The following is a 72089-nucleotide window of genomic DNA, read 5'->3' on the forward strand; positions in this document are numbered from 1 at the left end:
GGGGCTGTGAGCACCCACACTGGTTAGGGAGAATTGGGAGTTGCCCAGTGATGGGCCCTGACCCCAACAGTCCCCAGTCTGGCTGGAGAATTGGCTGTGCTAAAGAATTGACTGTGCGAGAAGCCAGGCCGCTATACAGAGTGGCAGGCTTAAGTAGGAGGGATTTCTCAAAAATAAAAAGTGAAAAAAGTGAAAAGTGAAAATTGTCCAACACTGTTTGGACAATTCTCTCACAGCAATCACTCCAGCCTACTCCCCACCCAGCCAGGCAGTGATCCCAAGGTTGCTCAGAAGGTTGAGTGGAAGACCCTGCATGCCCCCAGGGCACTGGGAAGGGTGCGCGCCAGAACCCGTGAGACTGAAGCAACCTGGCTGAGCACACTCACGCTCACACCCCAGCCCACAGCAGTAACCCTGGGGAAAGTGCGCTCTCAGGAATGCCTGGATCCTACATGCAAGGTGCCAGGGAAGGGTGCCAGACTAGCTCTGGGTAGAGTGCTTACTAGTCTGACTGAGTGCAGAGTAGGAAGGGAGAAAAGCCATACTAATCACCACCTAGCCTGCTGCAGCCAACAAGACCAGAAAAACTGATTTTCCTAGTTTGAAACCAACAAGAGCCTTTTTAAAAGTAATTTTTAAATTTTTATTATTTTTTATCTTTCAATTTCTTATTCCACTCTTCCCTTCTTTCTTGTTTTGTTTCTTCTTCCTTGCTTTCCAATTTTATCTATTCTTGCTTCCTTCTTCTGCTTTTTTTTTAAATACCCATAACTGAGACAAAAAAAACCTGGAACTGTGAAAAGACCAGAGTTGGACCCAAAGAGGGGGCATCCCAAGAGCTGAGACAGTGTGACAAATTTCACTTTGCTATTACAGTGAACCTGCAAGTTATTGCATATTTGTATTATTATTTTTTTCATTATTCTTACATCTTTTATTTTAATAGTATTTTTGTATTCCTCTTCTTTCTGTATAGTTTTCTTTACTTGGCTGATTATATTGTATCATTTGACAGGTTTCCCCTGTTCTCTCTTTCATAATGTATTGCTAATTTACTGTCCTTCATTTCATTCTTGTTCCATTAGAACACTATTGAAGGTCTTATACTCCTTATTCTTGTTATCCAGATCACATAGATTCTGTCATATGATTGTTGCTCTAATATTGTAAATAATAGCTGTCCCATACAATTGTAAGTACTACACAATACACCTCCCAGCTCCTAGCTCACTTCATGGTTTCCTGAACTGTATTACTGTAGTGGTTAACTCCATTCTCTCACACACTACACCTGTTTACTATCTTCTACTCTCACCTTACCACAGAATCTGACCTCCCATGACCTCACTGCTTTCTAGATCGAACTCACAATCCTTCCCTCCCCAACAAGACTCTTATCTTCTTTTCAACCTTTCTAAAAAGTGGCTAGTTGGGTGAAAGATCACAGTTAACACTATACATAGCCAAAGGATTTCCTATTTCTTCTCTACCACCTGCTGCTGTAAATATCATAAAATACTTTACTGCTCTCTTAAACCATTTTGCTTTTCCCCTCCAGTTGATCACAAAAAAAAAAAGTAGGTGGAAGGAGTGAACACCAGGATACCCATTGGGAGAGGAAATCCAACAAGAAAGGAACCACCAACAGATAACAACAGGAAAGGTGAAGGAGGGAGTGGAAACCACACAAACCTCAATCCAGGACCTATCTGAAAATACAACTAAGCAGTGGAGAAACTAACCAGTACAAAAAACTGAACAAGAGAAAGAGAGAATCCTCAAAACCTTGAACACACAGAAGAACCAGCTTCAACACAACCTGCCCTCACCAGCACAACAAAAAAAATAAGAGGTGGTGGACACAGTAACCCTCAGTTAACCAGCTGGTGGGAAGGACCCACTAAAGAAAGACCCAACAACAATAAACCCAGAGACAAACACAGAACAACTGAAATGACAGCCCAAGACCAGTTACCTCAGGAGATGAAGGAGACTGCACCACTGAATCTCAAAGGTATTCTATCACAGACATTCACAGCATAGACCCAGCCAGAACAGATCAATATAAGAGGCTGAGGCTAACAAAAAAGTCTCAAAAACAATGGGAAGACAAAGAAACAATCCCCAAATGAAGGGAAAGGAGGAAGCCTCAGAAATAATGTAGAATGAAATAGAGGCAACTCAACTATCAGATATTGGGTTCAAAGCAATGGTTATCAAAAAGCTCAATGAGCCCACAACGAATTACCAGAAACTACAGAGAAACTACAATGAACTCACTGCAACTATATCAACATGAAAAAGGAAATATAAAATATTAACAGGGGCCAAGAGGAAATGAAGAATACAATTTCTGAACTGAAGAACACAGTAGAAGGAATCAAAGCAGGATCCATGAAGCAGAATATAAGATCAGTGATCTGGAGGACAAAGTAGAAAAGAATACCCAGAAAGAGCAAGAAAAGGAAAAGAGGGTCAGAAAGAATGAAGAGGGGTGAAGAGAAGTGCAATATAATATGAAACATAATAGTATCCATATAATAGGGATACCAGAACAAAAAGAAGAAGAGCAAAAGATAAAAAACCTATTTGAAAAAGTAATAATGGAAAACTTCCCCAATTTGATGAGAGAAAAAGTCACACAATACAGGAAACACAGAGAGTCCCAATCAAGAAGAACCCAAAGAGGCCCACCTCAAGACACATCATAATTCAAATGGCAAAATTCCAAGACAAAGAGAGAATCTTAAAGGCAGCAAGGAAGAAACAGTAAGTAACATACAAGGAAGCCCCAATAAGGTTAGCAGCTGACTTCTCAATGGAAATGCCCCAAGCCAGAAGGGAATGGCAAGAAATACTCCAAGTGATGAGAACCAGAGGCCTGCAACCAAGGCTACTTTACCCAGCAAGGTTCTCAATCATGATAGAAGGACAAATAAAAAGTTTCCCAAACAAAAGAAGTCTAAAAGAATACACCTCCACAAATCCAGCTCTGCAAGAGATGCTAAAGGGACTGCTTTAAGGAAAGGAAGGAAAAGAGAGAGAGAGAAAGGAACAAAGGTATGTAAATGGCAATGATTAAGTAGCTATCAATAATAACCTTAAATGAAAATGGATTAAATGCATCAGTCAAAAGACATAAAATAGCTGAGTGGATAAGAAAGCATGACCCACACATATGCTGCCTACAAGAGACCCACCACAGGATAAAAGACCTGCACAGGCTAAAAGTGAAGGGCTAGAAACAATTTTCCAAGCAAATGGACATGAAAAAAAAAAGCCAGGGTAGCAATACTCGTATCAGACAAAATAGACTTCAAAAAACGACTATGAAGAGAGACCTAGAAGGTCACTTCATAATACTCAAGGGAAGAATCCACCAACAAGATATAAATATTGTACATATATATGCACCCAACATAGGAGCACACAAATACATAAAGAAAGTCTTAGAGGACATCAAGAAAGATATTGACAGACACAATTACAGTAGGGGATTTTAACGCCCCACTGTAAAAAAATGGACAGATCTTCCAAACCAAATATCAACAAAGATATTGTGGCATTGAACAATGCCCTAGATGAAGTGGACTTAACTAATATATATGGAGCCCTTCATCCCAAAGAAGCTAAATGCACATTCTTTTCAAATGCACATGGAATATTTTCAAAGAGAGACCACATGATAGGACACAAACAAAGCCTCACCAAATTCAAGAACATTGAAATCATATCAAGCATTTTCTCTGACCACAAAGGACTGAAAGTAGGAACCAACCCCAAGGGAAAAACCCCAAAACACTCAAAATCATGGAGATTGAATAGCATGCTATTAAACAATGAATGGGCCAAGAATGAAATTAGGGAAGAAATCAAAAGGTTTCTGGAAACAAATGAAAATGAACTTACAACAACCCAAAATTTATGGGACACAGTGAAGGCAGTCCTGAGAGGGAAGTTCATAGTGATACAGGCATACCAAAAAAAGATAGAAACATTTCAAACAAACAACCTAACCTTATGCCTACAAGAACTCGAGGAACAACAACAAAGACAGCCCAGAGCAAGCAGAAGGAAGGAAATAACCAAGATCAGGAAAGAATTAAATGGCATGGAGATAAAAGCACAATTCTAAGGATCAATGAATCCAGGAGCTGGGTCTTTGAAAAGATAAACAAAGTGGACAAGCCTTTAAGAAGGCTCATCAAGAAAAAAAGAGAGAGGACCCAAGTAAACACAATCAGAAATGAAAGAGGAGAGTACAACTGACAGCACAGAAATACAAAGGATTGTAAGAAATTACTACAAAGAATTATATGCCAAGAAATTTGAAAACCTAGGTGAAATGGACAAATTTCTAGAAAAATATAATCTTCCAAAACTGAATGGAGAAGAAGCAGAAAGCCTGAACAAACCAATAACAGCAGATGAAATTGAAGCAGTAATCAAAAAATTCCCAACACACAAAAGCCCTGGACCAGATGGTTTCACAGGAGAATTCTACAAAGCATTTAAGGAAGAGCTATGCCCTGTCCTTCACAGAGTATTCCAAAAAATCCAAAATGATGGAAGACTCCCAAACTCTTTTTATGAAGCCAGCATCATCATAATCCTAAAACCAGATAAAGACACAAGAAAGAAAGAAAACTTCAGGCCAGTATCTCTGATGAACATAGACGCTAAAATCCTCAACAAAATATTGGCAAACCACATCCAACAATACATTAAAAAGATCATATACCATGACCAAATGGGATTCATTCCAGGGATGCAAGAATGGTAAAATATTTGCAAATCAGTAAATGTAATACATCACATAAATAAATCAAAAGACAAAAACCACATGATCTTATCAATACATGCGGAAAAAGCATTTGATAAGGTACAGCACCAATTTATGATAAAAATACTCAGCTAAGTGGGAATAGAGAGAGCACTCCTTAAAACAATAAAGGCCATATATGAGAGACATATAGCCAACATCATACTCAATGGGCAAAAATTAAAATCTTTTCCACTAAGATCAGGAACAAGACAAGGCTGTCCACTTTCACCACTTCTATTCAACCCATTACTGGAAGTTTTAGCCACAGTGATCAGACAAGAAAAGGAAATAAAAGTCATCCAAATTGGAAAGGAGGAAACAAAACTGTCACTGTTTGCAGATGACATGATAGTGTACATAGAAAATGTATAGACTCCACCAAAAAACTACTCCACCCAATAAGAGAGTTTGGCAAAATAGTGGGATACAAAGTCAGTGTCCAGAAATCAAAGACATATTTGTATACCAACAAGGAAACAGCAGAAGCAGAAATCAAGAAAAAAATCCCATTTGATATAGCAAAAAGGAAAATAAAATACCTAGGAATAAACCTAACCAAAGAGGTAAAAGACCTATATTCAGAAAACTACATAACACTGAAGAAAGAAATCAAGGAAGACACAAACAAATGGAAACATACCGTCTCCATGGACTGGAAGAATTAACATTATCAAAGTGTCCATACTACCCAAAGCAATTTACAGATTCAATGTAATACCTAGTAAAGTACCAATGGCATATTTCACAGACATTGAACAAACACTCTAAAAATTTATATGGAACCATAAATGACCCCAAATTAGCTGCTGCAATTTTGAGAAAAGGAGCAAAGTAGGACAGATCATAATACGTAATACCAAACTGTATCACAAGGCCACAGTAATCAAAACAGTCTGGTACTGGCATAAAAACAGGCACATGGAACAGTGGAACAGAACAGAGAGCCCAGATATAAACCCAAGTCTCTATGGTCAATTAATATTTGACAATGGGGGTAGCAACATAAAATGGAGTAAAAATAGCCTCCTCAACAAATGGTGTTGGGAGAACTGGACAGCCACGTGCAAAAAAATGAAACTCAAGTACCTACTTACACCATACACAAAAATAAATTCAAGGTGGATAAAAGATTTAAATAGAAGCTGTGACACCACTGAAGTCCTAGAGGAGAACATAGGCAAGAAAATCTCAAATATTTCACCCAGCAACATTTTCACTGATATCTGCCCGAGAGCAAGGGACATAAAAGAAAGAATAAACATATGGGATCTCATCAAAATAAAAAGCTCTGCACAGCTAAAGAAAACAGTATCAAAATAAAAAGAACATCAACTGTTTGGGGAAACATATTTGCCAATGATACCTCAGACAAGGGTTTAGTATTCAAAATGTACAAAGAACTCACAAGATTCCACTCTAAGAAGACAAGCAACCCAATTAAAAAATGGAGAAAGGACTTGAACAGACATTTCTCCAAGGAGGACATACAGAGGATCCAGAGACACATGAAAAGATGCTCAGTATCACTAGCTATCAGAGAGATGCAAATTTAAACCACAATGAGATTCCACTTCACACTGGTCAGAATGGCCATCATAAACAAAGCAACAAACAAGTGTTAGAGAGGTTGTGGAGAAAAGGGAACCGTAGTACGCTATTGGTGGTATTGCAGACTGGTACAACCACTATGGAAAGCAGTATGAAATTTTCTAAGAAACTAAAAACGAATCTGCCTTTTGACGCAGCAATTCTACTGCTAGGACTATATCCTAAGAACCCTGAAACACCAATCCAAAAGAACTTATGCACCCCAATGTACATAGCAGCACAGTTTACAATAGTGAACTGTTGAAAGCAACCTAGATGCCCATCAGTAAATGAATGGATCAGAAAACTATGGTACATTTACACAATGGAATTCTATGCAGCAGAAAGAAAGAAGGAGCTCCTACCTTTTGTGACAGCATGGATGGAACTGGAAAGCATTATGCTAAGTGAAATAAGCCAGGCAGTGAAAGACAAATACTATATGATCTCACCTTTAACAGGAACCTAAACAACAAGACAACCAAACAAGCAAAATATAACCAAAGACACTGCAATTGAGAACAGACTGACAGTGACCAGAGGGAATAGGGGGAGAATTTGAAGGGAAACAGGGAAGGGTTTACAGGAACAAGTATAAAGATCACAGGGACAGAAACTAGGGAGGGTGGAAATGGGAGGGAGGTGGGGAGGATTTGGGGGGGTGCACTGGGATGGGAGTAAAAGACCGAAAACTGTACTTGAACAACTATTGAAATAAAAATTTAAAAGTTAAAATTAAAGAAATACATGCATTAGCAACAACAGGATTACATTTGTTCAGGTGAAAAATAATATAATAATTAATAAATAATAAAACAAGAATAATCTCTGTTTCAAGTACTAACCCTGTGTACCTACTTTTGCCAACCCCTGTACATTTCCAGTTTTTCAGACTGGGAATCGTCTGAGGAAGCACATAGCATTTTCCCAAGAAATAACCCTCAAGGGTGGAGCCAGAACTACAATCTTGCCTTTGAATTCCATTCTTGTGATATATTTACTATTACTGGATGTCTTATTTAGTACATTCACACAGGTCAATCTGAAGTCCACCCATTAAAACACACACACACACACACACACACAGGTTTTTCTTTTAATGCTGTACAATTGCCCAGTATGAACAAGATTTATTAGCAGAGAATGGTCTACTATGGACTAGTAGTTAAGATCTCATAGTACTTTTAATTAGTTCTAAATCATTGTGGTGTGGTAAATTTTGAGAAGTGAGATCTCTGGGAAGTCTGTAATTATATAAAACCCAACAAAAAATGAATATAAAACAAAGACTTTGCATTTCTAAAGATCTCTCATCTTTGTTCTCTCCCCTCCTCTGTCTATTCTTCTTCCCTTTCCCTGTTTTCTGTATCTGTATGCATGGCTTTGCAGTATGCGCATCTTAGTGGTATGGTTCCTCTGTATCTTCATCTTTTATTTTTTCCATATCTTTCTTTCCATTTTTCTCCTCTGTTCTCCTCAATTTTCCAATTATTTTATATTTCTAGTTTTCTTTCTCTTAGGGAATTTATCCTAAAGATAAATTTTCACACAATAATTCAAATAATTCAAATAATTTTGAAATATATTCAAAATTAATTATTTACAGCACAGATTTTAATAAAAGTAAAAGCTACAAATGACACTCTCTCCATCTCTTAACCCTTTTCTTCCACTTTTCCACATTTTTCACTGCACCTCTGTCTGAACTGGACATAATTTTGAATAAAGTTATATTTGATAGTATATTTTTTGTTAAAATTTTTATCTTAATTTTAATGTGACTTGGATTTATTCCATATTTCTTTTTAATGTATAACAAAAACTGCATCAAATGTATTTTTGTATTAATAAATATTTTTCCTCAGCAATGTTTTTAAATTAAAAAACAGAAAGGTCTTCATTTTCCTATAGCAGAACACAGAAATGACACATTCCAAAAACAGGTGAATAATATGAATACCAAGATCACACCAGAATAACTTTTCTCTTTTTTTTAAGGTTTTATTTACTTATTTTTAGAGAGGGAAGGGAGGGAGATACAGAGAGAGAGAGAGAAACATGAATGTGCGGTTGCTGGGGGTTATGGCCTGCAACCCAAGCATGTACCCTGGCGGGGAATCGAACCTGCGACACTTTGGTTCACAGCCTGTGCTCAATCCACTCAGCTACACCAGCAACTTTTCTTTTATTTGATATAGCACAGCCCTAAAGGATCTATAAGAAACCATAAAGTTCTCTTACTCAAGAAGACTTGTTCCTGAAAAGTATTTCTTGAGCATGACATATTCTCTTTCTACCTAGTTCTTCTGCACCAAAAATATACAGATACTAACTTAATTACCATTAACTTGGCTTTTTAAAAAAAATTATTGATGTTTTTAGAGAAAGGGTGTGGAGAGAGAAAGAGAGAGAGAGAACCATCAGCTTGCTGTTTCACTTATTTATGCACTCATTGGTATGTGTTCTGACCAGGGATCAAACCTGCAGCCTTGGCATATGTGGAAACCAAGCTGCCCAGCAAGGGCTAATTGCCATGAACTTAATCTCACTACTTTAATTTATTAAATATCAACACCTAATTTTTATATGAATTGTTTAGTAAGATTACTGTAAATGATAAAATGTCAAAGTCAAGACTCTAACGTGACTCAAGGGGACCTTAGCTGACACATGTTTTAAATATTTAATCCTTAAAATGTTCTTGTCTTTTACTTTTTTCTAATTCTAGTTGGCATTCTAATAATAACCATTGAAAGGACTCTGCAGGCTTAAGTTTGCTGTGTAACTCCAAGGCATATTCCCTATTGCATCACAAATTAATAGAATAAATTCCAGTGTTTATGATTATCCACTGTGAGAATATGTATTTAAGGAAAAATTCTGGAATAATCAGTTAATCCCCTTTTCATCAGAAGAAAGAGGATAGCTCTTTGTTTGAGAATAGCGTTGGACTCCTGGCAAGGTGAAAATTTTGGTCATTCTTTGTATTTAAAAAAAACTAAAAGGGAGAAGACATAGAATAAAGTGCTTACCATTTGTTTGGAACATCTGCTGCCTTAAAAATGTATGAGGATAGAATAATGCTTCCAAAACCAAAAAAAGGGTAAGATATAAATTCAGACACATAGCACTTTCTAGTCTGCTCCTCAGATGCACCCTCTGTCACATCCTCCTGTTGCTTAATATTATTTTTAAAAGCCTGAAGTATTTAATTACACTATTATAAAAAGTGAAAATGCCAATAGCTTTGGAAGAGTCACCATTTGAATTTTAAATTTGAGTGTCACACAAATGACTGATTTTCCCCCATTATAAATCAGAGATAAGAAGGAAGAGGAAATCAGTAATCACAGATCAGAAGGGGTAGGCTGAGTCCCAGAGAAAAACCTCACTAACTTCACAAGTTTGCAAACCTCTTGGTTTGCATCCTCAGTTGGAGTGAGGCCCTATCACATCAACATAAGGCTCAGAGTTAGGGATCTTACAACAGAAAGACAGCTCACAAACCTTAACTGAATTAGGGAAGAAAATTTTACATAGACCCTTCCTTGAACCTCCACAAATTTTACCCTGAAATAACCCATTTAAGCAGTCATCAGCTCCTCTGGAATTAACTCAGGTCAGGGACAAAAGATCTAGTGATATAATACCTACTTATCATTTTTTTCTAGAATTGGCCTAATCACTGAATGTTTTCATAGTTCAGTTTAAGAGATATGAATTGACTACTAATCACTTCATTTGCTCTTATATCAACATCTGTGGAGTAAAAAGAATCAATATTTATTTCTCCTGTATAGATTTAAAAATCAGTTTTTAAAGGACCAAGTGACTTAAATTTATAGAGTTACCAAACTGCAGAAATGGTAACTTGAGTAAGATAGAATAATTCCCAAACCAATGCTCTTCCTATAACATTCATGATACTATCTAAAACCTTCAAACATGCAAGGACAATAGAGGTTTCTACCATCTAATTTAACTATCCTATTTATTTGTCAAGTAATTGTCTGGGTGAAGACGTGCAATGGAATTAAATTTTATATAATTCTCAGCTCTAGTATCAATTAAATATTTTTTATGTTCTTCAGGCTTATCTAATTTAAAAAAACTTGTAAAAGTATGTAACTATATTTTAACACCTTAAAATATAGAATCAATAGATTATCAGAAACCACACTGTCATTTTCAAACTTTTGTTAACTATCTTCATGCCATGAACATGCCATGTTGGCAGGGATGATATTAAGGAGATTTACTTTAAAGCACAAAGATAAGACACCCTGTTTTTTCAGAATGAGTTAGAAATAGACAAAGTATGTGAGAGAATGTGAATTAACTAAGGCGTGGCTGAGAATGAGCAAATTTCAGAGGGTAATATTCAGAAGGAAAGGCTTAACACTGAAGAGCAAGTTAATCATTTTCAATCTGCAGAAAAATCCATTGAAATGAAACACTTAGAGGGCACCTACAATGCTCACTCCACCATGGACTGAGAAAAACAACCTGTTGTCTCAGAATTAATGGAAAGACAGGCATTGAATATAATGAAGTAGAATGCATGTAGAGAATAAAGTGAAAAAAGATTTAAGACTAAAAGAATGTGGATAAATTAGAGAAAAATGTGAGACATAAGGAAAAGACCAATAAGGAAGAAAAAGCAAGGGGTATAACAAATGAGGAAAATTGCAAGAAAAAAATAAAAGCATAAAATAAAAAATAAAAGAAGCCAAAGAAAGTGTAAAAAGAATAATTGAAGAGACTGAGTGTCTGATGCTAGAATTAACAGGAAGAGAATAGGAAGAGATAAAAAAAAATAAGAAGCAAGAGGAAATGGATGGGGAAAGATGAAAGAATGAGATGCTAGCAAGGTAATCAGGTCTCCAAACACCTGGTTCCAGGAGCTGGTCTGATAGCAGTGGGAGTCCTGGCCTGCTCAGTGTTGCCTGCAAAGGCTATGTGTTTGTACTCTGATATATGGGAGCGGGGATATCAGCAGCCTCTCTACCTGTGTGTTTGTATCAGTTGAAATAACAAAGGTTAGAGCTGCAAGCATTCAAGTCTCCATTTTATCCTACATTAACAATACTTCTTTGCCTTATCTAACTAGAACAAAAAGCTTGTCCCTATGAGTTCTGCTGGGTATTTCAGGGGGCTTTTTTCCCCCAGGAATTCATTTTGTACAGAACAATGTCCATCTGAGGCATATCTGTCTTTAATGTCTGTGATGAGCACAATTTAAGAATCAGTGGAACAGAAAATATGTAAATGAGAGTGGGAGAAGAAAATGGATTAAAGATGTGAGTGGTAAGGAATTCCATCTGTTAGTAATAGACATGGATGATAGCAAATAAAAACAAATGAAGAATGGAAGAGACTGTAACTCTCAGAGTGCTGCCTGTGTCCGAAATTGTCAGCCCAAAGAAGCATGAAATAACTGTGAGAGCCTGGAATTCAGCAAGTGTCAGAATAGGTAATGGAAACTGACTTATTTACTAAGAGCAGGTTGGTTTGGAAGAGTGAGGAATGAATGTGGAAGCCAATAGGTGTCTAGGGGGGTAAAAGACAAGAAAGTGCCTAAGCTCATTTGAAGGACACCAGAGATATTTTTTTCCTATTCCAATATGCTTCAACTCACTATGTGTGTTTACATGTTTGAATATGTATTTGTAAGCACAAATATGTGCTCATGGGTTATAAATTCCCATTCCATAACCTCTGACTGCTAGTTATAAATGTTACTAATCACATAGAACAAGTGCTCTGATGTTTAAATGTACCCTAAAACACCAGCATATTGCTTAAATTTCCCATGAGTTCTTTTTAAGTCTTATTTTCTTTTCCCTGTTTTAAATTTTATTGTTGTTCAAGAAGTTGTCTGCATTTACCTTCCACTTGTTCCCCCAACCCCAGCCGTCCCTACTTCCTTCCCTTAATTCCACAACCCCCCAGGTTTTATCCATGTGTCCTTCATAGTTGTTCCTGAAAACCCTTCACCCTTCCCCCCCACCCGTTATCTCCTCTCCCATCTCCCCTCTTGTTGAGGGAGTTATTGCCCATTTGTTCTTAATATTGATGTCTCTGGTTATATTTTGCTTGCTTGTTTGTTTTGTTGATTAGGTTCCACTTAAAGGTGAGATCATATGGTATTGGTCTTTCTGAAGCCACTATGGAAAACAGTATGGAATTTCCTCAGAAAACTAAAAATGGAACTGCCTTTTGGCCTGGCAATTCCACCGCTAGGATTATATCCTAAGAAACCTGAAACACCAATCCATAAGTATTATTTTTCTTATTCTTTCCTTCTTTTTTCTCTTTCTAGCTCCTCTTTCTGGGGATGCTACTAATAATTTCTGTCAAATTTCAATTGGGAATTTTTTCCTCTCCAGTCTTCCCCACAACATTCAATAACACTTTTAAAAGGTTTGATTGAGATATACTCAACATAAATATGTAATTTAAAGAGTGTAATTCAAGCCCTGGCCATGTAACTCAGTTGGTTAGCATTTTTCTGATACACCAAGGTTGTGGGTTTCATCAGAAATAGACATGACTTATACAGAGAGGTGAAAAATACTAGCAAGCATTAGCCCCTACCTCAATGACTAACATAAGGCTTAGTCACACAAGCTATCACCTAATTTTTCTTTAATAACCTGAATTTTCTATGACTCAGTCAATAACATCTTACAGGTGAGGCAAACCAGACTGTAAAGTCTTCACATACTAGGAGCCTTTGCAATAGAAAGAAAGATATTTCAGCAGGTAGATTCAATTGTTAAAAGTCTAAAAACCAACAATTTATGCAACAGGTTATGCAACAAAGAATTTTTAACTGTTAAAATTCAATGTCTAAAAATAATTTCTAATAAATTAGTACTTACACAGTTCTTTGAAAAATACCTAATCAGCCCATACTTTCAAAATGAAAGTGTTAAGCAAATGATTTATATGACCTTGATCAACTTTCCTAAACTCTCTAGTTTTTAGATCCTTTATTAAACTGGGGGAACTAATAGCTTATAGAGCAATGTGATATAATGTCAAGTCTTGAATCTACATTGCATTATTCAAATGTTATTTTGGCCATCTTTTCTTGTATTTTTGAAATTTTTTATAATAAAAAGATTAACATATTTTAAAAATTAAATAAACAGTGTAATTCAATGGCTTTAAGTGTTTCTACAGAGTTATGCAAGCATCAAAATGATATGATTTTAGGACATTATCACCCCCCAAAAAGAAACTCATACTCATTAGCAGTCACTCTCCTACTCTACCCTTAGCTTTAGGCAACTCCTATTTTCTATCTCTACAGATTTGCCTTACCTGGACATTTTGCATAAATTGAATTATACAACCTGTGAATCTTTGTGACTGGCTTCATTCATATAGCATGATGTTTAGTGGTTCATACAAGTTGTAGCATGTATCAGTAATTCATTAATTTTATTGCTAAATTGCATTACATTGTATCCACAACACTTTTGAAAAACAAGTATTGCATGTAATTTAAAATCAAGGAAATATTGGTATTTGTTACATTATAGTATTTTGTTATAATTAGCAATCTTTCATTTTTAAATCATTCCTCATCAAATAAGCCCAGATATCAAAATACTGTACATACATATTTCCTTATAAAAATATGTTTCCACAAGCATAGTAATATAAAATTGTAAAATAATCACAAATATGCAACATTGCAAAAGCAACATTTTATAACAATAATAATAGAGAAAATACACTATTTAATGCACCCTGGTTAATTATCTTGTGTATATCCTGGGGTGAACACAACCAATCCCTTTGGAGACCACTATATAGACTAAGCCTTACTTCTTGATGTCTCCAACATGAATAGAATTATTATTTAGACTAGATTATTCCCCCAAAAGGAGAAATATTTACACAAAAATATCTACACAAGAAATATGATTATTTAAGTGCCTAAATAAAATTACACCAGTTGATGGGAAGCAAACAATTTTCTAATCAACTTAAACTAAGGAATACATCCCCTTCTTTCTACCATTTCCTAATGAGAATGAAGAAAACTCATTGCAAATTTAAGACTCTTAACTGCAATTGCCTTATTTTTTTTCATGTCAATGACTATATTAGATTACATGTGCTATATTACCAGCTCTGGCTCTAGTATGTTTTGATTTTATTAGTTTGAGGTTGTCAAAATATTTTATATATTGTGATAAATTTTATATTACATAAAACTATTTGAGGGAAGCAACACTTGGCTATCATTATGAGATTTGAGGAAGAACTAGGTTATAAACATATAGTGAGCAAGTGAAATTGGATTAGTATTAAGATTTAAGAACAGGATGTGGAGCAGATGCAGTACTGGGATCCTACCAGGGATGTAACTCAGGGGTGATACCTTTAAATTTGGTGAAGTATGTATATCCTGCGTTATATCCTGGTGACCAGTTTCAAGTAAAGGTGCACAAGGGCACCAGAGTGGAACAATGTCATGAGAACTATTAAGGCAGAAATTCAAGGAAGAAAAAAGGCGTATAACTACTGGCCAGGAATGAGACATTCTGCAGGAACTGAAGGAAAATGCAGCTGCAAAAGCACTTTGCTCTGTGGGGAGGAAGGCAGGAGACCAAAACCAAGCAACTAATCTAAACATTGGAGATAGTATACCCCCACTAACAACAACAACAACAAAACCTAAACATTTTGATAACGGTTAAGTTTGGCTTTAATCAGGAAATTTCTCATATACCTCAAGCAGAGTAGCTCAGAGTCCTACAGGACCACAGTTATGTAGACACACTTAAGTGGAAACAATAATGTAGCTATAAGAACAGTGTCTTAGGGAAATCAAGAAAATAAAGGGTAGAAAGGTTAACTCAAAACATAGAGCTATAAGGCATAAGTTGTTTACAGCTAATGAGTGTGTGATGTGGCAAATATTGTTTTTATTTGGATAAGAACTATGGAATAAATAAAAATGTGGTTATAACACATAATATTTTGTTCTTTGTTATTCTGTAGGCTAAGGAGTGATGGAAAGCAAGAATAGCACAGTGGTGACAGAATTCATCCTCCTTGGTCTGACGCAGTCTCAAGATGCTCAACTCCTGGTCTTTGTGCTAGTTTTAATTTTCTACATCATCATCCTCCCTGGGAATTTCCTCATCATTCTTACCATTAGATCAGACCCTGGCCTCTCAGCACCCCTCTACTTCTTTCTGGGAAACTTGGCCTTCCTTGATGCATCCTACTCTTTCATTGTGGCTCCCAGGATGCTGGCAGACTTCCTCTCTAAGAAGAAGGTCATCTCCTACAAGGGCTGCATCACTCAGCTCTTCTTCTTGCACTTTCTTGGAGCAGGGGAAATGTTCCTTCTTGTTGTGATGGCTTTTGACCGCTACATCGCCATCTGCCGTCCTTTACACTATTCAAATGTCATGAACCCTAGAACTTGCTACACCTTGCTGTTGGCTCTGTGGCTTGGGGGCTTTACTCATTCCATTGTACAAGTGGCCCTTATTCTCCACTTGCCCTTCTGTGGTCCAAACCAGCTGGATAACTTCTTCTGTGATGTGCCGCAGGTCATCAAGCTGGCCTGCACAGATACCTTTGTGGTGGAGCTCCTGATGGTCTCCAATAGTGGCCTGCTCACTCTTCTGTGCTTCCTGGGGCTTCTAGCATCCTATGCAGTGATCCTATGCCGGGTACAGGGACAGTCCTCTAAAGGGAAGAACAAGGCTCTTTCCACATGCACCACACACATTATCATTGTGTTTCTCATGTTTGGACCTGCCATCTTCATCTACACTCGCCCATTCAGAGCTTTCCCAGCTGACAAAGTAGTTTCTCTCTTTCACACAGTGATTTTTCCTTTGCTGAATCCTGTGATTTATACCCTTCGCAACCAGGAAGTGAAAGCATCCATGAGGAGGTTATTGAGTCAGCACACAGTTTCCTGAATGGAACAGAAGAATGAGAAAAGAAAGAAAGGAGAAAATCTAGTTTGAATTAATTAAATCATTTATTTGTTATATACTGAATCAGTCAGTCATTTAGAAAATATTATATTTATTCAGCACTTCTAGTTTTCAGGCACGTTTTTAAGAGTTTGAGTAAGACAGGTAAAATTCCCTGTCTCCTGTGGTTACATTCAAGTGGATTAAGACAGGTTACACTATTAGCTTGAAAAAGAAAACATAATATTAAAACAAGATAGTGCTCTAAAACAAATAAAAATAATATTATGCTAGAGTTTGGCTGGAAGATGGTAGTTAGTTTACTTTTGGTTGTTAAGCAAGGTCTTATTGAATGGTGTTTAGCTGATATTAGGATGACCTGAAAGAAACAGCCATACAATTACCAGTGGACAAGAAATTTGTGGGCAGAGATAATGACTAGTACAAGGACACAAAGACATTATGAGCTTGGTATATTTGAAGGGCATAAAGAGGAATAGAGTAGCTGCAGTGCAATTAATGAGTGTGAAAGTGGCAGGGATTGAAATTAGAGAGGTTGGTATGAACAAAATTTTACATTTTAGATGGTGGTAAGAATTCAATTCATTCAAATTTCAAAGAGAGGACATGAAGCAAAAATAGTTATCTAATGTTTCTCATTTGACTTAAGGCAAGAGCCTGAAGATTCTGAATAAAGAGCTTAAAATAACATTAAGTAGAAAGTATCATGCTGTTAAGTATTTCTTTATGGACACTTAAATACCTAATTATTTTTTCTTAATTTGGTGGATGGTGGAAAAGAAAGTTGTTACAGTCCATGGAATGCTATCATAACAATTTAACTTTACATTTTAAGTTTTTGGAGTTTTGTCATCATTAGTAATGGTTATTTTTTAAGTGTTAGAGAGAAGTTCAAGTTTCTCAAGAATCTTTTCACCCTAAATGCAATGAGGATAGGTATTTGGTGTCTCAGTCATTATTTGGTTACAGATAACTAAACCACTCTGGTTATTTCTTAAAATGGGAATGATATAAGGCATTGGATATTTACAAAATCATGAAAAGGGCTATAAGAGTAGTCTTTGATGTGGCAACCAGTAATAAATCTCAAGACATTACCAACAAATTAGTATATACAAAGAGTTACTATCCTTATCCTTATAGCAGTTGTGGAGCTAAGAAATATAGAAGTCTTTTTTTTTTTTTTTACTGCTGGTTCTAGGATCACAGCACTTGAAAATACTGCAGAGTTGCTCTAGTACTTGGATATCCCCACACAAAATGGAATTCTTGCATTGTCTCTGTGCCCACTCCCATTATTTCTAAATATAAATCTTATGTGAGTGAATCAGAAGTCCTGGGTATACATCAGGGTTTAATTCTAATCCAAGAGGTCTATGGATGAACAAGAGATAGACTGATTCTTACAAAGGCTGCAAATCAGTTTAAATTTAACAAAATCCCAGTTTGGATTAAGACACGGCTTCTCAAGTTTGGTATTATTGACACCTGAGGCCATAAAATCTTTTGTTGTGGGGAGTTTTCCTGTGTACTTCAGATTGTTTAACAGCAATCCTGACTTCCACTTACTAGGTGCCAGTAGAATCTCCTCAGTTGTAACAATCAAAACTATCCCAACATTTTACCTGTCATCTAAAGGGCAGATTTGTCCCATCTGAGACACACTGGATTAAAGGAATTAACCTTCACTATCAGGAGTGTCCAACCTGTGGTCCATGAACCGTGTGCAGCTCAGGATGGCTATGAATGCAACCCAACACAAAATCATTAATTTACTTTAAACATTATGGGATTATTTTGTGATTACATGTCACAATGTATTTAATGTGTGGCCCAAGACAACTCTTCCTTTTCCAGTGTGGCCCAGAGACCCCAAAGGTTGGATACCCCTGATAGTGAGGTGGATAAACCATCTTTTGGGGAAGCACATATAACTTAAAATTTATTATGCAAATAATCTTTTATTCATTACTTTTATTGTTGTTCAAGTACAGTTGTCTCCATTTTTCCTACCATACCCCCGACTCCAGCCATCCCCACTTCCCATCCTTGATCCTACCCCTCTTTGGTTTTGTACATGTGTCCTTCATACAAATTCTTGAAAACCCTTCCCCTTTTTCCCCCCATTATCCCCTCCCACCTCCCCTCTGGTTACTGTCAGTTTGTTCTTACTTTCTCTATCTCTGGTTATATTTTGCTCATTTCTTTGTTTTGTTGATTAGGTTCCACTTATAGGTGAGGTCATATGGCATTTGTCTTTTGCCACCTCATTTATTTTGCTTAGCATAATGCTCTCCAGATCCATCTATCCTGTTGAGAAGAGCGGGAGCTCCTTCTTTCTTTCTACTGTGTAGTATTCTATCGTGTAAATGTACCATAATGTTTTTTTGTTTGTTTGTTTTGTTTTTGAAATCTTTTTTCTCTTTTTTTATTTTAATAATTGTTGAAGTACAGTTTTCTGTCTTTTAATCCCATTCCAGCCCATCCACCCAACCCTCCCCACCCCCTCCCCCTAGTTTTTGTCCATGTGTTCTTTAAATTTGTTCCTGAAAACCCTACCCATTCTCCCCTGAAATTCCTTCTTCTCTCCCCTCTGGTCACTGTCAGCCTGTCCTCTATTTCAGTGTCTTTGGTTATATTTTGCTTGTTTCTTTGTTTTGTTGTTTAGATTCCTGTTAAAGGTGAGATCATATGGTATTTGTCTTTCACTGCCTGTCTTGTTTTGCTTAGCATAATGCTTTCCAGCTCCATCCATGCTGTTGCAAAGGGTAGGAGCTCCTTCTTTCTTTCTGCTGCATAGAATTCCATTGTGTAAATGTACCATAGTTTTTTGATCCATTCATTTACTGATGGGCATCTAGGTTGCTTCCAGCACCTAGCTATTGTAAATTGTGCTGCTATGAACGTCGGGGTGCAAAGGTTCTTTTATATTGGTGTTTTAGTGTTCTTAGGATATAGTCCTAGCAGTGGAATTGCTGGGTCAAAAGGCAGATCCATTTTTAGTTTACTGAGGAAATTCCATACTGTTTTCCATAGTGATTGTACCAGTCTGCCATCCCACCAGCAGTGCAATAGGGTCCCCCTTTCTCCACAACCTCTCCAACACTTGTTTGTTGCTTTGTTTATGATGGCCATTCTGACTGTGTGAAGTGGTATCTCATTGTGGTTTTAATTTGCATCTCTCTGATAGATACTGATATTGAACATTGTTTCATGTGTCTTTGGATCTTCTGTATGTCCTCCTTGGAGAAGTGTCTGTTCAAGTCCTTTGCCCATTTTTTAATTGGGTTGCTTGTCTTCTTAGAGTGGAGTCGTGTAAGTTCTTTATATATTTTGAAGATTAAATCCTTATCTGAGGTATCATTGGCAAATATGTTTTCCCATACAATTGGTTCTCTTTTTATTTTGATACTGTTTTCTTTAGCTGTGTGGAAGCTTTTTATTTTGATGAGATACCATTTGTTTATTCTTTCTTTTATGTCCCTTGCTCTAGGGGACATGTCAGTAAAAAAGTTTCTTTGTGAAATATCTGAGATTTTCCTACCTACGTTCTCCTCTAGGACTTTAATGGTGTCACAGTTTATATTTAAGTCCTTTATCCACCTTGCATTTATTTTTGTACAAGGTGTAAGCTGGTGCTCTAATTTCATTTTTTTGCATGTGGCTGTCCAGTTCTCCCAACACCATTTGTTGAAGAGGCTATTTTTACTCCATTTTATGTTGCTGCCTCCTTTCTCAAATATCAATTGACTGTAGAGACTTGGGTTTATTTCTGGGCTCTCTCTTCTGTTCCATTGGTCCATGTGCCTGTTTTTATGCCAGTACCAGGCTGTTTTGATTACAGTGACCCTGTAGTATAGTTTAGTGTCAGGTATTGTGACCCCTCCTACTTTACTCTTCTTTCTCAAAATTTCAGCAGCTATCCGGGGTCGTTTATGGTTCCATATAAATGTCTGAAGTATTTGTTCTATGTCTGTGAAATAAGCCATTGGTACTTTAATAGGTATTGCATTGAATGTGTAAATTGCTTTGGGTAGTATGGACATTTTGATGATATTATTCTTCCACTGCATGAACATGGTATATGTTTCCCTTTGTTTGTGTCTTCCTTGATTTCTTTCTTCCGTGTTATGTAGTTTTCTGAATATAGGTCTTTTACCTCTTTGGTTAGGTTTATTCCCAGGTATTTTATTTTCCGTTTTGCTATTTCAAATGGGATTTTTTTTCTTGATTTCTGCTTCTGCTGTTTCCTTGTTGGTGTACAGAAATGCCTTTGATTTCTGAACATTGACTTTGTATCCCGCTGTTTGTCAACTTCATTTATTAGGTCAAGGATTTTTTTGGTGGAGTCTATAGGATTTTCTATGTACACTATCATGTCATCTGCAAACAGTGAGTTTTGTTTCCTCCTTTCTGATTTGGTTGCCTTTTATTTCTTTTTCTTGTCTGATTTCTGTGGCTAAAACTTTCAGTACTATATTGAATAGAAGTGGTGAAAGTGGACAGCCTTGTCTTGTTCCTGATCTTAGTGGAAAAGATTTTAATTTTTGCCCATTGAGTATGATGTTGGCTGTAGGTCTCTCAGATATGGCCTTTATTATGTTGAGGAATGCTCCCTCTATTTCCACTTTGCTGAGTGTTTTTATCATAAATGGGTGCTGTACCTTATCAAATGCTTTTTCTGAATCTATTGATATGATCATGGGGTTTTTGTCTTTGCTTTTGTTTATGTGATGTATTACATTTACTGATTTGCAAATATTTTACCATCCTCGCATCTCTGGAATGAATCCTGTTTGGTCATGGTGTATGATCTTTTTAATGTGTTGTTGGATGCTGTTTGCCAGTATTTTGTTGAGGATTTTAGCATCTATGTTCATCAGCGATATTGGCCTGAAGTTTTCTTTCTTTCTTGTGTCTTTATCTGGTTTTGGGATTAGGATGATGTTGGCCTCATAAAAAGAGTTTGGGAGTCTTCCTCATTTTGGATTTTTTGGAGTAGTCTGTGAAGGGCTTAGCTCTTCCTTAAATGCTTTGTGGAATTCTCCTGTGAAACCATCTGGTCCAGGGCTTTTGTGTGTTAGAAGTTTTTTTATTACTCCTTCAATTTCTTTTGCTGGTATTAGTTTGTTCAGGCTTTCTGTTTCTTTTTCATTCAGTTTTGGAAGATTATATTTTTCTAGAAATTTGTGCATTTCACCTCAGTTTTCAAATTTCTTGGCATATAATTCTTTGTAGTAATTTCGTACAATCCTTTGTATTTCTGTGCTGTCAGTTGTACTCTCTCCTCTTTCATTTCTGATTGTGTTTACTTGGGTCCTCTCTCTTTTTTCCTTGATGAGCCTGCTTAAAGGCTTGTCCACTTTGTTTATCTTTTCAAAGACCCAGTTCCTGGATTCATTGATCCTTAGCATTGTGTTTTTAGTCTCTGTGTCATTTAATCCTGCTCTGATCTTGGTTATTTCCTTTCTTCTGCTTGCTCTGGGCTGTCTTTGTTCTTGTTCCTCGAATTCTTGTAGACGTAGGGTTAGGTTGTTTGTTTGAAATGTTTCTAACTTTTTTAGGTATGCCTGTATCACTATGAACTTCCCTCTCAGGACTGCCTTTGCTGTGTCCCATAAATTTTGGGTTGTTGTGAGTTCATTTTCATTTGTTTCCGGAAACCTTTTGATTTCTTCCCTAATTTCATTCTTGGCCCATTCATTGTTTAATAGCATGCTATTCAATCTCCATGATTTTGAGTGTTTTGGGGTTTTTTTCCTTGTGGTTGGTTCCTACTTTCAGTCCTTTGTGGTCAGAGAAAATGCTTGGTATGATTTCAATTTTCTTGAAATTTCTGAGGCTTGTTTTGTGTCCTATCATGTGGCCTCTCTTTGAAAATATTCGATGTACATTTGAAAAGAATGTGTATTTAGCCTCTTTGGGATGGAGGGCTCTTTATATATCAGTTAAATCCATTTCATCTAGGGCATTGTTCAATGCCACAATATCTTTGTTGATATTTTGTTTGGAAGATCTGTCCATTTTTTATAGTGGGGTGTTAAAATCCCCCACAATAATTGTGTTGCTGTCAATATCTTTGTTGAAGTCCTCTAAGATTTTCTTTATGTATTTGTGTGCTCCTATGTTGGGTGCATATATGTTTACAATATTTATGTCTTCTTGGTGGATTCTTCCCTTGAGTATTGTGAAGTGAAGACCCCTTCTGGGTCTCTCTTTATGGCCTTTTTTTGGAAGTCTATTTTGTCTGATATGAGTTTTGCTATCCCAGCTTTTTTTTCCTATCCATTTGCTTGAAAAATTTGTTTCCAGCCTTTCACTTTTAGCCTGTGCAGGTCTTTTATCCTGAGGTGGGTCTGTTGTAGGCAGCATATGTGTGGATCATGTTTTCTTATCCAATCAGCTATTCTGTCTTTTGATTGGAGCATTTAATCCATTTATATTTAAGGTTATTATTGATAGCTACATATTCATTTCCTTTTATGTATGTGTGTTCCTCTCTCCCCCTCTTTTCCTTTCTTTCCTGAAAGCCGTCCCTTTAGCATCTGTTCCAGAGCTGGTTTTGTGGAGGTGTATTCTTTTAGACTTCTTTTGTTTGGGAAGCTTCTTATTTGGCCTTCTATCTTGATTGAGAGCCTTGCTGGGTAAAGTAGCCTTGGTTGCAGACCTCTGGTTCTCATTACTTGGAATATTTCTTGCCATTCTTATTTGGCTTGGAGTGTTTCCACTGAGAAGTCAGCTGTTAGCCTTATTGGGGCTCCCTTGTATGTTACTTCCTGTTTTTCCCTTGCTGCCTTTAATATTCTCTCTTTGTCTTGAAATTTTGCCATTTAATTATGATGTGTCTTGAGGTGGGCCTCTATGGGTTCCTCTTGATTGGGACTCTCTGTGTTTCCTGGATTTGTGTGACTTTTTCTCTCATCAAATTAAGGAAGTTTTCCATCATTACTTTTTCAAATAGGTTTTCTATTCCTTGCTCTTCTTCTCCTTCTGGCATTCCTATTATATGGATATTATTGTTTCATATTGTCTTGCATTTCTCTTAATCCCTCTTCATTCTTTCTGAGCCTCTTTTCCTTTTCTCACTTTTTCTGGGTGTTCGTTTCTACTCTGTCCTCCAATTCACTAATCTGGTCTTCTGCTTCATCAATCCTAGTTTTCATTCCCTCTATTGTGTTCTTCAGTTCAGAAATTGCATTCTTCATTTCCTCTTGGCCCTTGTTGATAGTTTCTATTTCCTTTTTCATGTTGATATAGTATGCAGTGAGATCGTTGTAGCTTCCCTGTAGTTTCTGGTAGCTCATTGTGAGTTCATTGAGCTTCCTGATAACCCCTGTTTTGAACTCAGTATCTGATAGATGAGTTGCCTCTATTTCATTTAGCATTCTTTCTGATGCTTCCTCCTTTCCCTTCATTTGGAGATTGTTTCTTTGTTTTCTCATTGTTCATGAGACTCTTCTTGTTAGCCTCTGTTTCTTAAATTGATCTGTTCTGCTTCCCTGTGATTATGGTGTGAACTTCTGTGGTAGAATACCTGTGAGATTCAGTCAGTGGTGCAGTCTCCTTTGTGTATCCTGGTGTTCATAGCTTCCCCCTACTCTTTTTTGTGATCAGTTGGAGGAGTAAGGCAAAATGGTTTAAGACAGCAAGACAGTATTCTATGATAGTTACAGTAGCAGCCAGTAGAGAAGAGATGGGATATCCTTTGGCTACTTATAGTGTTAACCGTGATCTTCCACCCTACTAGCCACATTTTAGAAAGGATGGAAAGAAGATAAGACTCTTATTGGGGATGAAAAGATTGTTAGTTGGATCTAGAAAGCTGTGAGGCTGTGGGAGGTCACATTCTGAGGTAGGGTGTGAATAAAGATTAGTAAATAGGAGTAGTGTGTAAAAGAATAGAGACAACCTCCACAATAACATAGTTCAGGAAATTGCGAAGTGGGCTGAGATCAGGGAGGGGTGTTGAGTAGTAGTTACAATTGTATGAACTAGGTCTTATTTACAGTAATATTAAAGCAACAATCACATGGCAGAATCTATGAGATCTAGATAACAAGAATAAGGAGTATAGAACCTTGAGAGGTGTACTAATGGAATACACATGAAGGATAGTAAATTATCAACATACTGTGACTGAGATAACAGGGGGAATCTATCAAATGACAGTATAACCAGTCAAGCAAAGAAGATTATGCAGAAGGAAGAATACCAAAATACTATTAAAACAAAAAATGTCAGAAAAGTGAGAAAAAGATAATACAAATTTACAGTAACTTGCAAGCTCAAAAAAAGGGGGGTGAAAGCAGAAGATGTAATGCAGGAGAGATAAATTTGGAGTGGAAGGGATAATACTAGGATGAAAGGAAGAGAACCATAAGGAACTGAGGAATATAAAAATACTAAGAATTAAAAAATAAAAATTCACTTAAAAAACAAGATAAAATCAAACAATCAAACAACAATAGCCAAAAAAAAAAAAAAAAAAGTCTCTTGTTGGTTTCTAACTGGCCAGACCAGTTTTTCTGGTCTTCCTGGCTTCAGAAGGCTGAGGAGCATTTGGAGTGCTTATCACTCTTCCCAGTCAAAACTCAGTCTCTCAGGTACTGTCCCCAGGGCCAGCAGGACGCTCTCCCCAGAGCCAATCTGTCGTCCCCTGCAGGACCCTGTATGTGGGTGCAGGTGCTCCGGAGCACACTCTCTAGAGCTCACTGCTGTGGTTTCCCAGGCTCTGGGGCCCAGCAGAGCTCCTGCATCTTTTCTAGGTTCACAATGCAAGCTCCGGGGATGGCAAGGAGACACACCCTTTCCCCAAATTTCACTGCAGCGGGCTCTATGTTCTCAGGAAGCACTTGCATCTTTTCTGGATTCACAGAGCAAGCTCCGAGGATAGCGAAGGGGTGCATAATTCCACCAATTTCCCAATGCGGGCTCCGGGAACCCCCAAAGTGCCACTTCCCTTATGGGTTCACAGCGCAAGAGTCAGAGATCCCGAAGGGACTCCCGCTCCCCTGAGTTCACCACTACAGGCTCCAGAAACCCGCGAACCCCCTCACCCTTTCCTTGTTCATGGTTTCGAGGTCTGAATTTTCCACAGATCCACACTCCCACCAGGCTGGGGGCGTGGGTGCACGTCCAGCCCACCTCTGGTCATTCAGGCTGGGGGCACTCACCCCTCACAGGGCTATGCGAGGGTGCCTGCAACCCCGGTGTGAGTGTCTCCCAGCCCAACTCCCCTCTCCCTGCCTTCAAGAAACAAGGCCTCCCCTGGTGCTGCTCAACCCCCATTGTCCAGGGAGGGAGCAGTGACTCCCCTCTCCTGGTTGCCCTGAGGCAGACCTGGGAGCACTGGGCCTGGGGGCTACAACCCCCCTGGTCTCTGCGCTGATCCCTGGGTCCCTGTGGTCCTGAAGCTGTCTCCTTGCCGTCTGGTTTTTCAATGTCTGCTATAATTTTTGATGTCCTGCTTTCATAAAGGTTTCGCTAACCCAGACCCTTTGTTCTGTTCCTCCACCGAATCCATGAGTTTCTCTCCCCAGCACAGAGCTACCATAGTTTTTTGATCCATTCATTTATTGATGGGCACTTAGGTTGCTTCCAGCACTTGGCTATTGTAAATTGTGCTGCTATGAACGTTGAGGTGCATAGGTTCTTTTGAATTGGTGTTTCAGGGTTCTTAAGGTATAATCCCAGCAGTAGAATTGCCAGGTCAAAAGGCAGTTCCATTTTTATTTTTCTGAGGAAGTTTCATACTGTTTTCCACAATGGCTGCACCAGCCTGCATTCCCATCAAAAGTGCACTAGGGTTCCCTTCTCTCCACACCCTCTCCAATACTTGTTGTTTGCTGATTTGTTTCTGATGACCATTCTCACTGGTGTGAAGTAGTATCTCTTGTGGTTTTAATTTGTATCTCTCTGATGGCTAATGATGCTAGAACAAGGGACATAAAGGAAAGAATAAACAAATAGGATCTCATGAAAATAAAAAGCGGCTGCATGGCTAAAGAAAACAGCATTAAAATGAAAAGAGAATCAAGTGGATGGGAAAACATATTTGCCAATGACACCTGAGACAAGGGTTTGATCTCCAAAATATATAAAGAACTCACACACTCCACTCCAGGAAGACAAACAACCCAATTAAAAAATGGGCAAAAGACCTGAACAGACACTTCTCCAAGAAGGGCATACTGAGTGAGAGCCCATAGACATATGAAAAGAAAATTAATTCTTAAGAAGAATTTTATTATTTTTTCTTGATTCATAGAAATATTTTTTCTCAACCAAATTAAACTCTTCCCAAAACCAATATTCTTTTCTAACTCTAAGAAGTCCTGTTAACTGTGTTACTTTCAGCATTTACCTTTTGTTGGCTTAGTTTTTCCATCAGTAAAATGACTATGATTGTTATTGTGGTTATGAAACAGTGATAAAAAGTGTTTCTCATAAAAAGTGTTTCTCATATAAATTTAAAAAGAAACTATATAGCTGTTTCCAACTTTGATACAAGGCTATTAACATCACTCATCAAGAACTTTGTAAGAGTTTTTGGAGATCATTGATCTATTGAGGCAAAGTCATTAAGATTGAGATATTTGTAAAAAAAAAAAGAGGAAGAAGAAGCAGAAGAAGAAAAAAGAGTGGGGAGGAAGGAGAGTGGAGAGGTAAAAGTGAAGGTTAGAGGGAGGAGAAGGAAAAAATGAAAAGGAGAAAACAACTAGGAAAAAGAAAAAAGTTAAAAAAGAGAGAGAAAGAAATATATAGATCTATTTCCCAGCTTAATAAGATTGTTAGATTTTTTAAAATAATTTAAATAATAAAAAATAAGTCATTTAAAGACAAAATTTCTCTGACTGTGATAAGAACTCTAATTATCTTGTATATGTGATTCACTCTGCTATCACGAAAGAAAGTCACCTGACAAAGATTGTGTGGGAGAGCAAATATTTGAAAAGCCATGGCTTCTCAGGCTAAGGCATACGAGACTGAATGAAAGAAGCTTCCTATGGACATGTTGGAAAGGGAGGGATTTTCCTAACTCTAAAAATGTGTAGCCAGAGCCTCAGGGTCCAAGGACCTTCTCATTTGTAAAACAAAAATTCTTTTTCTCAAGTAACTTGATGCAGTTTCTCTCCCAGAGTTAATCACAGATTTTTGGATCATTTTAGTAATTGCAGAGATTTCCAGATTTTAGTTTCTCAGAAGCTATCTTGTTTTGGTCCTAGATCACATCTGGCATAAAGGCTTTCAAACACATCTCAGAGTTCAATATTGAAGACTAAACTTTAGGATTCACTGTGGCTGCGGTATACCTCGGGCTCTGAGTAATTTCTTACAGGTTACAAAGCTTTGAGTTTCATGAACAGAGAAAATTTCTTCCATGTGCTCATAATCTATCCTTTCTTTATTCTTTCACTAATTGTTAACCATCTTCTCTTGGATTTATCTGCCCTTCTACTTAGTTAGCTATGTTTGTTTGTGAAAACATTTTGTCACTTTGGCAAGACTAGTATTAATATCACTTCTTCAACTGACTGATTTATTTATTCATTAATGAAAAATCACTAACCTTCAATAATGTGCTAAATATGATTTTGGTTTTTCAAATTTATATATAGAAACTATTTTTCTTACCATACACCCCCTACACAAAATGTCATTTAAAAAAATGTTCTTTTATCTCAGGTCCACAGTATTTGATTATAATTCTTGATTCAAAACATGCTCTCACCATTTTTCCATTAGCATTTATGCTCCTTTGTCTATTTATGAATAAATTTATACCTATGAAAACATGACCAAATGCAAATCCTAAATGATTGATAATAACATACAACTGCTTATGTGTCCATCCTCATGCTGCCCCTCGGCCTTCCCACATGTGAGGTTGCTTACATCTTACAGCTTCTCTTTTTGTACATAACCTTATTATTTATACAAGTTCCTACAAAGTATACTGGTATTTTTCTATTGCTTTATAAAAATTATGCCAAGTGGATCCACTTTGAACTTTTTCCCCTTATTATATAAAACCTTAGGAAAATCTATATCATTATATACAGTTTTACTTTATTTGTCATACTTCTCAGTGATATTACATTGTCCTTTTTATGGGCATTATTATAAATTTCTCCTTACATACATATGCAAGGGTTTATCTTGGATATTTAAATCAAATGAAATTGCTGAGCCATAAAATGTATGAATGTCAAACTTTACAATATAAGGCCAAACTTTTCCCAACATGATTGTACCAATAAACACTTCCATCAGCAATATATAAGAAATCCTCTTGATTTACATACTGTTTGCTCAAAAATCTAATTTCATGTTTTTTCTTCAGGTGAATTTAGAACAAACTGGACTAAGTGGAAGAAGTTAACCAGTCTGTGGTGTCCAAATATATTATTCTTGGGCTTTGTAATTCATGGAAGCTCCAAGCTTTTCTTCTAGTGATATTTTCTTCACTTTATTTGATCACCATTTTAGGTAACAGCATCATTATGCTCCTAATTATCACTAATATTCATCTCTGCTCCCCTATGTACTTCCTGTTAGCCAATCTCTCATTAATTGATTTCTGCCTTTCCTCAGTCACTACCCCTATAATGATCACAGACTTCCTCAAGGAAAACAAGACCATCTCCTTTGGGGGCTGAATGTGTCAGATTTTCTTCAGACATTTCTTTAGAGGGAGTGAGATGGTGCTGCTTCTGTCAATGGCCTACAACCATTATGCAGCCATCTGCAAACCACTTCATTACTCCAACATCATGAACAAAGGAATGTATATTGCATTAGTGATGACATCATGAATCATTGGCTTTGTGCATTCAATAAGCCAACTAGCTATGATTATGAAGCTCCCTTTCTGTGGACACAAAGAATTGGATAGTCTTTTCTGTTATATTCTATTCACAATAAAACTAGCCTGCATGGATGCCTATATTCTAGAAATGTTGATAAATGTGGACAGCGGGGTACTGGCAACCATCTACTTCATACAGGTGCCAATAGCTTACTCTTATATTCTGTTTACTGTCTGCCTTCTCTCTAAGGATGGGGCATCCAAGGTTTTCTCCACCTACACTACCCATTACACAGTGGCCACTCAGCATCACCTGGGTGGAAAACTTTCTTGCTGTATTTTATAAGGTCATCACACCTCTCCTACATCCAGTCATTTACACTTTAAGAATCCAAGAGATTAAGAATGTCATTAAGAGACTACAATATTAGCATATGGATTTCTGTGGGTATTTCAGGGACTTACATTACCAGAATATCCACTGTAAGCTCTCTAAATTAACCACACCTGACTTGTTACTTGGTACTAGGAAGCATTCATCAATTCACATATAAAAATCATATGTATCTCCAAATGTAAGTTTTGTATCAATTCTGATATAGTCAGTAATCATTTATTAATCATTGAATGCAAAATGATTTGGGAAATTTGGCCAGCCTTTGTAACTATGATTGTTGTTATTTCAATGAACTATTTTCCTCTTAATTATGAGTCACATATCCCTGCTTCTTTGCATGTTTCATGATTATTTTATGAATTTCAGACATTGTATATAAAAGATTATATAGCTCTGATTTCTATATTTCTTCAGAAACATTTTACTCTTTCCTTTATGAGGTATAAAATGTTAAGGTGTAATCACCCCTATTCAATCAAGCACTGAGTGTATTTGAATCTGGATTGTAGTTTTTATATGATGAAGTACCCTTCTCATTTTTGCTTGCTCCTTGGATATATTTCCTCCAGGGTTTGATTATGATTCTAGCAGATTTCTTTCTCTTCACTCTGAAAGATTTCAGGTGATTTAGTTTTGCCATCCAGAATTTTCATTATTGTTTTTCAAATACAATTGTCTCCATTTTCACCCCACCACAACCCCCCTCCCCACCCATCCCCACCTCCCACCATCAAACCCACCCCCTTTGGCTTTGTCCATGTATCCTTCATACGTGTTCTTGATGACCCCCCCCCATTATCCACTATTATCTCTCTCCCTCCTCCTCTCTGCTTACTGTCAGATTGTTCTTTATTTCAATGTCTCTTATTGTATTTTGTTTGCTTGTTTTGTTGATTAGGTTAACCCTCCAGAATCTTTGAGTTTAGAACTTTAGTCTTCTGTTTCCTTTAAAAGTGAAATATGACAAATTCCTTAAACAGGGCTCTGGCTTTGTATTTGTTCTTTTAATTTAATGTATCTCAGTACAAATTATAAATATTAAGCAACAAAATAATCATGGGCAGGAAAATTATAAAATATTACTGGTTATACAATACAGAAAGAATTTTGGATCACAGATACTCAGAACATGGAGTCTTTTCATCCTTTCATAGTTTAGCAGCAAATTTGGCTCAGGTTATGAAAGTAAAATAGAAGTTAAATTAGTTTCACAATTTCTACAGATTACACACACATATACACACATACTTGGACCTATGTCTTGAGCAATAAAATAGTTGTACAAATTACCAGAGAAAAATTATATGCAAACAATTTGGGCAGAGTAGTTGTTGGATAATAATAATAATATGAGCCATGAAAAGATTGGATCAACATCTATTTGATGTTTAAAGAATTTCCATTAATTGATTGAGTCATAGACATTAAGTGGTAATTTCAAAAACTGAGAAATAAGCAACATTTATATAAATGTCCCTGCCTGTGGCCAACCAGAGATGGCTTGATTCCAATGGAATCAAGAAAGGCAAGGATGAGATTAGTAGCCACAGATCAAATATGTAAAACATTATCTCTGAGGCTCTCCCTTTTGTTTTCCCTCCTAATTTATGTCAATTTCCCTTCATTACATTTACTTATTTATGTTATATTTATTTCACTTCCCTTACTCTGTTCTTTTTTCCAGTTTTTAAAACTTTTCTGACACATTTTTGTGTTTCAGAAAAAAATATAAATTTGAATATTCATATTCTGGATTTAAATCAGAGGAGAGTTGTACATTTCATAGTTCCCTCAAAAGTTTGAGTATATTAGTTCTAAGTTAATTTACCTAAATCTAGGCAGCCTGATGTCTGAGATCATACTTTCAGCAGATTCTAAGTCTATAATCTATGCTTTTCAGCAACTTCTCATACACATTTTCTGGGGCTATAATTCAGTTGCCAAATAACTAGTTTAAAACAGAGATGATTCAATGTAATTTCATATTAAATTATCTATTCTGAATATTATTAATGGTGTCTTTAGAAAAAAACAAATTTTGTATAATTATTTAAGCATTTGCATTACTTGAAGTGGCTTGAAATTTACAAAGTAAGTTGTACCCTTGAGAGTTATTCAAGATATCTTTCTCAAATGAAGGAGTTGAATAATCAGTCTCTTCATTGCCACCTTCATATCTTTGTTTCTCAATGTATAGATAATGGGATTCAGAATGGGTGTAATCAAAAAGTCCAAGATGGCAAGAAACTTATCCACTGACACTGTGGGAAATGGCCATATGTAAACAAAGATACATGGTCCAAAGAACAAAACCACCACAGTGATGTGAGCTGAGAGAGTAGAAAGAGCCTTAGACAAACCATCTGAAGAGCGTTTCCATATAGTGACCAGGATGTAGATATAGGAGATAATCAACAAGAAAAAGGTGCCCATGGAAATGAACCCACTGTTGGCAGTAATCACGAATCCCATTCTGTAGGTGTCTGTGCAAGCAAGTTTGATAAACCAAGGAAGGTCACAGTAAAAGCTATCTATCTCATTAGGACCACAAAAAGGCAAATGAACAACAAAAGCTAACTGGGCCACTGAGTGAATGAGGCCTATAACCCAAGCACCAAAAAGAAGCAAAATGCACATTTGTAGGTTCATGACAGCCAGGTAGTGGAGAGGCTTACATATGGCCACATATCGGTCTAAGGCCATGGCCATGAGCAGCACCATCTCAGATCCTCCCAGGACATGAAGGCCAAACATCTGGACAACACATCCCTGGAAGGATATGATTCTGTACCCAGTGTACAAGTCAGATATCATCTTAGGAATTGTTAAAGTAGAAAGACAGAAATCAATAAATGAAAGGTTGGCCAAAAAAAAGTACATGGGAGAATGTAAATTACTGTTGAAAGTCACTATAAACACAACAAGGAGGTTTCCTAAAACAATTGTTACATAAAACACTGTAGAAATGGCCAGGAGGAAATGCTGCACTGTTCTATAGGTAGAAAGTCCGAGGAACACAAACTGAGACACTTCAGAGTAATTTTCTTTATTCATTGACTTTGTGTTACCTGAAAGGAACAAATGAAAATAATTACAAAGGAATACATCACTACTATTGAAAAAAGCAATTGTTACTGGGTTTTAAATACTGATATTAAAGAGAAATCTTCAGTCCTGATTACAAAGTCCTTTGAAAATTCATACAGTAGTTTATTCATTAAACAAATATTCATTGAGTAGCTACCAGGAAGTTTTCCTAGGTATTTACACTGTGCCCCATTCTGAAATAAAACAAACACCCTGTCTTGGTGTAGTCTGTAGTCTACTTGTGAAGCTGGCATTTAATAACTAATTGTCTAACTAGATGATTATAATGGTAACAACTTATTTGAAAAGAAAAGAACAAAGAGCTATGCAAACCCCATCTCCGCCCCTGCCAGTCTGGATGAATATTTCTTCTTTAACTCCTTGGTTGTCAGACTTCCATACAGTTTGATTTTCTGGCAGTTCTGGTTATTTTTTGGTTTTGAATTTCTCGTTGTCCTTCTTTTCCTTGTGCAAGAAGGCAAAGTGTATCTACCTATACCTCCATCTTGGCCATAAGTCCTGTTTTTACGTTTTGACCACATAATGTGTGGAAAATAAATGATTCATACTTTGAAATGTAGCATGTAGTCTCAACACAATCACAATTGTAAATATAAACAAGAAATAACACAATAAAAGGAAATTACCAATCATTTTCTCTAAGTAAAAAATACTGAAATAAATGAGTGATTTCGTTGCTTCTTCTTTTTTTATTTTCTAAAACTCAGTATGTCTTAATTTAATATCAATGAACTTCAGTTGATAGAGTTCAATTGATGAAAAAGAAGTAATATTGTAATCAAATAGGAATATAGATGATTTATTCCAACATATGTTAGTGTACTATCTCAAAAATTGGGAGTTTGATTGAAAGGAAAATGAAAAATACAGAAACAAGTAACTGGCGATTGGAAAAATGCAAATGACAAACTCATCTAAAGATATTCAACCTCACCAATCAACAAGAAAATGCCATTTTTAAAAACAGCTGGTTTTTTCCTAACCAACTGACAAGATAAAAGAGAAATGAAAGAGAAAGAGGTAAAAATTAACTCCATTGTGTTCAAGAATTCTTATGATAAAAATTTTATGCATAACTGATAATAAGAATTAGCAATATTTATTAGAATTTAAAATGTTTGAATCTAAATAATAAGAGGTCCAGAGGCCTCTAACACTGAACAAATGGTTAAATAAGTATTATAAATAATGAAAATATAAATTAATATAGAATTTTTAATCAAATTATAGTGCAATATATCATCAACCATTATGTAGTTATTAAAAACAATAGTATAGCTTAGCCAGGTGGCTCGGTTGTTTGAAGCATTGTCCCATACACCAAAAAAGTTGTAGGTTCAATCCCAGGTCAGGGCATATACCTAGGTTGCAAATTTGATCCCGATTGAAGTTCATACAGAAAGTAATTAATTAATGTTTCTCTCTCACATTGATGTTTCTCTCTCTTCCTTCCTCTCTCTCTAAAATCAATGAAGAAAAAAAAACAATGGTATAAATCTACATAACAGAGACCCAAAGTGAAAAATATTACTTTGGTATGACTCAACAACATGATTCTGTGTATATACACATTAAAATATCTTAACAAAGGCTTAACTTTTAAGAATTATTAATATAGTAAAATGTGATTGATTATATGTTACTTTAACTTCCTAAAATCCTTATTTCTGTATTTTACATGTATTTTATAAGTAATCAACATTTGTTAATTAATAATAACAATCTTTCAAAATGTGAAAATTTGAGATGTACAGCATGTTAAATGAATGTAACACAAATGAACACATGAAATGAAATTTTACTGGCAGGTTAATTCTTCTCATCAAAAATCAAAACCATTAGTGTAGCAAAAATTTTCATCAAGGGATCCACCTTGAGGTACAACTTTTATATTTACATACAGTTTTAAATATCTATTAAAGTACCAATGGCATATTTCACAGATAGAGAACAAACACTTCAAAAATTTATGTGGAATCATAAATGACACTGAGTAGCTGTAGCAATTTTGAGAAAGAAGAACAAAGTAGGAGGAATCAAATTTATTGAATTTATTGCAGTGACATTAGTTAACAAAATTATGTAGGTTTCAGGTGTACAATTCTGTAATGCATCATGTGTATATTGCATTGTGTGTTCACTTCACCAAGTCGACTTTGTTTCCATCACCATTTATCCCTCCTTTACCCTCTTCTACCTCCTACAACCCCCCTTTTCCTCTGGTACTCACCATACTGTTGTCTGTGTGTATGGGCGGGGGTTGGCTTAATAATTTCACTTTTCTCACCCAGCCCTTCAACCCTCCTCTCCTCTGACAGTTGTCAGTCTGTTCTCTGTATCTATGAGTCTGTTTCTATTTTGTGTTAGTTCATCAGATTCCATATCAGTGAAATCATACAGTACTTTTTATTTCTCTGACTGGCTTATTTCACTTAGCATAATGCTCTCCAGTTATGTCCATGTGTCACAAAAGGTAAGACTTCCTTCTTTTTTATGGCTGAGTAGTATTCCATCATGTAAATGTACCACAGTTTTTTTATCCACTCATCTACTGATGGACACTTGGGCTGCTTTCAAATCTTGGCTATTATAAATAACACTGAGATGAACATAGGGGTGTATATATTCTTTCATGTTAGTGTTTCAGGTTTCCCTGGATATATTTCTAGAAGTGGAATCACTAGGTCATTAGGCAGTTTTACTTTAAATTTTTGAGGAATCATCATACTGTTTTCCACAGTGGCTGCACTGATCTGTTTTCCAATCTACAGTGCATGAAGGTTCCCCTTTCTCCACATCCTCACCAGCACTTGTTGTTTGTAGATTTATTAATGGTAACATTCTGACAGTGAGATGGTATCTCATTGTGGTTTTAATTTGCCTTTCTCTGATGACTAGTGACATTGAGCACCTTTTTGTATGTTTATTGGTCATCTTTATGTTCTCTTTGGAGAAGTGTCTATTCAGGTCCTTTGCCCCTTTTTGTAAATTGGATTGGGTTTGGGTTTTTTTGTTTTGTTTTTTGTTTTTTCTTTTGGTGTTGAGTTGTATAAGTTCTTTATAAATTTTGGAAATTTACCCCTTACCATATGTATCATTGGTGAATATGTTCTTTCATTTAGTGGTTGTCTCTTCATTTTGTTGATGGTTTCCTTTGCTGTACAAAACCTTTTTAGTTTGATGTAGTCCAATTTTTTTGTGTGTGTGTGTGTGTGACAGCATGGATGTACCTGGAGAGTATTATGCTAAGTGAAATAAGACAGTCAGAGAAAGATAAATACCATGTGATTTCACTTGTATATAAACTCTAATGAACAAAATAAACTAACAAACAAATTAGGAACAGACTTATAGATACATAAAATAGACTGGCAGCTGTCAAAGGATGGAGTTGTGGGTCTGGGTTAAAATGGTGAAGGGATTAAGCAAAAAAAAAAACACACACACACACACACACAGACAAGAGTACAGTGATTGTCCGAGGGAAAGGAAGATGTGCAGAGGTGACAGAGGGTAATGGGAGAATAAATGGTGGAGGAAAGAGACTTGACTTTGGATGGTGAGTGCACAAGGCAGGATGCAGATGATGTGTTATAAAGTTGTACACTTGAAAACTGTATGGTTTTATGAGCCAACAAATTCAGTTTAAAAAAATTGCTTTAAGAATTAGGCAGGGTGAATTAATCCCTCACAACCTCCCTTTCACTTTATCATAAGCCAATACAGTTTCTCCAACAAGTTTAGGGAGATGCAATTAATAAAAACAAATTCATACAAGTGACTTCATCTAGCCCCATTTCCCACAGAGTAGCATTGCAGAAGCAAGTTAGAAAAGATACAAAGACCTAATAAGTGTGCAGTCCTGTTGGAATCCATGTGCTAAGAAGGCTGACAGGGTCTACTGTCTAAATTTATGTCATCAAGAGGGTGGAATACATAGGCAGCGAGGCTGGTTCCTGACCATCCCTCCAGGCACCCTATACCTAGTTGAGTTCTGCTTTGTTATTTATCGGTTAAATATTTGTTTAAATATTTATGTCTCAATTATTTCTTAGGAAGCACACTACATTATGTTTCAGATTCCTCCACAATTTTAATTCATATTTTTGTTCATTAATATCTGAATCCTACCAGTTCAGGGAATTTCCCAGACCTTACAATCTAAAGCACTCCTCACTGCAGTTCAGAGCCACATTATTTGTTACCTAGAGTATTACTGGTAACATACAAGTGATGCCATTGTGTTATTCCTCAGTCATCATTAATGTCCTAAGTACTTTCCTTCATCTTTTAAACTGTCTCTAACCTGAACTGTGAGTTTATTTTCCATGTCTTCCTATTCATATATATAATTATCTCAATGCATACTTCTCTTGTAAATTATTTGTATTGTTGGCTATTTCCACATATGAAAATTGTTTCTCTTCAGTCAAAAATGAAATTGTCAAAAAGTAAATAAAAATAGTCACTATTTTACAGTGTTCATTATTTTTTCTACTAATCTTGATTAGTTCAAAGTGATCAAAAGATTTATGAAGTTATACGCAACCTTTTGTCTTTCACATCTTAAATGAGTCTTCCCTTTGTTATTACTCCTTTATCTTTTTAATACAGGTTAAAAATAATTGAAACAAAAATACTTTTCAACTTTGCATACCCCCAGATTTCTGAAACTAATTTTGGCATGCTTATATTAATTGCTATTTGTGACTGCTAACCACTTGAAAGTGTCTTGGAAAATTATTTTTTAATGTTGGTTTACATATTTATTTTAAATCCCCTACTCCAAAAACTTTGAAGTCATTGCCAAATGTATTCTTAAGGATTTTTATCTGATGACTTTATTTGAATACCACTAAACTCTATGATCTATTCAATACCCAAATATATCGTTCATGATGTTGAAGAAATATTACAAATATAAAATAAGCATTTATCAACATGTCTAATGTCTTTCCAATGCAAAAAATCAATAAATTCTATAATTTTCTATCTGAAAATTCTATAGTAAATGTGCATATTGAATTTTTATGGTTTTGACCAGAGGAAACAAAGTTTCTGCTCATTCCTCTTATTAATTCTATGAGAACAAAAAGGAATAAAGCACAATATTACAAAGATCATAGTGCAATCTTGGCAGTAAGGAAGAAGAATCACAGAAAGCTTCTCTTATTTCTGTGCTTTCCATAGTCCCCTACTGATTCTGTTCTCTATGGCCCTGACTGTGTCCAACAAGATTCTGTGATCCACCTTCTTCAAACCAATCCTTCTCTGAAAGTGTAGATACTTCTCTAATAATTTTAAAGATTTTTAAAATTTACTTTTAGAGAGGGAGGGGAGGGAGAAAGAGAAAGAGAGAGAGAGAGAAACATGAATGTGCGGTTGCTGGGGGCCATGGCCTGCAACCCAGGCATGTGCCCTAACTGGGAATTGAACCTGCGACACTTTGGTTCACAGCCCACACTCAATCCACTGAGCTACGCCAGCCAGGGCCACTTCTCTAATAATTTTGAATCCACTGATTTGTGAACTTCAAATAACTTTCTCTATACCTGAATAATAAAGCTTCTAAGGCTCTGAAGTGTGATTACCTCATCTAAAAAGTATATTTCTATTAAGTGAGATTCATGCCCATAAGACATTTTTCTTTTCTTAGGAGTGTTCACTAAACCTGAAATGGTAGAATATTACCCCACTTTACTCCTTCCCCATTCCTATGCATGAGAATCTACTAGAATGAATACCAGAATACCTCTAGATTTTCCTGTAGTTTCAAGAACAATATAATATCAAACCTAGAGTATGAAATTCAGTGCTCTACAAAATACCCTTGAATAAATATAAACAACCAACAAACTTAATCTAACTAGAAAGTATGGGACATGGAAGGAAATAAACAGATCTAGCCTTAATGAGTACCATGTAGATGCAGTTCAAAATAGTCCATCTAAGAGTCAACTGTTCAAGTCATTCTCATCCCTGTTGGAATACGCTGTGATCCAGCCACAAAAAAAATCAGGGCATAAACTGGACATATAGAACAATCCATGTAGCTAACTCCCAACTTTAGTTTTATCTATTCACTTACCTGACCAAACAAAAGAAGAAGAAAAAGGATATTAGAAAGTAGTATCTTCCAATATGCTTGTATCATTTTTTAAATCTTTCCATTTTGATGCTCTGTGCTTATTTTGGGATGTGACTAGAGTAAGAGCTGCTTCAGCCCGAACATCATTTCTCAGTGATCACCTAATACTTTGGTGTTCTAACAGTTCTCAACAATTCATCTTGGGAATTCAGCACTGGAATCCCCATGGCCTAAAGATAGATGGAATATTAAAAGTTTGGTACAGAGTAAAATTAAAAGACAACAAAAAATATTTGTGCAACCAAACACATCTGAGGAATCCTTTAAAGGAGAATAACTATACCAAGGCAATAGAATATCTATGTTACATTTAAAACTAGTATCAGTGAACAGGGAATAATTATAATAAGAATAAATAAGAAAGCTATAATAAGAATTTCTTTTAAACACATACTATCAACTGAAATATGCAAACATGAGTGTTGTTATTGAATTTGCTATTAATCATTTCCTGTTTACTAAGTATTATGCCAAGTTCTTCATGAGGCCTAATCTGGGGAGCTTAAAAATAGCTGAGAAATGTTGTAAATTAATTGCTTAAAAATCTCAGGGGCACAGAGAGGATACCAAGTTAAATGTGATTTTTTAAATATATTTTATCCAAAGCAAATGACAAAAGAAGTAATTAATAACAGAAAATAGTCCCTTAAATGATGCAAAGATATCTAAAAATATAATTAATTAAATTGTGACAGATGAAAGAACAGAGTATACATAAATCAGCTTTCATTATTTTGGTTAGGGAATGAGCTTTCTGTCACTGGAAGAATTAATACAAAAATGAATATTGATAGTAGTCACTTTGGCAGGTATGAAGTGATATCTCATTGCCAAATCAACAAACAACAAGTGTTGTGGAAAAACAACAAGGATGTGGAAAAAGGGGAACCCTCCTGCACTGCTGATGAGAATGCACACTGGTGCAGCCACTGTAGGAAACAGTATGGAGTTTTCTCAAAAAATTAAAAATGAAAGTCCTTTGACCAAATGATCCCACTTCTGGGAACATATCCTAAGAATCCTGAAACACCAATACAAAATAATATATGCACTCTTATATTCATTGCAATGTTACTTACAATAGCCAAAATTTGGGAGCAGCCCAAGTGCCCATCAGTAAATGAGTGGATAAAAAAGCTGTGGTACATTTACACAATGGAATATTATGCAGCCATAAAAAGTAAGGAAATATTACCTTTTGTGACAGCATGGATGGATCTAGAGATTATGCTAAGTGAGATAAGTTAGTTGGTGAAAGATAAATACCATATGTTATCGCTTACATGTGGAATCTAATGAATAAAGTAAATTGACAAACAAAATGAAAAAAGAAGCATGGACACTTGGAAGACTGACAGCTGTCAGAGGGGAAGGGGTTAGGGGGACTAGATGAAAGAAGGTTAAGGGGTTAGCCAAAGAACATGTATGCATGACCCACAGACACAAACAGTGTGGTGATGGCTGGAGAAAAGAGGGCACAGGATGGCGGTGAACAAAGGGGGGAAAGGAACACCTATTATAGTGACAACAATAAAAATATTGGGTTGTTAAAATCCCCTACTATGACTGTATTAGTATCAGTCTGTCCCTTTATATCCACCAAGATTTACTTTACATATTTAGATGCTGCTATGTTAGGCACATAGGGTCGTATATAAGGGTTGTATACATAGGGTTGTTACAAAGGTTGTATACTTTTGTTGGAATGCTCATTTTATTATTATGTGGTGTTCTTTGTCTCTTATTATAGCCTCTGTTTTAAAGTCTGTTTTGCCACATATAAGTTTTGCTACCCCAGCTTATTTTTATTCTCATTTGCATGAAATATTTTCCCATGCCTTTACTTTTAGACTGTGTGTGCCTTTAATTATGAAATGGGTCTCTTGTACACAGCATATATATGGGTCTTATTTTTCTTATCCATTCAGCTACCTTATGACTTTTTTATTAGGGTATTGAAGCTATTTACATTTAAAGTGACTATTGATAGACACATATTTAATGCCATGTTATTGTTTATGACTGTTCTTCCGTTTTTCTTCCTCTTTTTTATTGTTGTTCAAGTACAGTTGTCTCCATTTCCTTCTTAAATGAGACCTTTAACAATACATGTAAATAGGTTTGGTGGTAATGAATTTCTCTTTTTTAATCATTTTTTTATTGTTGTCCAAATATAGTTGTCTCCATTTTCCCACCATCACTTTCCCCCACCCCACCCACCTTTACCTCCTACCCTCAATCCTACCACCATTTGGCTTTGTCCATGGGTCCTTTATACATGTTTCTTGACTACTCTTTCCCCCTTTATCTTCTTTCTGCCTACCCCCCAGTTACTGTCAGTTTGTTCTTTATTTCATTGTCTCTGGTTATATTTTGCTTGCTGGCTTGTTTTGTTGATTGGGTTCCACTTATGAATGAGATCATATGGTATTTGCCTTTTGCCACCTGGCTTACTTCACTTAGCATAATACTCTCTAGTTCTATCCATGCTGTCACAAAGGTTGAGCTCCTTCTTTCTTTCTGCTGCATAGTATTTCATTGTGTAAATGTATCACAGTTTTTTTTTGTTTTATTTTGTTTTGTTTTTATTGTTTGTCAAGTATAGTTGTCTCCATTTTCACCTCACCTCAGCCCCCTACCCAAGTGATCCCCACCTCCCACCCTTGAACCGACCCACTTTGGCTTTGTCCACGTGTCCTTTATATATGATCCTTGATGGCCCTTCCTCTATTACCCCCTATTATCTCTCTCCCCCCTTCCCTCCAGTACTGTAAGTTTGTTCTTTATTTCAATGTCTCTGGTTGTATTTTGCTTGCTTGTTTGTTTTCTTGATTAAGTTTCACTTATAGTGAAATCATATGGTATTTACCTTTCACCACCTGGCTTATTTCACTTAGCATAATGCTCTCCAGTTCCATCCATGCTGTCGAGAAGAGCAGGAGCTCCTTCTTTCTCTCTGCTGCATAGGATTCCATTATGTAAATGTGCCACAGTGTTCTGATCCATTCATTTACTGATGAACACTTAGGTCACTTCCAGCTCCTGGCTATTGTGAATTGTGCTGCTATGAACATTGGGGTGCATAGGTTCTTTTGAATTGCTGTTTCAGAGTTCTTAGGGTATAATCCCAACAGTGGTATTGCTAAATCAAGAAGCAGTTCTATTTTTATTTTTCTGAGGAAGTTCCATACTGTTTACCACAGTGTCTTCAGCAGTCCTCATTTCCACCAACAGTGCACTAGGATTTCCTTTCTCCACAACCTTCCCAGCACTTATCGCTTATTGATTTTTTTTTATGATGGCCCTTCTAACAGGTGTGAAGAGGTATCTTACTGTGGTTTTATTTTGCATCTCTGTGATGACTAGTGATGCTGAGCATCCTTTTATATGTCTCTAGGCCCTCTGTATGTCTTCCAGGAGAAGTGTCTGTTAGGTCCTTTAGCCATTTTTTACCTGGAGTGTTTGTCTTCCTGGAGTGGAGTCATGATGCGGACACCAGCAAGCAGTGTCCTCAGCATTGTGGATGAGATGAGACAAATTCATATGGGCTACTGAATCCCTGTGGAGGAAAAGGGACAGCACAGCCACTCTCTCAAGGGGAGAGTGGACAACTTTTGCCTTGACAAGTTTTTATTGCTTTTCTGGGCACATTACATTGAGAATGGTCCTCATTTACTATGCACAGGTTCACTTTAGTTGGTTATCTTTTACAGAAAACAAAGGAGAGGGTGTTGCTAATCACATCACAGAAGAAGGATGTTTGCAAATGCAAAGGGAAAAGTGGTTGAACTGGTTACACACATCCTTGGGAGGTTTTGATTTTAGGAAGTTACTCTAAAGATATGCAGTAAATGTTTGCTGCTTCAATTCAGGGTGAGGGGGTTTTAGCAAAAAGCAAGTCTCAAAGCAGCCTAGGTGCAATGTAGGCCTGAATCCCCACAGAAGAGCCTATCCGTCGGTGTGGGTCCTGTGTACTGGACCTCACCTTCCACTGGCATTTCCGAGTGGGAGCTAGGTACACACCACGCAAAATGGTCTCCTATAGAGTCATGTGAGTTCTTCATATGATTTGGAGATTAAATCCTTGTCCAAGATATCATTGGCAAATATATTTTCCCATACCGTTTGTTCCCTTTTCATTTTGCTGATGTTTTCTTTAGCCATGCATAAGCTTTTTATTTTGATAAATTTGTTTATTTTTCCTTTATGTTTCTAACTCTAGGGGATGTATCAATGAAAATATTGCTTCATGGAATATATGAGATTTTCCTGCCTATGTTCTCCTCTAGGACTTTTATGATATCACAACTTATATTTAAGTCTTTTATCCATCTTGAGTTTATTTTGTTTATGGTGTAAGTTGGTGGTCAAGTTTCTTTTTTTTTTTTTTTTTTTTTTTTTGCGTGTAGCTGTCCAGATCTCCCAACACCATTTGTTGAAGAGGCTATTTTTACTCCATTTTATGCTTCTGTCTCCTTTGTCGACTACTAATTGACCATAGAGACTTGGGTTTATTTCTGGGCTCTCTAATCTATTCCATTGATCTGTGTGTGTTCTCATGCCAGTACCAAGCTGTTTTGACTACAGTGGTCTTGTAATATAGTTTAATGTCAGGTATTGTGATCCCTCCTACTTCATTCTTCTTTGTTAAAATTGCTATGGCTATTCAGGCTCACTTATGACTCCATATAAATTTTTGAAGTGCTTGTTCTATATCTGTGAAATATGTCATTGTTATTTTAATAAGGATTGCTTTGAATTTTTTATAAATTCCTTTGGATAATATAGACATTTTGATTATGTTAATTTTTTCAGTACATGAACATGGTATATGTTTCCATATATTTGTATCTTCCTTAATTTCTTTCTTTAGTGTTGTGTAGTTTTCTCTTTTTTATGTTTGAACAATTCTTTTCTATTTTATTTTACTTTTTTATTGTTGTTCAAGTACAGTTATCTGCATTTCCCTCCACCACTGCCACCTACCCCAGCCATCCCACTTCCTATCCTTGATCCTACCCCCCTTTGGTTTTGTTCATGTGTCCTTTATAAATGTTCCTGAAAACTCATCCTCCCTTTTCCCCATTATCCCCTCCCACCTCCCCTCTGGTTACTGTCAGTTCTTAATTTCAGTGTCTCTGGTTATAATTTGCTTGTTTGTGGTTTTTTGTTGAACAGGTTCCACTTATAGGTGAGATCATATGGTGTTTGTCTCACTACCTGACTTATTTCATTTACCATAATACTGTCTAGATCCATCCATGCAGTTGTGAAGGGTAGGAGTTCCTTCTCTCTTTCTGCTGTATAATATCCCATTGTGTAAATGTACCAGAGTTTTTTTATCAATTCATTTAGTGATGGGCACTTAATGCTGTTTCCAGCACTCAGCTATTGTAAATAACACTACTATGGACATAGAAGTACATAAGTTACTTTGAATTGGTGATTTGGGATTCTTAGGCTATATTCCCAGCAGCAGAATCACTGGGTCAAAAGGCAGTTCCTTTTATAGTTGTTTGAGAAAATTCCATACTCTTTTCCACAATGCCTGCACTAGTCTGCATTACCACCAACTTATATTATACAGTAGAATAAACCCCAAATGGATAAAAGACTTAAATATAAGTCATGACACCATAGAAGTCATAGAGGCAAATGTAGGTAGGAAAATTACAGATACTCCACATAGCAATATTTTTGCTGTTATCTCCTAAAGCAAGGGAAATAAAAGGGAAAGTAAAGAAATTGGACTAAATCTAGTTAAAAAGACTCTGCACAGTTAAAGAAGCCATCATCAAAATGAAAAGGAAATCAACCATATGGAAACATATTTGCCAATGGTACATTGGACAAGGGTTTGATCTCCAAAATATATAAAGAACTCAGTAACTCAATACCAGAAAGACAAATAATCCAATTTAAAAATTGGACAAAGGACCTGAATAGACACTTATCCAAGGAGGACATACCAATGGCCCAGAGACATATGAAAAGATGCACAACATCACTAGCCATCAGAAAGATGCAAATTAAAACCACGAGGAAATTTCTTTAACACTATCAATATTTTAGATAAATACAGGCCAAAATTTTTTACACTCTTCTCTGCCTCTCTATTATTCTAAAAATGAATAACTTTCAATATTAATTGTTTTGTGTATTCTCCAAAAAAGGCATAGAAATAACAGCTGTTTCAAAGGAGAATAATCACCCAGGAACTGTGTTTAGATGCCCTGTTTTCCTTGAATATGGTGTCCTGGTCAGGCAAATGATTCCCCCAAGAGTTTATACATCTGTGTTTGATAGTCCTGAATAAATACAAGGCCAAAAGTAGTGAGGTATGTTCAATTTACTTGAGGATTTCTACATTTGAATCAAAAACTTTATTGACATTATGCACAACTTTTTTATGTACTTGTTTCTACTGCTCTATAAATAAAAGCTGCTCAGTTAAAAGAAATTAGTGCCTATGTTATTTTGCCCTGTGGTTCTCTAGAAACCTTTCTAATGAGAGCTTTAGCTTTCTCTGTATAAACAAATCAATAGCATTATTTTCTAATGCTTTGTTATTCACCTAGGTGGAAATTTCTCCTTCTCCTTTTCATTCTTTTTATTCATATCCTCACCTAAAGATATTTTGTCATTCCTTTTAGAGAGAGGGGAGGGGAGGGAAGAAGGGAGAGAAAGAAACATTGATGTAAGTGAAATATGGATTGGTTGCTTCCCACCCCATACCCAGACTTTGGATCAAACCCGCAACCCAGGTATGTGTCCTGAGCAGAATCTAACCTGCAAAATTTCAGCTACTAGATGCCATTCGAATCAATGGAGACACACCAGCCAACACGGAATTTCCTTTTACTTAATCATTGCTAAATACACCCTCCATTAAATACTGTATTGGGCTACTGCAATACCACAGTCTTCTGGTTTTACTCCTATTCTCTGGGAATTCTTTCCCTGTATCAGTTTCCTGAGTTTCCTGTGTTCAACCACACAGTGTTCTTCACAATTCCGTCTGTGGCCTATTCTTACTCTATATTCTGTCCCTAGGTGGCATCCATTCCCATGGCTTTAATTACCATCTAAGACATAGGTGCTCTCAAAGCTGAAGTACTATTTCTTGAGTTCCTGATCTACAAATCTAACTGCCCACTGACTTGAATGCTTCACAGGCATCTCCCACTCAACAAGTCTAAAACTAAATCAATCATCTCCTCTGGAAACCTGCTTTTCTTTCCAAGTCCCCAGTCACAATAAGTAGCACCAGTATTTATTATGATGTTCTCCCCTAAATCTGGGAGTAATAAAGGACTCCTTCATATCCCTAATATCCAATATTCAATTAATCAGCAAGTTCCATTAATTTCACATTGTAAACACCTCTTCAATATGTCCCCTTATTTTATTCCATAACAAAATTATTCCTGTCTAAGGCTTCACATGTCATCTTAGTAATAGAATACTAACTGGCTGATGTGGCTCAGTGGAATAGAATGTTAAGTCATCTATGTGGTCTTCTGACTTCAAAGCTTGTTTGTCTTCATTCTCTTTACTTACATTTTAGTAATAGATCTTTATAAATATAGGAATGTATTTATTTTGTTTAAACCCTTCACATACTTTTTCTACTGCTCTTAAAATACTAATTCCTTTGCAAAGTTTTTTATGCCATCCAAGATGTGGCTCCCATCGCATCCCCCAGACTCAGAGAACATGCCCTCTCCTTGCAATTCCAAAGCCAATTTTGTTCTCTTTTATTTGCTTGAAAACTTTTTAGAATCTCTCATCTCTGAGGCTCTACACTGGCTAATCATTCTGCCTACAACATTTGTTCTGCATCCTTTGTCTATTATCACCTATTCTTCAAATCTCAGTTTCAGTATCATTTTACCAGGGAAGACTTCCTAGAGTCTGGATGCAGGAGAGGTCCTTTCATTGTATATTATTATACACTCTCTATTACCACTTTGTGACATTAACCATGCCCACAATATCTTATTCAATGTATGTTTTCCTCTTTCCATTGTAAGTTTCACATGAGGAGGGGCTGTGTCCCTCATGTTTATGGTTATAACACCAATAATGTCTGTATAGAAAAGGCTCAATAAATATTTATCATTAAGTAAATAAATAGCCCTGACTGGTATGGCTCAGATGGTTTGGAATCATTCCACAAAGCAAAACATTGCTAGTTAGATTCCCAGTTGGAGTACATGCCTAGGTTGCCGGTTTAGTCCTCAGTCAGGGCACGTACAAGAGGCAACCTATCCATGTTCCTCTCTCACATCAATGTTTCTCTCCCTCTTTTTCTCTCCCTTCCCCTCTTTTTAAAAATAAATAAATAAAATCTTAAAAAATAAATAAGTGAAAAAAGTGAACAAGAGTAAAACAAATTAACAACAGGCATAGTTTATTGAATAATATCTAAGCATTCTTTTTCACATTCAATCCAAAATCATAGAATTAAAGAACTTCCCTTTTCTTTCTTCTTTCCTCTTCTCAATTAATTTTATCTTTCTGTATCTCCTTAATTCTCTACAGTGAAACCTGATGCGTTCCTTTTACAAGTTTAGGCTAATTCAAATCTCGAGCCAGTCTCTGCTGAGGCAACCTGTAAATCCCTAGTGTCAGCCCTCTCTGATACTCCTAAGTCTCATGAACTCTACACTACAATCCTCTGTTGGCTCGGGAGCCTTCTCCACTGCTGAGCAAACCCATGATCCATACACCAGGAGATAGATCTCAAATCACAGTATGTTCTGTGCTTGGTTTCCTCACTCCCTAGGACTTTATTTCTGCATATATTCTCCCTCATTCATCTTAATAAGCTGCCTGGTACTTCAGTCTCCTACAAAGGCATATCAGGACAGGAGGACATTATGATGGTAAAATAACTAATGGGGCTCTGCACTTTTCACTGTGTTGCAGAAGAGCCCTCTGGGAGGGCCACAAGAGAAATTTTCCTCTAATCTCAGATTAGTTGTGTTTCTTCTAAGCAATGAAATTATTTTACTTTGACATATGTGCACTATGCTTCATAAAACTGACCGTGTATCCCTATTTGTTTTTTAAACATTTTGGTTCACATTGCTCTCCAGTTTATCTTATAAACTTTTGGAGTGTCACTATTTTTCAAAAATTAATTTGGGACTGAATATTATTTTGCTACTTCTAGAGAATATGATTTTCTCCTGTTTCTGAACAAGAGATAATGAAATACAGCTCTGAGCTGTGGCAGACTCCCACCAGCAGAACCTGTATGTTGTGACTGAAGACGAAAACAAATGCACAGGCTACAGCAATCCTGTGGAGAAAATGGGATGGTATGGTACTCTCTTAAGATGAGGGTCCTGTGGCCACTTCTCTCAAAGGGAGAGTGCCCTGACCCTTGCCTGGACAGGCTTTTATTGTTTTTCTCAGCTCTTATATCAAAGCAGGATTTATTATCTATTACATAGAATATTATTGTCTACATTTTAGGTACAATCAAGGAAATGAAAATAACATATGCAGAAGGGAAAGACAATGAGCTGATTAGCTCTGTCCTTGGGAAAATTCACACAGGCTTTGGAAATTACCTTGAAGATAGACAATAAACATCTACTGTTTCAGACCAGGGTGAGGAGGTTTTAGCAAGAGCAAGCCATAACAGTCTATATGCATTTTTCTAGGCCTGATTCCCATGGGAGAACCCAGTCTGAAGGTCTGGCTCCTGCCCACCACCTCGCTTCTGTAGGTGTTCCATACAGGGCTGAGTCACATTAGCCAGATTCAAAACAAACTGGTTCCCTACACTAAACAAATACAACTCTAAATAAATCTAGAGCCTTGAAAGTTTGAGGCCTCCATGACAACCTGAAGGTCAGATTCTTTGTATCTATACATCAAAGACAAAGCCAGGCAATTCAAAATAAGTTCCTACCATTTTTTCTTTTATATTTGTACCCATTTTCACATGGTCTCTTAAGAAGTTGATCTGTTAAAATATACATTTTTCACGTACCCAGGGAACTAAGGAAGGATAAAGGACAAATACATTCAAGAAGACTTTCATCCCCAATACTACAGAGTTTAAGAGCACAGGTAGACGTTCATAGGTAATCATTTGCTATAATTGATAATAGGAAAGTGATTAATTTATTCTCCTGTTATTAATGATAAGAATTGTCTTAATACACCAGGGATTTTAGATTTATTCCTTCAATTTTCATGCATGGTAATATAGGTGAAGGTGTGTCTGTCCACTTAGGATACATTTTTTCAAACCTTTATTTCAGTCATTTCAAGCATTTCATACCCAATATCATCCACCCTAAATAGAGATTATGTTATACTAACCAACATATTACCTCAAAACCTTTCCTCCCCTCTCTGTTTCATTACTAACAATTCTTTTTTTCTCATTTTTATCACTTCAACTTTTAAGCCTCTGTATAAATTCAGCCTTAGAATTTCATATAATAAATAAATAATACTCAAGTGGCTTTCTGATTTTTTAAATACACTCATGTTTTTCTGACATACCCTTTCTACTTCAAAATTAAATCTGTTATGCAGAAAATTATATTCTCAACACAATTTTTAATTAAGTGTATTGGGGTAACATTGGTTAATAAAATCATATAGGTTTCAAGTGTATGATTCTATGTAATACAACATTTGTATATTTCATGGTGTGCCCACCACCCATGAAAGTCAAATCATCTTCCATCACCATAATTGGCCTCCTTTACCTTGTACCACCCCTCACCCTTCCTACCCTCTGGTAACCAACATACTGTTATCTGTGTCTATGATTTCAATTTTACTTTAGAATACTAGTTGTTAATAACTCCATCTTTCTCTTTTAGAATTGTTCTCTAGAATGGAGATATAAAAATTGAATATAAAACTACTGGCTTTACAGCAGTCTGAAAATTCACTGTATCAATCAGAGAAATGTAAGTAATGAATAAATAAGGGAAATAAGTACTAAATAAAAATAGGGGATACTACACAGCAGAAAAAAGAAGGAATTCCTACCTTTTGTGATAGCATGGATGGAACTGGAGACTATTATGCTAAGTGAAATATGCCAGTCAGTAAAATATAAATACCATGTAATCTCAATTATAAGAGGAATCCAATGAACAAGATAAAGTACAAAATAGAACCAGAGGCAGAGAATCACAGAACAGACTGACAGCTGTAAGAGGGGAGGGGAGAGTTGGTGACTGACTGAAAGAAGGTGAAGAGATTAGTCAAAGAATATATATGAAGGGCCCATGGACTTGGACAATGGTATGGGGACTGACCATGGAAGCAGGGGTTGGGCTGGGTGGAGGGAGGCAATGGAGGAAAAAGTGGGACAACTGTAATAACATAAACAATAAAATATTTTTAAAAGAAAGATAAAAAAGACTAATGAAACCTATGCATTCATGGCTACCCACTGCTGAACAAGTCATTCCAAATTTCTGGGATTCAATTTTCTCATCCATAAACCATATGTGTCAAGGTCACCAAGCAGTTCTTTCAATATTTTTCTCCTGGGGAAATCAATATGATTCAAAGGTCTAGTTCTCAAGAGAAACTAATAATGGGCTGGGTATTGGTTGTCTCTATGAGAGCAATGGTTTACTTTCCTGTACCACTAATTAGCTTCTTTTCCATTACCAAGAATCTCATATATAGCTTTGTTTTGGGTAGGGGATGTATTCATTACAGAAATGAAGACTAAGCTCTCCGAATTTCTCTTCTCCTAAAAATGCACATCCTATGACTGAACAGGCAGGTAAGAAAGATGGTTTTCAATGACAAAATTGCCACTGTCATGTTTGCTTCCCTGTTTCCCCCCTTTCCCCTTTAATTTCTGCTCTTCTGTAAAATATTTGTGTCAGAAATTTTCTCCTTTTTGAGATGTTTTTGCCCTTTTATTCTATACCATTTCTCTCCTATTCTAGAATTTCAATCATTGAATTGTGTTATAAAATTAATTCTACACACACATTTTTGATAGTTTCAATTTACTGCCTTAATATAAAGATTCTTCAAGATTCACATGTTTCTGCTTTTTGTATTCTTCAATTAATTTTAAACTTTATTTTCCATCTGTAAAACAGCCATCTGGCCTCAGTTATTCCCACCCTATTTGAGGACCAAATTCTGTTTTGAATCACAAGAAAAGAATCTCAAACCATGACCTCTGAGATTCTGGTGTGGTTCCCTCTCCTTCAGTATTACTTTCCTCCACCTTTAAAGGCTCCAGTCAATGCCTAATCTAAGAGGATATGCTCAGGTTCAAAAAGATTATGGCCCCATGCCAGGGGATGGTACAGAGCTGGTGGCTATAGTTCTGACATGAACTGTTCAAGGACTGGCCAGGTGGTTTGAAGATAGAAATAGGTAAGGGGGTAGGGAAGAGCAGTATTCAATGAAAATGAAATATGTTTTTAGGAATAAAAGGCCAATTTCATTTTGAATGAAATAGGAACTCACACGTAAATAGGGCCTTTCCAATTAGACTGCTGTGATCCTATCAGATTTAAATAACTCTCACTCTTTTTCATCACTTTATTAAGTAGGTGTATAGCATTATTGAAGAAGACCACTGGACTGGAAACTAGGCTGACTTCTAGTTCTGGCGCTGTGAATATTCTGCTGTAAACACACTGGCTAGCCATTTAACTTCACTGGGTTATTTCTCTACCTGTAAAATGGAGACACTTCAAGGTAACCCCAAAGTTCTTTCCCACTTCTACACAAACCTATAATTCTGATCATCTTTTTTATTTAATATGTGTTTACATTTTCTGTTTAAAGATGTATCTTTCCAGACCCTGAATGACTGACAAAATTTAAATCTCCAACAGGAGAAACGGCAGATTCTATCAGGTCCTAGCCCTGAAGTACTCCTGGGAGCTTCACAAGGTCACCAGTGTTTCCAAAAGAAGGCAGAACAGCCAAGTGTGCTGCCTTTTTCTCCAAACAAGCTCTCTCAGGTCATTAGGATTTCTTCAACAATGATATATATTATTTCCAGGTGTTTGTAACTCAACGGGGGGATAGGACTTTCTTCACTGAAGTAATACTCATTATATATATATATATAATTCAATTAAATCCAGTTTTGGTTTGGGGTAGATTGTTTTTATGTTCCTATAAGAAACAGGCTTCAGAGGTGTTTCAACTGTTATGCACTTTTAAACTCATTTTTGGTTGTCATTTAATTTTATTATTCTTGATTATATTTTTAAAAGGTCTATTTTTATTTTTAAAAATCTATTTTTATAATCTCAATTACACTCTCTCAATATTCTGAGATTCAATATTTATTTGGTTTAGAATATTTATTATTTTTATTCTCCTGAATTCTGAATTTTTTTGTTTTTGCATTTTTAACTAGATTTGTTCTGAGTGCAGCTTTGATCATAGTACACAAAATTTTTATAACCTGAGGTTTTATTATTTTGTAAATAGCTTCTACCAATCAAAATATTTGTTACTAATCAATTTTCTTTTCTTTTAAAAAAACCTTTATTTAATTAATTGGGGTAACAATAATTATATAGTTTTCAGGGCTACAATTCTATAATACATCATCTGTACATTATATTGTGTATTCACCATCCCAAGTCGTCTCCTTCCATCACCATTTATCCCACCTCTACCCTTTCCTACCTCCTCCCACCTTCCTTTCCCTCTGGTAATACCATACTGTTGTCTGTGTCTATGAGGGGGTTTTTGCTGAATCACTTCACCTTTTAAGCCAGCCTCGTAACACCCCCTCCACTCAGACAGCTCTCAGTTTGTTCTTTTTATTTGAGTCTTTTTCTATTTTGTTTATTTTGTTCATTAATTTCCACCTATGAGTGATATCATATGGTACCTGTCTTTCTCTGACTGACTTATTTTACTTAGCATAATCCTCTCTGGGTCTTTCCATACTATTGTGAAAGGTAAAGTTTCCTTTTTTATGGCTGAGTAGTATTCGTTGTGTAAATGTACTACAGCTTTTTTATTAACTCATCTGCTGATGGACACTTAGGTGCTTCCAAATCTTGGCTCTTCTAAATAATGCTTCCATGAAGATGGGAGTGCATATATTCTTTCTTCCCTTTTTAAATTTTTGTTCAGTTACAGTTGTCCCCATTTTTCCTCCATTATTCTCTCCTGGCCTATCCCCTCTCCACCTGCCACATTATTGTTTCAGGTTTCCTTGTATATATTCCCAGAAGTGGAATCACTGGGCCAAAAGATAGTTTCATTTTGTATTTTTTTCAGGTAACTCCATACTGTTTTCCACAGTGGCTGCATCAGTCTGCATTTCCTGCATGAGGGTTCCCTTTTCTCCACATCCTACCAACACTTGTTTGTTGATTTATTGATGATAGCCTTTTTGACAAATGTGATGTGATATCTCATTGTGGTTTTAATTTGCATTTCTCTGATGATTAGTGGCATTGATCATTTTTTTTATATATCTATAGGCCATCTGTATGTCCTTTTTGGAGAAATGTCTATTTGGGTCCTTTGCCCATTTTTAAAATTATATTGTTTGGGGTTTTTTGTGCTTAGTTTTATAAGTTCTCTATTAATTTTGAATATTAAACCCTTACCAGATGTATCACTTGCAAATATGTTCTCTCACACAGTAAGTTGTCTTTTCATTTTGATGTTTTCCTTTGGTGTGTGAAAACTTTTTAATGTAGTTCAATTTGTTTTTTTCTTTTGTTTTCCTTGCCCAAAGATGTATACCAGAAAAAATATTGCTACAAGGAATATCAGAGATTTTACTGCCTATGTTATTTTCTAGGATTTTTTGTGGTTTCATATCTTACGTATGCCCTCCATCCATTTTGAGTTTACTCTTGCAAATGGCATATTTGCATATATCTGTCCAATTTTTCCAACACAATTTGTTGAAGAGACTATCTTTTCTTTATTGTATGCCCTTGCCCCCTCTGCCAAATATTAATTGACCATAAAGGTAATAAAGTGTTTATTTCTGGGCTCTCTATTCTGTTCCATCAATCTATACACCTGTTTTTATGCCAGTACCATGCTTGATTGATTGATTGATTGATTGATTGATTTTAGAGAGGGGGCAAGGAGGGAGAAAGAGAAGGAGAGAAGTATCAATGTGAATGACAAATATTGATGGGTTGCCTCTTGGATGCACCCTGACCTGGAATTAAACCAGAGACCTTTTGTTTCACAGGACTACACTCAACCAACTGAGCCACAGTGATCAGGGTGACAATTACTGTATCCTTGTAGTATAGTTTGATATCAGGTAGCATGATTCCTCTAACTTTATTCAGCTTTCTCAAGATTGCTGTGGCTATTCGGAGTCTTTTGTGGTTCCATATAAATTTTTGGAATATTGGTTCTAGTTTTGTGAAATACACCACTGGTATCTTGATAGGAACTGTACTGAATCTATAGAATGCTTTGGGTGGTACAGACATTTTAATTATGTTAATTCTTCTAATCCATGAACACTGTATATGCTTCCATTTATTTGTGTCTTCTTCAAGTTCTGTCTTCAATGTCTTATAATTTTCTGTTTTTTACATCCTTGGTTAAATTCCTAGGTATATTATGACACAATTGTAAATGGAATTGTTTTCTTAGTTTTTCTTTCTGATAGTTCATTATTGGTATGTAAAAATGCAACTGATTTCTGGGTATGTCTTTTGTATTCTGCTACTTTCCTGAATTAATTTATCATTTCTGGCAGTTTTTATTTTTGGTGGCACTAATGAATCTCCCATGAGATGGAGGCATCAGTCAGGTTTCCAGAAAAAATGGGGTGAATGACCCCCTGTCCCAAAACCACACAACTCAGTTACTGATATCCTTTGAGTCTGCCCAAATGTCTACAACCTGGCCCAGACTGCTAACTCCTCCACAGGGTACAAGCTCCCCAGGGTGGGGCAACTTGGAGTCCGGCTCCCAGTTGTAATAGGGAGGGCTATTGCATTCCCCAAGGCTGATGCCATATAGAGGAGAGTGCTCCACCCAAGAAAGATGTCATCTGCAATATAAAACAGGGACTAGGCACAGGGATCTTGGCAGCTTTCCCTTCAGCTCTCACCCCAGAGCCATAAGCCTTAGTCTCTCCTCACTCAACTGTAGTCTGCTCCACCCTCTCTGCTAGAGCCCAGAGTAAGTAAGTAGCTGCAAACAAGATTTTGTGCACTGGCCCTTTAAGAGAGCACTTGTGACTCTAGTAGACTCTTGTCTCTCCATGGGGGACAGAATCCCCACTGATTTTCAGTCAGATAATGTGAACACTTCTTCCAGGCTCTGATGCTCTGGGTGGGGAGCCCTGCCTGTGGTTGAGACCCTATGCTTCTCAGAGGGACATTTTGCAGCTGATATATCCCTCCAGAATTTCAGCAGCTGCCCATGGGAGCTGTTGGTGTAGGACCAGCCCTTTTCACATCTCCACACTTTCTACAAGTCTTGATGTGGCCACTTTCTGTAATCTTTGTTTATAAGACTTATCTTCAGCTAGTCTTCAGTTGGTTATTCAAGTTGATTGCTCTATATTTTAATTGTAACTCCAGTTTTGTTCTGGGAGGAAATGAGCATAACATCCTCTGCCTCTTGGTTCGCCTGTCATATTGACTCCTCTTAGTGACCAATTTTAAATTATCAACACTTAACACATTATTTTCTGTACCTAAAAGTTGATTCCTTTCTTTCTGTTCTTTCAGGTCACTTCAGAGTCTTCCCTTCTTTATGATTCAATGGACCAAGTAAATGGCTCTGTGGTAACTGACTTTGTGTTACTGGGACTGGCACAATCCTTGGGAATGCAGTTTTTTCTTTTTCTTTTCTTTTCTCTATTCTATGTGGGGATTATCCTAGGAAACCTCTTCATTGTGTTCACAGTGATTTTTGATTCTCACTTACACTCCCCCATGTATATTCTGCTGGCCAATCTATCACTCATTGACCTGGGCCTTTCATCTACCACAGTTCCTAGGGCAATATTTGACCTTTTCAGTGATTGTAAAATCATTTCTTTCCACAGTTGCATGATACAAATGTTCTTTATTCATGTCATGGGAGGAGTGGAGATGGCACTGCTCATAGCCATGGCATATGACAGGTACACTGCAATCTGCAAACCTCTCCACTATCTAACTATTATGAGTCCCAAAATGTGCATGCTTTTGATAGTGGCTGCTTGGATCATTGGAGTGATTCATGCTGTGTTTCAGTTTGTTTTTGTCATAAATTTACCTTTCTGTGGTCCTAATTATGTGGGGAGCTTTTATTGTGATTTTCCTAGGATTATTAAACTTGCATGCATGGCTACTTATAAACTAGAATTTGTGGTCACTGCCAACAGTGGCTTCATATCTATGGGAACCTTCTTTTTCTTAATTATGTCATATATCTTTATTCTGGTCACTGTCAGAAAACATTCTTCAAAGGATTTGTCCAAAGCATTCTTTACTTTGTCAGCTCACATCACAGTAGTGGTTTTGTTTTTCACTCCATGCATGTTTCTCTATGTGTGGCCTTTTCCTACCAAGTCATTGGATACATTTTTTTCCATTGTGGACTTTGTTGTCACTCCTGTCTTAAATCCTGCCATTTATACTTTAAGGAACAGAGATATGAAAGTGGCAATGAGAAGATTGACTGGACAAGTTGTAAGTTCTAGGGAGATGACGTGACAGATTTCATTGACAAGAACATAAAATGAATGTCATGAACCAAAAGGACTTTCATGGCCACCATAAACACCTGGGATATGTACAATTTCATTACTACCTTTGAAAAACTTAGAAGTTTACAGAAACAGAAAAAGAGGTATTGAATCAAAGGATTTCATTTTCAGATAGAGTTACAGCAATTTTTGTTAGCTATAAAAAATGGTGTTATGTATTTCAATCTAACCTATAAACCTAAATTATAGTTACTGTATTCAATTTTCAATGTGTATATAAATATATACATGTACATACACATGATTTCCCTTTATCACTGTGTTCATAGTGATAAAAAGTAACACTGGAAATCAATTAATATTTCTTATGGAAATTATGTGGATCCAATGGATAATATATAAATTTAGATAAATGAACATACGTTAAAGTCAAGGAACAATCAGTTCTCATCCTCACTGTTCTTTAAATAAGATAAATAGGAAGGCAATGCTATATTACAACTCTTAAGAATTTTTCCAGTCTCTGTTGTCAATGTGTTTTGGACAATGTTATTTTTACAAATAGTCTCTTGTACTTTGCATTATGTAAAATGTGCCTATTACATTTTTCCCAACAGCAAATTTCTGTTGCCTTACAGTCTTCCTTAAATCATCTCTTGATCACTCTTTTTGATTAAATCATTTTAGTGTAATTCTATTACAGTTGTCCCAGTTTTCCCCCTCTTCCCAGCCCACCCTCTGCTCTCACAGTCAATTCCCACATTGTTGTCCATATCTGTAGGTCATGCATACATGTGTTTTGTCCAGTTCCTTCCCCTTCTTTCCACCATTATCCTTCTTCCCCTCACTTCTGGTCACTTTCAGTCTGTTCCATGTTTACATGACTGTGGTTGTATTTTGGTCATTAGTTTATTTTGTTCATGAGATTCCTTTTATAGATGAGATCATATGGTGTTCTGGCTTGATTCACTCTTAAAAAGTGTCTATAATTCTAAATGTATTTGAAGGAACTTATTACCTAGAGGAAGCTACTCACACACATCTCGACTTATGTGTCATGCCTGTTCTTAAGCTAGGGTGCTTAGGACAAAGAAACCAATTGACATTTTTCAGGTAAAACCTGGAAAGCCTAGTGGTCAAGGAAGCACAATTGAGAGATCACTTGGATGTATTTCTATGAGTAGCTGAAGAAACATGAATTGTGATAACTCAGTTGTTTTAACTTATGCATAGTAACTAAAGATGCCCAATAAAATGATAAATGATAAGAACTGAGAATTTATTATTAATAAAGGTATTTTCTCCAAAATTAGTCATCAATGTTATAAGCTATCCTTCTTTTATCAAATCTAAAGCATAATTATTCTGTCTTGTTAACTCATCTGGATATTGATTTTACAATTTTTTCTTATTTGTTTTACTATCATTCTTTTTTTAAGAAATCACCATTAGGCTCAACGAGGTAGGAAAAATAACTAAGTGAGCCAAGAAATTGTGACAATAGCCCTTAACTCAATTGTTATTTTCAGAATTCTTTTTTGAAACTATGAGAGTTGATCTCAGTACTCAAATTTCAGGATGGCTATTTCTAGATATCTTCACTTGCCACTGATCATTTTCATATAAATGGCTCTTAATTTACCAAGTGGCTTACTAGGTAAGAAAGTTTGTATAGATTTTATTCTCTTAGAAATTTTATGCTACAAGAAAATGTGCAAGTAAAAGGGAAATCTGTTCTGCCTTGCAAATTGCTGTAGTCTCTTCTACTTATGTAGATAGGCAGAATGACAAAAGTGGAATATATTATCAAACTAAACAATTATATCACTTTATTGACAATGAGATGCTTATATTAGTAAGAATCCATTCAACATAATTCAAATGTGTGTGTATCTTCAAGAACAATGGAAGAATTCCATGAGGTCAGCGTAAATTTAGAAGAGTTGTATGAATAATATTGTTGTGTTATACAACCTAGTATTATAAGGGTTAAATCTTTCTCCTGAGTCTTCTGTGCTAATCTAGTCTTTTTTTTTTCTATTTGTGGATCTTATTCCCCATACTTCCCCCAAACTAATCTTCTTACTCACTTCTTTGCCTCCTTCCTGCAACCCTAATGAAACCTAATTTGGGACATTTCTTTCACATAAAGGTGAAAATCATACTCAGAGTTCTGAGAACTTTTTGGAGAGCTTTTGATGAAGTGAACTCATTTTAATAACAGGCCCAGAGATTTTGAATGATATACCCAAGTTTACACAGTGAATTTGAAGAGGGGTAAAGGTGCTTAAGACAAAAACATAACAATCTAATGCTTTTTTAATCTGTTCAGTCACTCTGTGTCTTTTGGTTAAATAATTTTATTCTCTTACTTTGGATACATGAAGACAGATTATTCCAATTTAATTCAATGTTTTCTGATTGTTTTGTAGCTTCATTTCCTTTCTTCTTCTCTTGCTGTTTCCCTTTATTACTTGATGATTTTTGTAGTGTTGTTTCAATTTCTTTCTCTTCATCTTTTGTGTATTTACTATATAAAATATACCTTCTTCTCAAGTGGGGTTACAAAATTTGATCCTTTATTAATTATCAATGAAAACATCAGTGTCACAATGTAAAAATACTACAAAAAGTATTTTCTGATAGCAATGTAATAAAACTATAAGTTTAAAATAAATTTTAGAAACAAAGGGACCCCCAGCAATCACCACACTGCTGTCTATTGCTGGAGGGAAGGGGTATAAGGGGGCTAAATGGTAATGGAAAAAAAAACACAATAAAGATTAAATTTAAAAGACATGTATAGGAATAGTAAACACCAATAAAAAACAAAAGAAAAAAACAGGAAAGAAAGACAGGGAGAGACAGAAAGGGCCCATTGGTCTTGAAATTTAGAAGCCTGCTCTCAACCCTAAGATGAATGTGGAAATACAGAGAAAAATAGTGATAATAGAACAGTGCATCTATCAAGAGAGCTGAGATGACAGTTAAAGTAGTGGTCAAAAGAAAACTTATAGCCTTAACCACATTTATTAATTAAAAATGAAAGAATTAAAGAAATGAATTAAATTGTCTCTTTAAAATTTAAAAAGAATCCAAAACAATAAATAAACAGAAACTATAAGAAAAAAACAAGATAGCAATAGAAATTAACAAAATAAAGTAAAAGTATATCAGATAAGTATATTAAATCTACAAAATGGGCAATTATATTTTTATCAAGGATAAAACAAGATAAAGAATAAACAAATAATAAATGGTAAGAGGATATAATTATTGATAATAAGCAAATAAAAGTCATTTAAAATAATATTGTATATATCTGTACAAATAAGTGTAAAAACTATTTATGTATGAAATTATTTCACCACTACTCAGCCCTGTAGAAGTATAAGACTTAAAAAGTCCAATTTTCATAGAAAATATTCAGATATTTATGAGGAAATTATAACACAAAAACACATACACACCAAGTTTAATTAGTTCACAAAGAAATCTAACACGCCTTTATAAATTAAATGCTTTCAATAAAAATAAAGTTTTCTAGGATTTAAAAATGAATATTACTTCTAAATTCTTTTCATGAAACAAGGGCAAACATTGTATCCAAAATAATTAAAATAGTACAAAAACAAAATTTTAGACCAATATTACCCATTAAGATTGAGGCAAAAACTCTAAATGAAATATTAGTTCTAAATGAAATATGAATGAACTAGACTTCATTTCTCATATTATACATAAGAATAAACTGCAATAGATTTGAACTCCAAATGTGAAACATGAAAATACACTGTATAAAATACAAGTGGATATCCCAAAAACCCTGAGTATAAGGAAAATCTTTTTATGAGACTAAACCCAGGTGAGACTTTTTACTGATGAATTAAAACAATAACAAGCAATAAAAAAACTTTTGGAACCCAAAATATTTTTTAAATAGATGCAAATTCGGTTCTAGCCAAGATAAAGGTATAGGGAAAAATGTTTCACTTCCTTGCACAACCAAAAAAGGATAACAACCAATTTAAAAACAATAAACAACCAGAACTGCCAAAAATCAAACTTCATGGAACTCTGACAACCAGGAAGTTAAAGAAACATTTATCCAGACCAGTAGGATGGGTGGAGTTGGGCAGAGAGGACCCTCGGTAAGGCAGCAGCTGGTGGACAGGGAGCTAGACTCAAAACCCCTAGCTGTAAAATCCTGTGGGGGGTTGAGAAGGCAGGAGAAATTCCTGCCTCTAGTCTCACAGGAGAGTTCCTTGGAAAGTAGGGCTAGAGTAGAGCGAGCAGCATTGTTTCCTCTCTGACACCTCCCCCAAGAGAGAGCCACAATGCCACAAAGAGGGTTGCCCCTCCTGACAAATACCTAAGACTCCACCTCTTACAACATAACAGATGTGCTGAGAGAAAGGAATATGGCCCAAATGAAAGAACAGATCAAAACTTCAGAAAAGAGCTAAGCAACAAGGAGATAGACAACCTATCTGATGCAGAGTTCAAAACACTGGTACTCAGGCTGCTCACAAAATTGATTGAGCTCAGTCATGAAATCAAGGCTATACAAAGTGAAATATAGGAAAATGTACAGGGAACCAACAATGAAGGGAAGGAAACTGGGACTCAAATCAACAATTTGGAACAAAAGGAAGAAATAAATATACAACCAGAACAGAATAAAGAAACAAGAATTCAAAAAAAATGAGGAGAGGCTTAGGAACTCTGGGACAACTTTAAACTCTCCAACATCCAAATCATAGGGGACCAGGAGTAAAGGAAGAGCAAAAAATTAAAAACTTATTTGAACAAGTAATGAAAGAGAACTTCCCCAATCTGGTGAAAAAAATAGACTTCCAGGAAGTCCAGGAAGCCCAGAGAGTCCCAAAGAAATTGGATCCAAGAAGGAACACAGCAAGGCATATCATAATTAAGGTACCCAAGTTTAAAGATAAGGAGATAATCCATCAACACGATCCTACTAGAATACCAATGACATATTTCACAGATACAGAACAAATATTTCAAAAATTTATATTGAACCATAAAGGACCCTAAATAGCCACAGCAATTTTGAGAAAGAAGAACAAAGTAGGAGGGATCACAATACCTGATATTAAACTATATAACAAGGCCACTATAATCAAGAGTATTGTACTGGCCTAAGAACAGACACACACACCAATGGAACAGAACAGAGAGCCCAGAAATAAATCCAAGTCTTATGGCCAATTAATAGTTAACAAAGGGGGCAAAAGCATAAAATACAGTAAAAATAGTCCCTTTAACAAATGGTGTTGGGACACCTGGACAGTTATATGCAAGACAATGAAACTCGACCACCAACTTACACCACACATAATAATAAAATCAAGGTGGATAAAAGACTTAAATATAAGTCACAACACCATAAAAGTGCTGTTAGAGAACATAGGCAGAAAAATCTCAGATATCCACAGAGCAATATTTTCACCCATATGTCCCCTACAGCAAAAGACATAAAGGAAATAATAAACAAATGGGAATCTGATCAAAATAAAAAGCTTTTGCACAGCTAAAGAAAATTGCATTAAAATAAAAACAGAACCAACAATGTGGGAAAACATATTTGCAGATATCTCAGACAAGGGTCTGATCTACAAAATATATAAAGAACTCACATGACTCCACTCCAGGAAGATAAACAACCCAATTAAAAAATGGGTACAGGACTTGAACAGACACTTCTCCAAGGAGGATATACAGAGGATCCAGAGACATATGAAAAGATGCTCAACATCACTAGCCATCAGAGACATGCAAATTAAAACTACAGTGTGATACCACTTCACACCAGTCAGAATGGCCATCATAAACAAATCAATAAACAACAGGCGTTGGAGAGGTTGTGGAGAAAAGGGAACCTTAGTGCACTGTTGGTGGGAATGCAGACATGTGAAGCCACTGTGAAAAACAGCATGGAATTTCATTAAAAAACTAAAAATGGAACCGCCTTTTGACCCAGCAATACCATGGTTGGGACTGTACCCTAAGAATTCTGAAATGCCAATTCAAAAGAACCTATGCACCCCAACATTCACAGCAGCACAATTCACAATAGCCAAGTGCTAGAAACAACCTAAGTGCCCATCAGTAGGAGTGGATGAAAAAAACTATAGTACATTTACAGGATGGAATACTATTCAGCAGAAAGAAAGAAAGAGCTCCTAACCTTTGTGACAGCACGGATGGATCTGGAGAGCATTGTGCTAAGTGAAACAAGCCAAGAAGTGAAAGAGAAATACCACATGATCTCACCTATAAGTGGAAGCTAATCAACCCAACAAACATGAAAGCAAAATACAATCAGAGACATTGAAATAGAGAACAATCTGGGGAGGGGATTATAGGGGAAAAGGGTGAAGGGTTTGCAGGAACTATTATAAAGGACATATGGACAATAACAAGGGGGTGTGGAAACAGGGAAGGGAAGTGAAGAGGGCTGGGGTGGTGGGGAGGGGTGAGGGCAAAAAGTAGAAAACTGTACCTGAACAACAATAAAAAATGTTAAAAAAAAGAAGAGAAAGTAAAAGAACAATCTGACAATAATCAGAGAGGAGGAGAAAGAGGGATGATAGGGGATAATAGAGGGACCATCAAGGAACATGTATGAAGGACACATGGATAAAACTAAAGCATGGATTCAAGGGTGGGGATGGGTCAGGAGGGGGGCATGGACTGAAAATGGAGACAATTTTACTTGAACAATAGTTTTAAAATTAATTAATCAATTAAACAAGATAAGGAGAGAATCTTAAAAGCAGTAGGAGGAAAGGAGAGAATTACCTACAAAGGAGTGCCCATAAGACTATCAGCTGATTTCTCAAAAGAAACCTTACAGTCAAGAAGGGGCTGGAAAGAAGTATCTGAAGTCATGAAAGGCAAGGACCTACATCCAAGATTACTCTATCCAGCAAAGCTATCATTTAGAATGGAAGGACAGATAAAGTGCTTCCCAGATAAGGTCAAGTTAAAGGAGTTCATCATCACCAAACTCTTATTATATGAAATGTTAAAGGGACTTATTTAAGAAATAGAAGACCAAAAACTATGAACAGTAAAATGACAACAAACTCACAACTATCAACAAATGAACCTAAAAAACAAAAACTAAGCAAACAACTAGAACAGGATTACAGAAATGGAGATCACATGGAGGGTTATCAGTGGGGAGGGGATAATGGGGTGGAAAAGCTATAGGGAATAAGAAGCATAATTGGTAGGCATAAAATAGACAAGGGGAGGTTAAGAATATTATAAGAAATAGAGAAACCAAAGAACTTATATTTACAAAGCATAGACATGAATTAAGGGGGTGGGAAAATGCTGAGGGCAGGGTGGTTGGTGCAGGGTGGAGAGGGGAGAAAGGGGAGAAAAAAATGGGACAACTATAATCAACCATAATCAATAAAATACACTGTAAAAATAAATGCAAATTCAGAAGACAGATTGGGAGTAAATATTCACAACATACATGAGTCAAGACATATTACTAATACATAAACAACTCTTAACTTTAAAGAAAAAGACCAAACATCTGGTAAATGAAAAATGAGCTGTGTTGACATCAGTACAAACAGCAGAGTAAGTAGATCAAAGGGGCCATTACTCTACAGAAACACTGGCAAGTCAGGCAAAAGCAATCACACACAATCAACTTTGTTCGAACTCTGGGAAATAGTCAAAAGCTTATGGCAACCAAGTGAATGGTGAATAAAGAAAAAAATAACAAAATTGGTTGAATAGCTTTGTAGGGGTTTTTGTGGGTTGTTTGTTTGTTTGTTTGTTTGTTTTGCCATTTCCCTATCCCCTTCCTCATGTCAGCATCAATCTCTGAGATCGTGGCTCCAGGGGCAGCAGGACAGACCTTGTTCTCACAAAATTGAGTTTGTTTGTTCTAACCTGTCTGAGAGCCACCTAAAGAACTGATGAAAGCCTTTTATCTTTATTTTACCTAAATCAAAACTAACTCAAAGTAGAAAAGAGGCAGATATCCTTCAAAAATACTGTAAGGCACATGAATAACAGCCATCTGTGACAAAAGATTACAATTGAAGCAAACCATACATCTCTGAAAGCCTGTGAGAAAAAACTGGGGAGACTGTTTTGGGAAATAAAGTTATTCGAAACTGCTTATTTAGACTTTGTGCTACCAATATTTTTTACCATGAGGTCCATGGGGTTCACACAGTCCCAACACAAATGATTGTGTATAATGCTAGACCTGAAGTCACTGTAGAAAAGACATCTTAGGGAATCAGAATGGCAATGCTTCAGAAATAGGCTGCTTTGGATTTATGGTATAAAACTTCAGTATAATGACAGTTTTCCAAATTTATTTCAGCTTATAATATAGGGCATTTCAAACAAATTCTTGATCATTTTTGCATGGAAAATTGATATTAATATTAGTCTACAATTCTTTGCACTTTTTGCTTTCTTGGGGAAATTATAAACTAGGCACAAGATTCATGTTCAGGTTTTAAACACTTTTAAAACAATGAGAGGGACTTTTTGGAAATGGGTGATTGTCCAGCTTATTAACTTGACATCTCTGCCAGTTTAGTTTCTGCGAATATTTCATGAGTTATCTCCTCTCCCCACATTATTCACATAAATCAAATCATTTGATAGAAGTGGATCTCAGTGTCCATTTTGCTTTATGTGCACAGCCTGTTGCTGTGCCCGTTCAGTGTTTGATGCATAATTGGATGTTGAATCAATAAATATAATTAGAACTTTTGATCTATAAAGCTTTTATATGAAGTTTATCTTAATAATACAATATTTTGTTCTAAAAAAAACCCCTGCTTTTTTATAGTGGGGAATTGAGAAATCAATATGCATCCCCAAGGCAGGACACATGCTCAAAATATGCCTGAGAAGACCATAAGCTTTCACCTCTGGCTGATTTATAGGCTCATTCTGGCATAAAGTAAAGGCTAATGCAGAGTTACACATGGCCTAGGTATTGAAGGAGTGCACAAGCCGATAACCAACCAGCAAAGACTGGAAGAGGGTTTTTTTAAATTATTTTTCCCTCTGTCTTCATTTTTTTTCTTTTTTTTGGCTCTTGGTGTTCAAGAAAAGCTCTTTTAAATCTCCAGCTGAACACATACTAAAAGAACAGAGATTTCAGATACCCACCATAACAAAGAATACAGAAATCACAAATACTTTAAAAGTCACTAAGCAAAAAACAAAACAAAACAAAAAACAGCAATATCCCACAGAAATTAACAAAAATAACCTGGAGGGTGAGAAGAATCTGAATGCCAGAATTGCAACATTATACCATCCAAAATATCCATTTAAAAAAATGAGAAACATGCAAATAGGAAAATACAGCCTATGCACAGGAGGAATAAACAGAAACTGTCTCTGAGAAAGCACAGACATTGCATTTACTAAACAAAAACTTTAAATAAACTTTTAAATAAATACAAACAGCTATAGAAAACCAATAGAGCAAGGGAGAACACATCAAGAATATCAGTAAAGATGTAGAAATTATAAAAAGAAGACAAACTGAAACTAAAAACTACAATAACTGTAACAAAAGGTGCTGGAAGACCTGACTATCCATATGCAAAAAAAAGGAAGTTGAACCCTCACCCCACAACACATATATTTTTTGCTATCTTCTTTTTTTATTTTATTTTATTTTTTTATTGTTGTTCAAGTACAGTTGTCTCCATTTCCCTGCCCCCACCACCACCCCCAACCCCAACCTTCCCCAGCTCCCACCTTCATCCTACCCACCTTTGGTTCTATCCGTGTGTCCTTTATAGTTGTTCCTGAAATCCCCTCCTCCTTCCTCCCCTTTATCCCCTCCTACCTGCTCTCTAGCTACTGCCAGTTTGTTCTTAATTTCACTGTCTCTGGTTATGTTTTGCTTGCTTGTTTGTTTTGTTGATTAGGTTCCACTTATAGGTAGGATCATATGGTATTTGTCTTTCATGGCCTGGCTTATTTCACTTAGCATAATGCTCTCCATATCCATCCGTGCTGTTGCAAAGGGTAGGCACTCCTTCTTTCTTTCTGCTGTGTAGTATTCCATGGTGTAAATGTACCATAGTTTTTTCATCCACTCATTTACTGATAGGCACTTAGGTTGCTTCCAGCACTTGGCTATTATAAATTGTGCTGCTATGAACATTGGGGTGCATAGGTTTTTTTTTTTTTTAATTGGTGTTTCAAGTGGAACCTAATCAACAAAGCAAATATAACCAGAAACACTGAAATAAAAAACAAACTGACAGTAACCAGAGAGGAGGGGGTGAGAGATAATGGGAGAAAATAGTGAAAGGTCCATCAAGGAACATGTATGAAGGACACATGGACAAAGCCAAAGGGGTTAGGTTTGAGAGTGGGAGGTGGAAATGAATGGAGCAGGGGGTCATGATGGGGTGAAAATGGAGACAACTGTACTTGAACAACAGTTTAAGAAATTTAAAAAATTTAAAAATAAGAACTAATCCAATTAACTTTTGGGGAAACAATTTAATTTGAAAATAATTTTATGTGCACTAGGATTAGGCAAGTGAATAAATAAATTTTGTGTTGTTAGGATCCAAGATTCTCACTGGGAGAATGAAAAAAGAACCAAATATGTAATAAGGAAAGGCAAAAAGAAGCCCACTGGGTTGAATAGAATTTGTATTGGTATTATCAATTTAATCACTCTCTCTCTCTCCTCTCTTTCTCAATATATATAGTGTATATATAATATGTATTTATTTATATATACATACATACACACATATATATACATATGGAGCATTCAGAATAATGGAGAGGAAAGTCAAAACTATGCCTCCTGATCACCTATAATCTTAATGGAAGTGGAATCAAATATGTTTGGCCAAACATCTGGTTGCAGCTGAAATATAAATAAAATACAAAAATCAATGGAAATGTTGAACTGCACTGTGTCTGCAATCAGTAAAATTCAGAGTATGAGAAATCAAGTGCTGAAATATCCAAGATTTTCAACAAGTAAATTATGAGGAAAAGAAAAAGGTTGGAGGGAAATCGCTATATTAGAAAATATTTGAAAGACATGTCAAATAAAAAAAAATAACCAAGACCAAGACAAACTATAGTGTCTTGGGATGCACATTTAGAAGATAAAGCTATAAAAATATGCAAAGAAGATTCTACCACAACAGAATTGTTATTACTTTTGAGAAGAAAGGTGGTTGTAATTTGAATAAGTCACAAAGAAGATTTGTGAGATGGGACAGCTTATATAGCTCTATATAATGATGAGTAACAATTATTTTATAAAATTGATTATGCTATAAATTTTGTGTCACCTTTTGTGTATTGTATTTTGTAATTAAAAATAATAAATAAAATTAAAGTCAAAGTTTGGTGAACAAGGTGCAGCACAAAACCTCCAACCTATACACTCTTGTCACAGTTGTTTGAAAGCCTACATTCACCTACCATTAAAAGAGGCTAACCCTATCAGTACATGTATATTTTTTATACTGAAATGCAATAAACAAAGAAAATTTTGCTTCTTTGCCTCAGGACATAAGGCAACTGCATCTTCAGGAAGTCAGAACAATTCAGAAAGTTTCTGTCTGTTGCATAATTCTCCCCTGTGTGAAGAGTTACACAAAATGCTGCCATCATATAGGCAGTTAATTAACAGCACTAATTATGCTTGGGTAGTGACCAAGTAGAACTGCAGAGATTTGGTATTGCCAGCCAGATATCAGTCTGTTATGGGAATTGTCCGCTAGAATCATTTTGGTTTTCCCAGGATTACTAAGGAGAAAAGTGGTTAATTGGTCACTTGGGAGTAACATCTCTTTCTGTAAATTACCATTTCCTTACCTTACTACAATTTTTTTTTTTGGCCATAAAACAAAAAAATGGCCCTTGAGTAACAACGAAAGCAAATCATAACTGAATAAGAATAACAGGGAGGAAAAATTACATCAAGAGGCATAAATGGGTAGGGCAGGGGTGGGGGGAGTTGATGGGGGAAAATAGAGGCAACTGTACTTGAGCAACAATAAAAAAATAAATAAATAAAAACAATACTATCTTCTATAATAAACTAAGAAGTTTCTGTCAGATCAACCTCATTTTATGTATGCTAGCTTTGGGTCTAAGTTTGCAGTCAACCAATTAAAGCAAAATATTACAGTCACTATCAGCCATCTGAGCTAACATATTGAACACAGAATCATTGCTTAGTGCCATAATATCATTAAGTGTGGCCCAATCCAACATAATATTCCTTCCAGCTGGTCCAACGCCCTTAGAATTCATTCTTATACATATGTTCCATATTTCTATTGATATAAATATGTAAAATCTTGCCAATATTTAGTGTGTGCTGCATCTTCTTGTGAATCCTACTTTGTCCCTGACTCACTGGAGATTGCTGGGACCTGAGCCTGATTATAGCACTAGAGCAATGTAGGAAGGACAGGGCAGAAATTGAGGATTCTCAGCAATCCCCTGTATGGCAACAACTCAGGTGAGGCCAGTACAGTTTTTTCAGCTAAGCAGAGGCAGATTTCTTTAGATACAGAAATAAAAGATGATTCCACCAATAAAAATGATTAAAAGAACTTAGATATTTCAGTGTTTTAGTTTTATTGAAATATGCCAATATTTCCCCATTTTGATTTTCAAGGTTTTACTTCTTCTCAATCAATCCTGCACCTTTAATTGAAGAGATAGTGTGAGGTTGTACACTCAATTTGCCTTGTAATTCAGAAATCCACATATTAAAATTCCCCCCTAGAAGGCATAAACCAGAAGTTACAAGAGGTAAAAGTTTGTTTTATGGTAATCATAGAGTCTTTCTGGCCCATTACTTGACTTTGAAATGGGAAATGGTACACACATGGTCTAGATTTGGTATCAGGTAATGCTGTCCTTGTAAAATTCGAGTATTCACTGCTCTTCAATTTTTTGAAAGTGTTTGAAAAGAATTTACATTAATGCTTCTTTAAATATTTGGTAGAATTGAGTACTGGCCAAGATGGAGGCATAGGTGGAAACCCTTCACTTCCTCACACCACCAAAAGAAGGATAACAACCAATCTAAAATCAATAAACAACCATAAGTGTCAGAAAATCAAACTGCATGGAACTCTAACAACCAAGGAATTAAATAGTTAGCCAGACCAACCAGACCAGTAAGACCAGTGGACAGAGAAAAACTGAGGCAAGGTGGCAGACTGTGCAGGTGGGTCTGACTGAATGGTAAACTGAGACTTAGAGCTGACCATGGACTGTGGCAGGGGTTGACACTGTGGGAGAAACTCTCGGTCTCACACCAGTGTTTGTTGGAAAGTGCAGCTAAAGCTGAGCAGATGAGCTGCATTGTTCCCTCTCTGGCCCCTGCCCCACAGACAGGACTGCAGGGCAACAAGGAAGGTTGCCCTGCCCTGGTGAATACCTAAGGCCCACCCCATTACAACTTAACAGGTACACTGAGACAGAGAAATATGGCTCAAATGAAAGAACAGAGCAAAACTCCAGAAAGAGAGCTAAGCAATAAGGAGATAGCCAACCTATATGATGGAGGGTTCAAAATGTTCACAGAACTGATTGAACTTGGTTGCAAAATAAAAGAGCAAATGAAAGATACCCAAAGTGAAATAAAGCAATATGTTTAGGGAACCAGCTGTGACAGGAAGGAAACCAGGACTCAAATCAATGATTTGAAACAAAAGGAATAAATAATCATCCAACCAGAACAGAATGAAGCAACAAAAATTCAAAAAAAATGAAGAGAGACTTGGGAACCTCTGGGACAACTTTAAACATTACAATATCCAAATTATATGGGTGCCAGAAGGAGAAGAGGAAGACCAAGAAACTGAAAACTCATTTGAACAAATAATGAAGGAAAACTTTCCCAATCTGGCAAAGGAAATATACTCCCAGGAAGCCTAGGAAGCCCAGAGAACCCCAAAGAAGTTAGATCCAAAGAACACACCAAGGCACATCATCATTAAGTTACCCAAGATTAAAGATAAAGAGAAAATCTTAAAAGCAGCAAGAGGAAAAGAGAGAGTTACCTACAAAGGAATTCCCATAAGACTACCAGCTGATTTCTCAAAAGAAAGCTTACAGGCAAGAAAAGACTGAAAGGAAGTATTTGAAGTCATGAAAGGCAAGGACCTACATCCAAGAATACTCTATCCAGCAAAGCTATCATTTAGAATGGAAGGGCAGATGAAGTGCTTCCCAGATAAGGTCAAGTTAAAGGAGTTCATCATCACCAAACCCTTATTATATGAAATGTTAAAGGGACTTATCTAAGGAAAAGAAGGAGACCAAAAATTATGAACAGTAAAATGACAACAAACTCACAACTATCAACAAATGAACCAAGAAAGCAAGAAAAAGGAAGGAAGGAAGGAAGGAAGGAAGGAAGGAAGGAAGGAAGGAAGGAAGGAAGGAAGGAAGGAAGGGAAGAAGGGAAGGAAAGACAACAAAAACAAAAACTAAGCAACCAGAACAAGAACAGAATCAGAGAAATGGACATCACATGGAGGGTTTTCAGTGGGGAACCGAAGGGAGGAAAAGGTACAGGGAGTAAAAAGCATAATTGGTAGGCATAAAATAGATGGAGAGTGGTCAAAAATGGTATAGGAAACAGAGAATTCAAAGAGCTTCTGAGTACAACCCGTGGACATGAACTAAGGTGGGGTGAATGTTGAATGGTTGGGGGATGCAGGGAGGGGGGTAAAGGGAGGAAAATGGGGAAAACTGTAATAGCATAATGAATAAAATATACTTTAAAAAATATTTGGTAGGATTGACCAGTAAAGTCATCTAGTCCTGGGCTTTTCTTTGTTGAACAGTTTTTGATAACTAATATAATTTCTGTTCAAATTTTAAATTTATTCACAATTCAGTTATGGTAGGTCATATGTTTCTAAGAATTTGTCCATTTGTTCTAGGTTGTCTAATTTGTTGGCATATATTTTTTTACTTTAAAAACATACTTTTAAGCTACAGTAGTCACACAATACTATATTTATTTCAGCTCTGTGGCCCAATGATTAGACATCTAACACCATACATAGTTATTGAAATATTACTGACTATATTGCCTATGCTGTACTTTACATTCTCACAACTATTTTGTAACTATCAATTTGTACTTCTTAATCCTTTCACCTTTTTTCAACCACCCAGCAACTTTCAAAATGTTTTCTGTATCTTTGAGCCTTTTTTTGTTCTACTTCTTCATTTGTTTTGTTTTTAGATTCAATTGTTGATAGATATGTATTTATTGCCATTTTATTATTCATACTCTTATCTTTTGTCTTCTTTTTCATAAAGAAGAGCTTTTAACTTTTCATGTAATACTGGTTTGAGAATGATAAACTCCTTTAGCTTTTTCTTATCTGGGAAGCTCTTTATATGTCCTTCAATTCTAAATGATAGCAAGTTCCAGCCAAGATGTTGGCATTGGTAGATACACTTTGCCTCCTCACACAACCAAAAGAAGAACAATAACATATTTAAAAACAAAAAATAACCA

The 72089-nt window shown here is 36.1% G+C and overlaps 3 protein-coding genes and 1 pseudogene across 4 annotated transcripts; 3 read left to right on the forward strand and 1 right to left on the reverse strand.

Moving 5' to 3' along the window:
* Nucleotides 1-9331: 9331 nt before the first annotated feature.
* On the forward strand, nucleotides 9332-16992 carry LOC114490335 (olfactory receptor 4N5). The gene is made up of 2 exons (XM_028504315.2): nucleotides 9332-9515; nucleotides 15434-16992. Exon 2 carries the CDS (start codon nucleotides 15445-15447, stop codon nucleotides 16369-16371), a length of 927 nt encoding a protein of 308 aa, XP_028360116.1. The 5' UTR covers nucleotides 9332-9515; nucleotides 15434-15444; the 3' UTR covers nucleotides 16372-16992.
* An 8321-nt stretch (nucleotides 16993-25313) lies between these two features.
* Nucleotides 25314-29628, forward strand: LOC114490365 (annotated as a pseudogene).
* A 2081-nt stretch (nucleotides 29629-31709) lies between these two features.
* Nucleotides 31710-32651, reverse strand: LOC114490333 (olfactory receptor 4F6-like). Its single transcript, XM_028504313.1, has one exon. It carries the CDS (start codon nucleotides 32646-32648, stop codon nucleotides 31710-31712), a length of 939 nt encoding a protein of 312 aa, XP_028360114.1. The 5' UTR covers nucleotides 32649-32651.
* A 17905-nt stretch (nucleotides 32652-50556) lies between these two features.
* LOC114490338 (olfactory receptor 4F6-like) lies at nucleotides 50557-57953 on the forward strand. Of its 2 annotated transcripts, XM_036031254.1 has the most exons (4): nucleotides 50557-50626; nucleotides 51414-51564; nucleotides 51705-51833; nucleotides 55557-57953. In XM_036031254.1, the coding sequence occupies exon 4, from the start codon at nucleotides 55590-55592 to the stop codon at nucleotides 56526-56528; it is 939 nt and encodes a 312-aa protein (XP_035887147.1). In that variant the 5' UTR covers nucleotides 50557-50626; nucleotides 51414-51564; nucleotides 51705-51833; nucleotides 55557-55589; the 3' UTR covers nucleotides 56529-57953. The 2 variants fall into 2 exon arrangements, with proteins under 2 accessions (XP_035887147.1, XP_035887150.1); XM_036031257.1 differs by lacking the exon at nucleotides 51414-51564 and having other exon boundaries at nucleotides 50559-50626.
* The last annotated feature ends 14136 nt before the right edge of the window (nucleotides 57954-72089 follow it).

The sequence above is a fragment of the Phyllostomus discolor genome, chromosome 1, assembly GCF_004126475.2.
Source record: "Phyllostomus discolor isolate MPI-MPIP mPhyDis1 chromosome 1, mPhyDis1.pri.v3, whole genome shotgun sequence".
NCBI classification, from domain to species: Eukaryota; Metazoa; Chordata; class Mammalia; order Chiroptera; family Phyllostomidae; genus Phyllostomus; species Phyllostomus discolor.

What these genes read in the sequence shown, in the direction of transcription:
- LOC114490335 (XM_028504315.2), top strand. Translation starts at nt 15,445, where the DNA reads ATGGAAAGCAAGAATAGCACAGTGGTGACAGAATTCATCCTCCTTGGT.
- LOC114490333 (XM_028504313.1), bottom strand. Translation starts at nt 32,648, where the DNA reads ATGAATAAAGAAAATTACTCTGAAGTGTCTCAGTTTGTGTTCCTCGGA.
- LOC114490338 (XM_036031254.1), top strand. Translation starts at nt 55,590, where the DNA reads ATGGACCAAGTAAATGGCTCTGTGGTAACTGACTTTGTGTTACTGGGA.